This window comes from Convolutriloba macropyga, chromosome 14 (assembly GCF_964194025.1).
Source record: "Convolutriloba macropyga chromosome 14, txConMacr16.3, whole genome shotgun sequence".
Classification (NCBI taxonomy): Eukaryota; Metazoa; Xenacoelomorpha; order Acoela; family Convolutidae; genus Convolutriloba; species Convolutriloba macropyga.
This window is the reverse complement of record NC_134481.1, coordinates 8,371,906-8,443,994: the sequence shown is the minus strand read 5'-3', so window position 1 is coordinate 8,443,994 and position 72,089 is coordinate 8,371,906. Positions and strand designations below refer to the sequence as shown.

The 72,089-nt window shown below is 36.4% G+C and overlaps 2 protein-coding genes across 2 annotated transcripts in view; both read left to right on the top strand.

The window, feature by feature from the left end:
• LOC142353198 (chymotrypsin-like elastase family member 1) overlaps nucleotides 1-1,187 on the top strand; it is a 49,557-nt gene extending 48,370 nt beyond the window's left edge. The window contains exon 6 of the transcript XR_012761036.1: nucleotides 1,085-1,187. The gene's annotated coding sequence lies outside the window, so the exon portion shown is untranslated. The remainder of the gene's footprint in view (nucleotides 1-1,084) is intronic.
• Nucleotides 1,188-14,115: 12,928 nt separating this feature from the next.
• Nucleotides 14,116-51,103, top strand: LOC142353410 (chymotrypsin-2-like). The gene is made up of 5 exons (XM_075405642.1): nucleotides 14,116-14,201; nucleotides 19,640-19,727; nucleotides 38,971-39,376; nucleotides 47,947-48,018; nucleotides 51,068-51,103. Exons 1-5 carry the CDS (start codon nucleotides 14,129-14,131, stop codon nucleotides 51,101-51,103), a joined length of 675 nt encoding a protein of 224 aa, XP_075261757.1. The 5' UTR covers nucleotides 14,116-14,128.
• The last annotated feature ends 20,986 nt before the right edge of the window (nucleotides 51,104-72,089 follow it).

The following is a 72,089-nucleotide window of genomic DNA, read 5'->3' as shown; positions in this document are numbered from 1 at the left end:
CCGCTGATATCAAACGAACGGAAAAGAGTGACAAGATCAAAGATTAGAATCTACTAAACTCGTCGCTAGAATTCTCCTGATCATAATATATGTGCGTAAAATACAAGCGTGAAACAGCTATGTCCCGAGTGAATATACTAAAGCAAATGTGCTTTTTGCAATGTAATGAATATCAATTCTGGATAAAATTTTGACTGATCTGACTTCTTGATTGGCCAAAACTCCGGAAATAAGGGAATTGAAGATTTCTATTTTCAGTATAGTATCGTCCTTAAAATTCTTCAAAGTTGTTGTTTTAAAAAGAATAAAATGTCGACAAACCTCCACCCCTATTTGTTAACATTCTGTTATGGAATACCACAAAGCAGTTCATCGAAGTTTACGCATATTTTATATTTCGTTGGATTACAAGCAGTCAATTACAACAATACCACCAGGAAAAGCGTTTTTCCCACTAATCAAAAAGCTTGCGTCAAACGTACGTCTTTGGTCTGAAACCGGACAGACAACCCAACAGCAACGCGTATAGTTTCATGAAAAACATTTTGAAAAAATTTAGAAAACATTTAAATGAATGGACTAAAAATTATCAAACGAATCTTTCACAAGCACAAAACATACAAAAAAGTAAAAAATCATAGCAGAAAAAATCTGGTCTTCAAAAAATAAAATTGCGGTTAAAAGTTGAATTTGTACAATTAATTTGTACATCCAGATGACATAAAACTGCACTCTTACACTCTGACACAAATAAATTTACCATACCTGGACATGGTCTTTTCTGGACAATTTGAAAGAACAATTGTATTTTTAAACCTCGACGTTTTAATAGAAACAGGTAAACAAATTTAAATTTCTCCTCAAATTTAACACGAAAAAAATTACTAAAGTACGAACTCCAAGTAATTATCTATTATCTTTTTACTTTCTTCTGTAAAAGCAAGAATTTTTTATTCACGTACCTGAGTGAAATTTTATTCAGATTCTGAATTCAATTCTGTTAACTAAATTTGTTTACAGCCATATCAGCGCTACGTGTGATAGCGGCCCGCAATACTAAAAGACAACATCATGAATATCTTAGGCGGGCTGTTGTTCTGCCACGACAACAATTTCCTCAAGTGACTCTGATCATTTCTATTTTGAGTTACCAGTTCATGTTTAAACAAAAATGAATTGACATCCCGGGTTGCTCATTGTACAACATTTTTAGTGGTCATACTAGGTGATATATGATTCTTAGTAACCAGACTAGGTCATGTATGATTGATATGTTTTCTTATTAGTCATGCAAGGATCTTACTGGAAGATAGTGTATGATTTGTACGACATCAAATATGATCCTGTAAGACTGCTAAAAACTTGTGGCTTGGGAGATTCTACAAGCTACGTCAGAATAACCACGTGAGATTATTGTTAGCTTCCATTCGATCAAGGAAGCTTGAATAATTAAAAAAAGACAGCAGGACAAGTCCTGAAACATTTTGAACAATTTTCATTGACTAAACAAAAAACTAGACACAGAATGGACAATGAAGCAATGAATGAGTGGATTGAAAAATCATTTACAAAAGAATTCCCTCAAAAATATCAACAAAAAGTAAACATGGAAGTCAAATTGCCGCATGTGAACAAAAAAACACAAGCGAGAGAACAAAGCTTTTTTGAAACACCGTTTTCCCTCTGCTTTAAAACTAGAGTGCAAAAATTTGTACATGCAAAACCACTCGTTTTTTCGCTCCAATTCCTGTTACGGCGTAACCGAAATCATCACTTCAATTCGACTTGAAAGACCATGAAAGTTTGTGCCCAGATCTTTAGTAAAAGACAGCCCAGTCTGCTAATACTAATTTTTTGAATTGCAAAAAAAAGTCGTAGAGACTTAGGTAAACCACATGAGTTGCTGGAGACTTACCAACTATCAAAGCACAGTTCTTGAAGTCTAGTCAAGTTGTCGGCCAAAAACAGTTGGAAATTGCAGCAGTTCAAATGAACTGGACAAACCTAAACTTCACAAGAAATGTTTGCACTTTTAGAAACAGTTTCATGTTGCGCGTATGTAAAACCCTGAGGAATATCTAAACTTTAGGAACTACAAAGTTGCTAAAGCAACGAAATTCAAAAAGTAGCAGATTGAAGAGATTATTGTTTACAAAATCATCTGTGCTGATCTTTCAATCATTTGAGGGATCTTTTCCGTGTGCCCCCCCCCCAGTACGTTATGCCCCTCCCCCAATACAAAACAAGTCCCATTACATAGTAAATCATTGTGTAAAAACATGACACTTTCGTCTGAGGGGTGCAAATAATATGCACCCACTAAGCTGGGGAGGGGTAAAAACGGTAAAAAAAGTGTTCAACACTATACGAGGGCTTGTTGAAAGGCTAGTAGCTTTGAAGCTTTGAATTTGGCGTAAATTTGTTGTCTTTATTGCTTATTCAAGCACACTACTAAGTTGACCCAACGTTTTCCACCCTCAGTTTTTTTTTATGGAATTTTCTCACCAATTATTTTGCCCGACATTATTGGTCCATGGCTGGGCCTGGCAGATTTCGTTCAACTCATGAACAAAGCCAACAAATATCTTTCACGGCCAATAAAGTCGACACGAAGTCAATTGAAACTCGATATCAGTCGACCGCTCACTATTGTAGCAGTAGAAATACTGGATGTACACCTCCAACCAATCGAGGATTGAGAAGACATTATTCTCTTTTATAAATCGCATGCTCCACTAACTCTAGTCAGTCTGTTAGCTTAGATACACCATGTGTATACTCTTGACTCCGGTGCTGTATTGTATAACCACCGTATTATTAGAAGTTTACTTCAGTGTTTTACAGAGTCGGTTAGTCTTAGAGATATATGTCTGCCTACTTCGCGCGCAGAAATAGGTAGCCCTAGCTCTTCATTTTTTAAGGCTGTAGAAGGAGCCCAAAGAGGGGTCTGCCTTAACTGGTGCGACCAGTGAGTTAACAAATTCTAACCGTAAAAAAGCTCACAAAACGAACTATTGAGAAAAAGACATAGGGCTAGTTTGTATAATTTTATACTCTTTCTACACCTAAAGTTTTGGAAACGGCGAACACAACCCCAACGAATAATTAACATAAAAACACCAGTATTAACAAAATGAGCCGTCACTCTGGTCAAACGTCATCAATAGCGGACACACATTCCAAAGTATTTTGAATTAGCTGTTCTTACTCAACAGAACAAGCGACCTACGCATGGAATCCTACCGTCTAAAATTACACAATAGCAACACCAAGATGAATTAAACATACTGCTAAATACAGCAAAACAACTCAAATATCACTAATTTGCAGTAGAGCAAGAGCCTATTCTCTCATTACCTGACAGAAATTCACAAGTCTCACGAACCGCTTTTTTTTCATACTTAATTGAAATCTCACAAAACACTCAGTTCTTTTAATTTGTGACCCTCTCACTAATACTTATAATAAACTCATCTATAACACTTTATTTAGTCCCCTATCAGACATACCATTTGAATTTCTTAACGGAGTTTGCACAAAATTACAACCCTCTGAGAGAGGTGGTGCACTTAGAAAATCATAATTTGAGTTTTTAAAACACTTAGCGTCAACACTAAACACTGCTGGTCTAAAACCACAAACAGAAAGCTTGCACGAGAAATGGCTAGACAAGAAGTGTACGGTTTCATTCACTTACAAAAAGTTTTTAAGCTTTGAAAAGGATGCAAATTTATCACAAGAGGAGATCTTACACTCCCTCACACTTCTATCCTGATACATACACAGATTTTGGAAATGAATAGTGAGACATATTTATCCGGAACCAAAACTTATAGCCAGTACATAACCAAAATTTATAGATCAACCACCAGAAACACTACATTACATCTATGATCCAAGATGGTTTACGATAAAGTTCGTAACTATCACAAAAGTATCATCTGAAATTATACAAAAACTAAAAATTGATCAAAATAACGTTGAAATTAAAAACATAATAGCCGACAAAAACGGTTTACATTTACAAATATAACAAAAATCACAAATACATCACTTGAAGCATCGAAGTGAAACCACAGAATCGGATTTTGATTCCACACTGGTTGATGATGGAACACTTTTTTCATCACACCCTAAACACTCTTTCACTAATTGATCTTGAAAATAACAACAATCACAATAATATAAATCAGGTTTTTAGTGAAACCACTAACAATATAAATTTTTACGAAAATCATAGAAAAAGACAACCTGTGAACTCAACTGAATTGATACAAAATTCAGATCCACTAAACACAACTCTTCCAGTACTACCTATTTTAAACAAACCGTTACCACGCTTACAAAGACAAAATTCAGTACATTTTAATACTGAACCAGTTATTTTAAATACCTCAACTCAACCAGCTCCATCTAACAACCAAAATATTCAATTAGCCCCACAACAATTAGTAAATTCTGTTAGACAATTTAATTCACAAACTACTCAACAAATGCCCTAATCCCTTATTTTAAAAAGAATTGTCTACAAAACCACATTCACCAGTTGCTAGACAAAATACACAAATGATATATCGTTATTTAGGCGGTTCAGTACACATGCAACAGTCTTTAAGACCATTTGATGGTAATGACCAACGCAAACTAAAGAAGAATTTCTAAACGCTATTACAGCTAATATGGTCATGACAATAGGCCCGGATCAAGTCGACTCACAATATCATGAAATATGGATACTAAAACCAATTGCCATGATACAAACGGCTTTGATTGGCCCGGCATAACAGTGGTATTCCCATGTACCACTAGAAACGAAAAATAACTGGCAAGCATTTTGCCGAGAAATCTGAAAAAACTTTGATAACCAACAATCGCAAACACCAGCGAAATTACTCCTAGAAAACGTAGCACGTGCTTCAGGAGAACAAACAAAAACATTAGCAATCAAGATTGAAGACATCTCTAAAAAAAGTATATGTTGATAACGCCCCAGATTTGAGAAAAGCACAGATGAAAGAGGCACTTTTTAAAACACTAGACCCACAATTATCTTGAATAGCTCTCAAAAAAATGTTAATCACAAATCACCAGCATTGGAACCACCAATTCCATTTACACAATTAGCTGAAAAAAAATCATCAAGAAGACATCACTAGAACACAAACAGATAGACATAAAATGAGCTTAAATTTCTTTCTTTCATCATCCATAAATAATATATCTATGGATGTAGATAATCTCACAGTAGATGATATCCGCACCAGGGAACAAAATATTGCATATGGGATCAACTTGAACAACATAAGTACTCAATTGATCCAAATTTTAAAGGGAAACCGCTATTCCTCAAGTTTTGAAAAAAATGTTCATAATGAGGACACCTTATTCACACTTGCCCTAAGAAAAGGTATGTAAAACCACTTGAAAAGGCTAATTTTCAAAAGCAGACCTTTAACCAAGCAATGAAGGGAAATCAAAATCTCCCAAATAAACAAATCACATCAAACAATATGGCGAGTAAACCACTACCATTCCCCTATCACTCACGGAGCAATAGTGGGGAAAACTGAGACACTTCTCGACTCAGAAGCCCTAACAAATCTTCATTTTCAAACTCCAAACCATACTATGGAAACAATAACTTAAAACTACCAAGTAGATCTGGTTCACCAGACCCGAGATAACAAAATAATCAGAAAAAACCATACTATAATAAAACAACAATTACTCTAATACTTCTCGACCACAATCACCTAATCATAATAGAGATGGAAATCGTTCACGACAACCATTCCCACAGAATGTTTTCTGAATGTACAAAATTACTTTAATTAACTTCTAGATCAAGAAGAGACAGATGACACAACGTCTAACACTGAACAAATGAAAACTCAAATGTCTCAGAAGAACAACTTTTAGAAGAACAGTTTAACGATTTACTCTTCGAACTCCACCAATATACACAAGATGAAGATTTCAACAGTCAGGAAGAATGCAATATTCTAACACGAGAAAACAGTTTTCCAATTCGTGTAAAAACAATACTTGGGTACTACCAATTACAATTTTCAGACAACAGACCCCTGATCATACGAGAATAGTCTCTACAGACTAGAATCTTGAAATTGACTGCTTAATTGACTCGGGTGCAACACTTCATGTGTTTAAAAACAATACTTGGCATTAAATTAAAAAATACCACAAATTACAACTGAAAGCATCAACATTTGTTCTATCAGCAGCAAATCTTTCCAAGTTACAGTCACACGGAACTGTAAAACTTACGCTCTACCCAGACGTAACAAAACATAGAACTCATCAGAACAAAAAGTTCACACTAACTTTTCACGTTTCAAATACTAATTTTAAAATTCTGCGAACACCATTCCTAGAAACATATGTAGAATCTATAAAATATTCATCTCATACATTAGAGATCGAACATAATTATGAAACGAGGTTTCTATATTTTTACGAGTCTTCCACAAGATCAACACTATATTATTCAAGATCTTTTCCCGTCATCAGTGATCACACCTTAAATTTCCAACCTTTGGAACAAAGAATTTCAACTTATTCACTCAATGCATACAATGCAAAAGCAAATATACAGATGGGACTATTTTTTATAAATCCTATTTCTCATTTATACCACTACGCAAAAATGTGATTTTTTCTATAATGGTTATAAATATTTTGGAATATGCCTTCCCATCTTTTATTCAAACTCTTATTCAAAACCCTTTAAATTGCCCAGTGTCACTTGTAAAAGCTTAATTGGGTAATCACAGTAAGATGTCTTACTCATTGACCTACAAACCAAGAAATATCGCATTAATGAAATCACTGAGTTCATGGACGATTATAATGAAAACTACCTTAAGCACGGTACATCAGAAGCACTTAATAAATTATATTGCTTAAATTTGACCGAGCAACAGGAACGTTGACCGAGCAAAAAACATTTTGAACAACTAGCGCAACTCTTACTACATTATAAACACTGCTATGCCATGTCTAAACTTGATGTAGGAAATATCAAAATCGAACTAAGTCTACCCCCAAAGGCAACTGCAATATTCAAAAAGCAAAGAGCTAGTTCTATACCCCTACAATTACAAGAACGAGTGCAGCACTTACTCGACATCTTAACACAATTTGAAATAAATCCACCAGCAAACACAGATTCCCTCACTAGAGGAAACACAATCATTAATCCGGTAATAATCCCTAAAAAGGGAGAATCACTGAAAATTTTCTCAGGTGCCCGTCAAGTATACTCAATGATTGACGATACTGAATGTAGTTGGCCGATAGAGCCAATACAAAATATACTCACATGGATAGAAGGACAGAATTTCTCATTAGCCGACATGAACAGCGCATATAATCAGATGCCATTAGATTATCCCTCACAGCGACTGACAATTTTGTTATCGCCGGACAAAAATACTGCTTTAAACGATTGTTTTCCGGTATTTCTTTAGGCCCAGCGGCTTTCTCATCCTTTATTAGTAATATATTTAAACAACTGATTTGTCACACTAAGAACATCACGTATCTTGACGATGTTTTCACTCAAGATACCACAACAGACACAATCGTACAGGCACAAAACAAATATCACAAAATTCTCGATAAAGAAAACCTCAAAGCAGCTCAAGACAAATCTTTCTTTTTCTTAAACTCAGTCAAATTGTTAGGACATCAATTCCAAAATAATCATATACATCCACTTAAATCAAAAATAGATAGCTTTTTACAGCCACAACCATCAAAAAACACAAAACACAAGAGAAATACAGAATTGAGTTGGATTTTTAACATTTATTTCCAAATCAATTTACAATTTAAGAGTAATCTTGAGACCTTTAAATCTCCAACTTAGAGACACAATAGATTTTAAAAGTGAACTAGAACTACAACAAACGTTTTTTAGAGTTAAGAAGGAACTTACAGACGGTACACCATGTCTCGCAATTCCTAACTCAAAAAAAGCTGTTTTTATTCTATGTGATGCCTCAAACTATGGCATTGGATATGAAATTTTCCAGAAAAATCATATTGGGAAAAAACTCTGTTCCGCGAATTCTCGTTGGTTCTCTACCACAGAGACCAGACTCTCAACCATTCTTTGCGAATGCTCCAACAAAATCTATCAACTTTCTGAATATTAATTCCTCATTCATGGGTCATAACTTCTCCAATTTTTTATTCGAACTCTTATCCAAAACCCTTTAAATTGCCCAGTGTCACTTGCAAATGATTAATTGGGTAATCACAGTAAGATGTCTTACTCATTGACCTACAAACCAAGAAATATCGCATTAATGAAATCACTGAGTTCATGGACGATTATAATGAAAACTACCTTAAGCACGGTACATCAGAAGCACTTAATAAATTATATTGCTTAAATTTGACCAAGCAACAGGAACGCGAATACAAAGCGAAACAGAAAATTTTTCACATGCCATTTGACACTTCTATGTTCACAGACACAGATAAAAACAAATTTCTCGGAATGTGCAATTTTGAAAACACAAAACTCAAACAAAAACATTTTGAACAACTAGCGCAACTCTTACTACATTATAAACACTGCTATGCCATGTCTATGGCATTGGATATGAAAATTTCCAACTATGGCATTGGATATGAAATTTTCCAGAAAAATCATTTTGGGAAAAGAACTCTGTTTCGCGAATTCTCTTTGGTTCTCTACCACAGAGCCCAGACTCTCAACCATTCTTTGCGAATGCTCTGTCAAAATCTATGCACTTTCTGAATATGAATTCCTCATTCATGGTTCACAACAGCATATTATTGGATACATCGACCCGAAGCCAAAGCTGTCCTTGTTCACGCAGAAAAATAAACCAAACCACAGTGTTTACAAGTTGAAACTTAGAAACTTATCTAAATGAAATTTCTAAACTTAAACATAGTTCGGTCACAACTTTCTTTATCTTCTCGTCCCATACCACGATTGTAAAACAAAAACCCAGCCTCTACAAAATTTACATCACCACAGAACTCAAAAATTCAAACAAAACCAACCATATTTAGAAGCCTACCCTATTGCACAACACATAGATGTTACTCTAAAAACTTATAAAACAGAACCATTTACACCTGATACACAAAATGCAAATTATGCCGAACTGATAAATAGCACACATTATTCACTTAGCGGGCACTAAACTTCAGAGAAAATTTAAAAGAATAGGTAGCTCACAGTAACTAAAGGAGGATCTCCGCCAGAAGGTAAGCTGGTAAATCCGCTCGGTGAAACCCTGTACCCGATGGAGATGAACAGCAATCTCCTTGCACAACCATACGGAGACTACAGACTACAAGCTATCCTCCGACTGGGAACAAATCCTCACTGCAGGGCGGTGAAAGGCAATTGGGTACTTTGACAGGACTGACGTTACTGGCCAGCACATCTTGTAACTGGCACGTTCAATGGTTCCACAATTGGGTGGACTACTTAATGACGACGCTAGTCAACACTCTACTGACAGGGACTTCAGACGACGGCACAAGTCATAACCTAATTTGACAATAACACCACTCCTCACTTCACTACACAACGCGAATGACACATCCAGTGTTCAGAAATTCGAATTTAGAACTCTCAATACCGGATGGACGTAGCAGTAGAAATAATAGATGTACACCTCCAACCAATCAGAGACTGAGAAGACACTATTCTCTGATATAAAGCGCATGCTCCACTGACTCTAGTCGGTCTGTTAGTTTAGATACATCATGTGCATACTCTTGACTCCGGTCCTGTATTCTGTTACAGCCGTATTAAAAGAAGTTTATCTTTATTCAATCAGAAACCGAGAAGAGACTATTCTCTTTTGCATTGTTCTAATCCCACTAACTGTAGTCAGTCTATTAGAGTTTTTGCACGATGTGCATGCCTCTGACTCCGCAGTTACTCGTTTAACCACCATATTAATAGAAGTTTATCTTCAGTGTTTTACAGAGTCGGTTAGTCTTAGAGATATAGGTAAACCTACCGCGCAGAAATAAGTAGCCCTAACCCTTTATACCTTAAGGCTGTAAAAGGAGCCCATCCTGGGTCTGCCTTACTATCTTTCCTTACCCAATATTGGTTGAACGCGGTTGGTCTCTTCATAAGCCGAACTCTTAATTATAGAAGCAAAGTTTATCCATGGTGAATAATATTTTGTTTCTTTTCCAAACTCATGTAGTCAATAAATGTAATTATTTAACTAATTAAACTTAATGACTCCGTATATTTGGGGAAAAAATTAATGACTATGAATGAGCTCTGCTTCCATTTTGAACTTTGAATTAAATCCTAGTTTGCCCGCAAGTATCATATCTGATTTCTTGGTTGTCGTTCAAGAATGATTTCCTAGGTTTCATTCAAGGATCAGGAATTATATGATTTCTTTGGTTCCATGCAAAGATCATACTAGGGAATACGCTATGATTTGTGTGACGTCGTTTATGATCCTATATGGATCCTAGCAATCGGTAACCCGGGATGTGAACTTTGAGACTCTTGTAAACTACAGTGATATAAGCACCAATTGGTCTAAAATATGTTGTATCAATTCATTATTTTACCCGCTTGTTTTGAGTAGAATTCCAACGAGCGAGTTTTTGACCAATCAAATAAAAATATTAACGTCTCATGCTGGCTTATAGTATGTAAAAGGCAATAGAAAAAATTTCGCAATGTTATGCGTTTTATAATACAAGGTGAAGAAAATATCTGAATGGCGATTCAGTGGGAGTTTTTCTAGAGCGTCGATAACCCATCCGCAATTCTGGACTATATGCAACGGTGCATGGCGAGCGTTGCCGTAGCCAGCGGTCCTCCATTAATATCTAAGACCGATAATAGGTTATTAAAATTGTAGGCCAAGTAATATTGTACCGTAAAGTAAGAACAGGGAATTCTCTTCTAGGTGCCAAGGCGGGTGAGCAATTATTGGCAAGATCCAATACATTTCTCGACGGATCTTTTCTGTTCCTGTACAAATTTACTCAAGCAAATGTACTCTAGAGGCCGGTTTTGCGACCTAGGGGGCAGAGAAAACTGATCTGTTCCAAAGATTTTTACAAGACGAACTTAAATAATCGCTAGCGCCTTTACGCATACTTGTTAAGGACAAGTATTTTACTTTCTGTCATTGAGCTCGGCAGAAACGGTTCCGATGTTGAGCCAGAAAATCAAGCGACAATAAATTTGTTGATCCCACTAATACAAAGTTTGGTTACTGGGCGCAAATAAGTTCACGTGAGATACTGTTTCTAAAGTTCATCAGATCATTGCAATTAAATTGGATCCAATCTAAACTCAATTGTCTTTACAGCCGAAATTATAATGTCGCGTTCAAATATATCTCTCCTGTATTTTCTTGTTGATTTATTTCTTCTTTTGGAAAGCTCACAATTTACCTTATCCCGGTCAACTCCGAGTTCTGTAACGCAAAAGTTCCCGCTCAAAAATTTAGAGTCCTGTTTCAAATTATTACTTTATTGAATTAATTGAAAATAAGCTGTAAAAAAAATAGAACGCTGGTTTAATCATTACGACGGTTCAGCGCCCGTACCATATTAAGTATGGACCATTTTAACTTTTTAATCCCACAAAAAGTATCTTAACAAAAAGTAGATCTTTACCGTTCGTGCCCCCCAGCTTAGTGGGCGCATATTATTTGCACTCTCCAGCCAGACGCACGTGCAAAGTTTTTACAAAGTGATTAACTATGTAATGACACGTGCACTGTAACTGGGGGACACATAACGTACTGGGGGGGGGTCACAAACGGAAAAGATCCCAAAAAGTAATAAGGGTCTAACAGTGTGGGATATGGTGACACAGGATCGATTATACTAATAGTAATGAAAATTAGGGGCATTGGCTCAATATGCATATAAGAGTTTTTCCTGGATTAATATGTCGCAAATTTCATAGCCATTTAAATTATTATATACAGATCTTGGAAAATTTTTCTAAACCCTCTGGTTTTTCTAAACAAATTCTGAGAAGGATTTTTTCTATGGAGTTTTTCCCGATACCGATTATATACAATATAAAACTGTAAAATCAAAAATATAGACGATTGTCAAAATATTCGGAAAAAATGAACAAGCAGCAGGTTGAGGTCCTGGACCAAAAGCTGATATTTTCAGAACAAAATTAACCAACAAGGGGGAAGTCGTGCGTTCAAAATTAAATGGTCTAGTAAAACGAATGAATGTACAAAAGTCTGGACGTAGTGACACCTCTTGAGCACATGAATTTCTTGCGAGTTAAAAAAAAGCGTGAAAAACAGCTGGAGCCTTGGTCGACTAGGCACTTATTTTTGCTTTTAATTAGCCAAATCTACATAAAGAATTGAAAAAGGAAGCTAAAGTTAAAAAAGCAAAAAATTTGCTTTACTAAATAGAGGGACAGCACCTCTTTCAACTGGAAAATATTCTACGTTTTATTGTTCATAGAAGCCACAACTACACTTCTCAACCATCACTCTAAGCTTTCTGTACATAAAAGGGCAGATCTTAAAATTTTGTGTACAACCGATATGTACAAGTAACGAGACAAGAAATAAACGCAGTAAATTCTGGAGGTACTCCCCGGGTCGAGGTCTCACCACAAAAAATCGTTAAAAGATGTAAAAGTTGCGGTGAATTTGATCAAAATTTGTGAGGTTTGCGCTCAATGCGACGAATGCGGTGATAAAAAACTTTAAAGCTGTAGAATCGGTAGCAGTGAAATTTATTTACAGCTTAAGCGGTGAAAATAAAAAATTCACCGCTGAAAACCGAAAACTTTACAAGTTTTCAATTCACTTGTTTTTCATAATGTTCATTGAATCTGAATTTAAATCACATGAAATATCATTCATTTCAGAGACAGATGGAGCAGTGGAATAAGAAGATGTTGAGGCAGTTTCTTTCTCGTAGAAAATCCAATGAATGCGGTGACAATAAAATTTTCACCGCTAAAACCTCGAATTTTACAAAAACTAACCGCTCGAAACCGCAAATCTAAGAAAAATTTACCGCTTTCACCGCATTCATCCCAAAAATATGCGGGCGTTTTGCGGTTAAAAAATTTTTTTACTGCTATTCACCGCTAATCTTACATTATTTTCTGATCAAACCTCTACCCGGGCAACTTTAAACGCAGGAAGAACACACCAAAAGTTTTGGACGGATGACAGCCTAGATACCCGGGTGAATGTTTGGTCAGAAAATAATGTAAGATTAGAGGTGAATAGCGGTGAAAAAATACTTTTTTCACTGCAAAGCGCCGGCATCTTTTAGCGTTGAATGCGGTGAACTTTTGTAAGATTACCGGTTTTTAGCGGTGACATTTTTTTTACCGTATTCACCGGATTTCTTACAAAAAAGAAACTGCCGTACAGGGGTTCGAACCTCTCACCTCCTGCATGTCAACAACCTCTTATTCCACTGCGACATCTGTCGCTTACATCAACGATATTTCCTTTGAAATTAAGATAAGCGTTGAAATTAGCGGTGAATATTTGTAAGGTTAGAGGTTTTAGTGGCAAAAATTTTTTTCTCCGCATCCTGCTGTTAACAGTGAATTTTTTCCCCGCATTCTGTTGAGAGCGCAGAAAAATTTTGTTTTCACCGCATTCTGATGGTAGGGGTGAAAAATTTTCTATCACCGCTTAAGCGGTAAAAAACAATTTTCACCGCTTAAAAGTTTTTCTTCACCGCATTGATCGCAGGGAGCGCAAATCTTACACTGTTTACTCAAATTCAATGCAAATCTTACATCTTTTAGCGATTTTTAGCTGTGACACCTCAACCTGGGTATAGTGTTTATTTGTTTGGGACGATCTGGACATGACCAATTTTTGGTGGAACCTCAGCTTGGGGTTCTCGATTCAATAGCCGTTTTGAGTATGAAATGTTTAACATCAACACTTGATATCGTAATCCTTGTTTCCCTTTTTAAGAGATTCCCCAAATTGTAACAAAGACTTTGAATTGAAACAGGATAATTTCAAATTCTTCCACTTCCCTCATTATTAATGGTATTCCCAGTTTACATCACTCATTTTATGTCAAAGTGCGAAATTTGAACAATTTAAGTGACCGAATGTTCTGCGGTGGAACCGTTATTCACAGAAGATGGGTAATAACTGCCGCTCATTGTCTTTTAAACAGTCAAGGTAGGAGACATAAGTTTCATACCAGGTAGCATTATTGAACAGAACTTTGATCAGACATTAATTGTTGTTATTAGCTCAAAAAAGATGGCGTTATCGCTCTGCGTAGAACATAGTCTTAGTCGGAAACTACATATCGTAACATTACCAGGGTAGAATTCACACCTTGGTTATATAACAAAATACCCAATGCCGAAATACCCATTGTGCCATAATATCCAACGCAAAACTCTGGAAAGTTTATTCACTTTTTGTTCAAAAATCCTATTATCAATTTGCAGTTGGTTTTACCAGCATCTTTTACGGGGAATAGATTGATCCAGCTTAAGGGAATTGATTGATCACTAGTTTGGTTGTGATAGTTTTATATCAAGTCCGGCGAGCCGCTGAGGCGTGACTGCCCCGCGAGATATGGCTGATTTAAATAGCCATACACTTAAAGCCTGTAAATAAAGCTAATTGCATTATGAATTTTCATTCACGTAATATTTTGCTTAATTTGTCTTCTGATATATTTGAAAATTGTGTAAAATTTTGGGTAAATTTTTGATATTTTGACTCATTGTTTTTTTTTTTGGCTTTGCCTATACTGTCCCGAAACATTTCAGCATATTGAAATTAACTTACCAAAATGGCTGACAAAAAGTCTTAGTCACCTGAATCCCCATACACTAGCACAAATGCATTTTAACAACATTTTCGATCAACATTGTATCTTCCTTTATCAGGAAACAAACAACTTAAAGGAGGCAAAAGTGAAAGCGTAGAGAAATACTAATTTGCATTTCTCTCTCCCATCTTCATAGGCAATGCTTACTCAATGATTACAAAACTCAAATGCTTACAATTACTATTAAAGGATGCTTACTGATTCGAGTATACTTATTCAACTCACAATTGTACCAATGCGAACCTGGTAAAGATATCTAAATTCTGGTTCTTCTCTTAATATCAATCAATTTCACCTGTTGTCTTTTTGGGGCTCAATCAACAAGTGTTTTAGTTATTTTCTGGTCAAGTTTTAGTTAAGTATATAAAATGGGCCCAATTGGTTGCTAGTCTTAAAAATGTGTTTAATCACACAAACTAATTCTAGGCAGCTTTTAATGACCTTATTTACGACTACAAGCACGGTAGAATGTATTCAAGTGCAGGCAACATATCATGAAAAAATTTTCAACTGGAATTTTTCTAGTTTTGGGCTTTTGCTACCTATTTTAGGGCAATTCTTCGAGCTGGAGTACGAACAATTAAGCTACAGAAACAGTAATACAAAAATAAGTTCATAACAAATATAAATCAATTATTCTGGAACTGAAATTTATTCTTTTGATTCGAAAATTTCCAAAACGTAAAGTCGCTCAATAATGACAAGTAATTAATAGTCTACAAACCACGTTGAAAAATTGCGTCAAAAATGGCTTAAGAAAAGTGGTTTTGAAATTTTAATATTTTTGTGTTTTTTTTAAAACAGTATGGGCAATTGTTGTTTCGCTCTGTTTTTTGCCCTTCTTGTAGACAGCAGGAGACCGAGTGAATCATAATCGTTTCTTGTCACAATATACTTAAATCTACGTTTAAAATTTAAATCGGTTTAAAGAGATGATTTTTTGCTAAATGTTGTCGCTACAATATTTTCAGACATACTAAACAGACCATAAGAAAAAAACGCCTCCAAAAAACGATTGAAACGTGTGAAAATTATAAAAACACTTTTACTTAATTCGTTATAATTCGTTTGATTCGTTATTTTACTTGAATCTAGTATGTTCGCTTTCTTGGATGCGATTTGTTTGATTTCAAACGTAAAAAATTTTAGGTAGGTTTGTTTCCAAATTGTAGGAAACTATCGGTACGTTTGTTTTATTGGCTTCGACATGTTTGTTTCAAACGAAAGATACAGTCATTATGGTCGATTTCAGACCGCAGTAGATTGTGATAAAATGAATTAAGTACTCTTTTTCTCATGGTCATGTCAAGACTCAGGTCCTATCGATTCTATGATTTGAAAACCCATCAATGTTCAACAAGTCTGATAAACTTATAAATTTAAAAGAGACAAAAAATGTTTTTGCTCAACTAGCCTTATAATTGCGCTAAAAAAGAAAGTCAAACATTTTTTTCAAAGATATTGTCTCCAAAAAATATATTTGGAACAAACCAAGCATTTACTATTTTGAAACCAAACAAACTAATTCTACGAAACTTTTTACGAACATAAACAGAGTATCTTGACATCAATTTGATGAAAACTGGAAAAATAAAATTCACAAAAACAGCCCGGAAAAATTTGAAAACAAAGCTAGAACTTTTGGTACGTTGATTTACGAGAAGTGGCGAGCCAGAAATTGAGTCATTGTAAATAAAGTCTCTCAGTTCAGAACCTTGTTTAAACACACGAATATCAACCAGCTACTTCAAGTTCGAAGAAAAAGCAAGCAATGCCCAATTTAAATGAGCATAATTTTTTGTTCAATTACTGAATATTACTACTCGTTAAATTTTCCCTCAAATGATCCGGTAAACATGGTTTTCAAACTTTTATTTTATTTTTGGCATTCATTAAAAATTGTGATCTGCAAATGATTTATCATAATAGAGAGCAAAACTTCCTAAACGTTTGGGTAAAAACTTTTACTCTTTACATTAAATGTTCTGATAAAATGTTTGGATGCTTAATTACAACAAAAAAAGTTTTCTTCTGCTCGTTTTTTTTTAAAGAACGCTGTTTAAGTCTTTTCACAACTGTGAAAGACGCAAAAAAAACAAATTGATAGATAGTTTTAAGCACTGAAATTGAACTTTTTTTTAGCACACAGAAACAAATTTAGCTTTTTACAACTGGAAGAGACTACAACTATTTGCATTCTTCGGGTTTTTAGCTGAAGCAAGCTACCTCCGGTTTTTTTACCAACTTAATAATTTACATTGCACATCTAAAAGTAGTTTTTGTTATTCAACCGTTTTTTTCCTGAGTACTGTAAATTGCAGCAATTTAAATCATCTATCATTATACACAAAAACAGCGAAACTGTTTTTTAATAAGGTTAGAAATTAGTAAGAGGAAATAATCCTTCAATTTGTATTCAATCACGGGGGAAGTGTAGGCACTATCAGTATCAAGCTCCAATTATCTTAGGCTTCCGGTAATTTCTTCGGATTTTTTATGCCTCCCCCCCCCGTTTTCATGCCTCCAGGAGTCAAAATATCTATTGCTATATAGAACTTTACTGAGTATAATATAGCCATGCGCAATTTAAGTTATAAGCCCACTGAGCCGGGGAACCGAAACAGCATAGATAATTTTTTAACATGAAGATTGACAGAACGGCAAAAGAGGGAATGCAACTCTTCTTCCTGCCCGTACATAAGCTAAGATAGCAATTAAACTAAATGCGGAGGTCTATTGAGTTCACTGATACGAGGAGCAATAAAAAAACAAAAAGTTCGAACAATTTTTTTTTTGAAAAATGATATTCTCATCATAGCTAGTGCTTGAAATTTGCTTTAGCAATTCAGCAAACGGTTAAGATCTACAATTTAACACCGACTTATTTATTCAACGATGGCCGATAACGAACAAAGACGGTATTTAGAAGGACACAAAAAGTTTTAACAGCTGTATTGAACTCTAATTGGCTTTTTTGTTGTGGTACAGCATTCCTTCACATTAAGTTGCACAAAATTAATTAATTATCTTGCAAAGAATTGCATATAAAAACTACTCGAATCAATTTGTGGAGACCAAAAGCAAGCACTCGTAACTTAGGCATCTCAAAATTTTTATAGCTGGTCTGAAACTAAAAAAAAACTGATTAATCTTCGTAAATACTTTCTTCTAAGGGAAAAACTGAAAAATTGCCTGTGATAGTAAGTTGGACCAGAAGAATTATTTTACGGGAAAAGAAAACTGTTTAAAAAAGTTAGAATATAGTATATGAACTAATCTTTCTTCAATTCGCTTTCAACAACGGGGGAAGTGCAAGCATTCTCGGTATCAAGTTTCAATTATCTTAAGCTTCCGGTACTTTTTTGGATCTATTATGCCCCCCCGCGCAGATCATTAGGCCCCCAAAATGCAATATTTGTATTGTTTTATAGAACCTTATTAAGTATAATATAGTCATCAGCGCCTTAAACTATAAACCCAGTGAACCAGTTCACCAAAACAGCGTCCAATTTTTTAACATAAAAGTTGACAGAACGTTAATAGAGTGTATGCACCTCTATTCAGTTCTTCACTTATTTTGCATTTATGCAACTAAATTATCGCCCATACATCAAAAAAAAATTACCCATACATAAGCTTTGGTAGCAATTGAACTAAATTCGTGTGTCTAATGAGTTCACTGATCCGAGCAGCAATGAAAAAACTCAAAAGCTTCAAGCATTTTCTTTTGAAAATTAATATTTTCATCAAAAAGAGTGCTTGAAATTGGCTTCAACAATTTATCGAACGATTATGATCTACAATTTAACACCGCCATGTTTGTTCAACACTGGTCGTAAGCAAGCAAAGACTTTATTCAGAAGGACACTAAAAATACAAAAAGATTTAACCGTTGTACAGAAGTCTAATTGGCTGTTTGGTTGTGTTGCAGTTTTTTTCACAAAAAAATGCACAAAGTTATTTATATAATTTGCGAGGAATTGCATAAAAAACTACTTGCATCAATTTTTGGAGACCAACGGCATTCACCTGTAACTTAGGCATCTCGACATTTTTCATAATTAATTCTGGTCTGAAAACCAAAAAAAGTTGAACAATCTACGTTAGTACTTTCTTCTGAGAAAAAAAAATGAAAAATCGCCAGTGATAGTAAGTTGGGCCAGAATAACTAATTTACGGGAAAAGAAAACTGTTTGAAATCAATTGGTTACGTAACCAATTGTTTACGTAATGAGTGGCAAAGTCAGCTCTGTGTATTCGTATTTGATTAGGTTGAAGTCATTTCTGAAAAATCTTTGAAAATTTGCTGCGTCCAGCTTCGCATAGATACATTTTACGATTTGTCTGAATTTAATTATATTTTCTCGGAAAAATTACATTTTGTGGACCACTAATTTTACTAAGCGTGAAAGGGCATTTTTCGCTGAGCTGCCAACTACTTCTAGGAAGCTCTGCATCTCGAGCTGATACGTGGTCTTGATAAACACCAGAAGTTGTGAGGAATATTTTCCGTTTGCGCCCCCCCCCCCCCCCCCCGCTTAGTATGTGCATTTTATTTGCAACCCCCAGACGCACTTGCCGTATTTTTACTTAATGAATTACTATGAAATGACACGTGCTCTGTGGGGGGGGGGGGGGGCACAAACGAAAAAGATCCGTTGTCAGTAACTTTAAGCAGAGTCTGTAACCTACATTTTGTTGTTCCCCCTAGAGAACGACAGATTTCACTGAACATCGTGTCAGTTGGGCTAAATGAACATTTCTTTTTTAGCTGATGACTTAGTTGTAGAGACTGGCGACTTTACTCAAGGCCGTCAGAAGCGACTATTTCATGTCGAGCACTTAATTCTTCACGAACAGTAAGTAATAAACTGACACAGTTCATCAACAGGGATGATCAAAAACTTTTAGATCCCCCCAAAGCCCCACCCCCAGCTCGGTGGAATAAAATTTCTGATCTCATAAGCGTACGTGCTGTTTGTTTACATAGTGATACGCCCTATAGCAAGTCAACATTTCTAAACTGGGGTCACAAAAAAACACGGGCGGGGGCAGTTTAGATCCAAACTCTCACAGGGTTCATTATTAACGAAAATGAAAATTTCGAGCTTCGCATTTACTTGTTGTTTGAAATCTCTTTGTTCATGAGTTGAGCATAACTCTGTTGATTAGTCAAGCAAAATTCATTTAGAGGTAACTCTGTTCAGTCTCGGTGTTTTCATTTCAGTCCAGATTCTACTTTTATTTTCTTGTTCATTCCAGATTAATTTGTTATGGTTTAATTTGTTGTTTTTGTTTTATGATTCGCCCGGGTCATCACTTCTTAGTAGTAATACAAGGATCATTTATGATATCATACAAATCATAACGTATTTCCTAGTACGATCCTTGTATGACTACAAAGAAATCATATATGACTACTAGGAAATCATTTATGAACCCTGTATTACTACAAAGAAATCATGTATGGTCCTAGTATAAATACCAAGAATCGTACATCTCTTTTTATAAATTTTTTAACCATTTCTGTCTTTTAAAAATTTCATTCGCCAAGGACGCACTCATGTGATTCCCCGGCATCACTTTGTGATCCACCAAAAGACCCAAACGTACAATATAATTTGCAAAGTTGAGCACTGAATTTAAGAGTAAGTCCAAATGGATAAACAAAGTTCTGATATTCTCTAAAGCCAGCTTATAAAAATAAATGCTCATTTATGAAAAAATGCAGATAATTTGATTGCAGAAAATGCATTTGAAAAAAAATGCAGATAACCTCAAATTCCTGTTCTGAATATATTTAGGCTGGAAAGTTATTCTTTTAGCCCACACAAAAAATCAAATGTGGAATACAAATGCGATTTAATAAATTATTATGTCCTCTGACTACATTATACGGGATTTTGTAGAACCAATCAATGTTTTATGTGTCATATATGACCTTGTTTGATTTCCAAGAAAATTTTTCAACATCAAAAGAAAATGAAAAATATACAGTTTCTGGGTTTTGAATTTTTCGTATGATCCCTGTATGACTTCAAGGAAATCATATACGATCCTTGTATGACTACTAAGAAATCATACAAATTTTATATGACCTTGTATGAATACTAGGAATCATATATGACCTAGTATGATTACTAAGATTTGTGTATGATGAGCAACCCGGGCGGTATATTCTGAATCAATTTTTCATAAGGAACGCTAGAACAATTCTGAGAGATATATTGCAAGACTCTTGCATATTCGAATTCTTTCTGGCAATAATCTCGCGAATATCCAGCAAGGTGCTGCGTAATCCTTTTAAACTTATGCAACATTTTTGCTATATCTGGAAAGATAGCCTTGCGGTAATAGACTGGGGAATGAGCATCAATCCAAGCGGAATGATAGTTGAAAAACCGCGAGCGTGCTTAAAAAATATTGAGTTCTGAAGATTATTTAGTAGGGAAAACTAAGTGTTAGTGTGTTATGGAAACTAAATGGTAACTGGAACATGCGTCATTACAATAGCCTCGCCATCAAAAGTTTTTTAGCACACAGGTTTTCTTTAATAAAGATCTTCAATTATTGAACCAAGAAATGTACATATTGGTGAGCTCAGTATTAGCATCAGCGCAAATTTTGAGCCCCATGAAAAGACTATTGCTCAAACTAATTTTTGTAAGTCAGTTTTCGAAGTTTTTTCTGCGTCGAGCAAAATTTAAGTTAGAAGTTTTGACCTAAACAGAAGTCAAGCCTAACAAGATTGTGTTCAGAATTATGCGTAGAACTGTAGTCCGGTAACAAAATATTGGGACAGTTTAAACTCCAGATTCTTATTTGAGCTAATAGAAAGACTAAAATTTAACTTATCTTAGCATACATACACGTTTTTGGAACAACCGTTAAAAAAAACTGTTTTTTGCCGTTAAAGTTGTGCAATATTACTATTTTAAGGGAGCAGCTTTTAAAAGCCATAAGCAGTAACCAGAATTTATAATGAAAAGGGATGTCATACGGCAATGGATACACTTCATATATCCATGTCCGTATTTAGTGCAAATTACATTATTTAGTTCCATTTGAAGGGCAAGTGCTGTTCTTACTTCAGTTAAGTTTACTTCCTCCCATTTTAGTAAAGTAATGTCTGTTCATACTGTCTATGCAGGAAATTCTTTTGTTCATTCTATAAACAAATCTTAATGTTACTTCCTTGTTCGTGATTGAGTTGAACAAACCTTTTTCTTAATTTGTAATCACTTAAACTTTCAGTCTACCATTTGCAACGCAAGAATTGAATTCAATTTAAATCTTGCAAAACGCTTCTCAATTAAGCTCAGTAATTTTGACAAGTGCCAATCGCACCGCGATTGGCCATTTTAGATATTAGCAATTCGGATATAAGTAGTTGGCTCGCCACTTGCGGTGCAATTCCCCACTTCGATTTGTAAAAAGCATTCGAAACTCATTTGGATCCAACCATCGCAATTGAGTATAACATGGCACAGTCAGCAGCGGACTCTAAGAAGACACCACTTCACATAGAGGCATTTTGGGAAACGCCGACTGCAACACCTCCTCTGACGTGGGACAAATGGACACAACAGTGGATATTGGCTCTACTAGCTAAAGAAGGAATTCAATTAGACAATCTGTTAAACGATCCTCCATCAACAGTAACTTACCCGCACTTATGAAGAACTAGTAGAAAACCATACACAAGCGACGGAAAGAGATCGGAAAGTCCGTAATCAACAATTGAAAGTCAATTGGCAAAATCGCTGTAAAAAGCTGGATGAGATTGGGATTTTTGTGGAGATAAACCGTGGGGAATCTGCCAACAAAAAACGATATCCTTCTTGTACTTTAGTATTGGAACGGAGTGACGACGAGTTTTCAGGAGTGAACACCCCCACTTCCAAATAGAGAAACAACCTTTCAAAGAACTGTGGCAGGCAATGGAGGATTCTTTCACGAAAGTTCCTAACATAACTTATGATCGCTTTGTTTTCTACTCCTGTAAGCAGCAAAAAGGAGAGTCTGTTGAAAAATTCTGTGGTCGTCTTACAGAATTAGCGGAAAATTGTACTCTAGGTAGTGAAGAAACTACCCTGATTCGCGATGCATTCATTTTAATCATGATTGATCATGAGACTCCAAAAGAACTGTTGAAAGAAACAGTCGAGCCATCCAAAGCATTGGAGATAGCTATACAAATGGAGATGGGAGCGCAGAATCAACAAAAGAAAAACCAGAATTTGATGTCAGGCTCAAACTCTGTGAATTAAATCAACAATCACCAAATGCGCAATCGAATGCTCAACAAACCAAGCGAGATTTCACGCGATACGCAACTGTACCTCATAATTACCAATACACAAGCACTTGTACGAATTGTGGCCTTCGTTGTAGTCATAATCATAAACAGATTTGCCCCGCGAATGGTAGAAAATGCAATAATTGTGGCATCATCGGCCATTTCGCAAGAAAACGTCGCAAACCAAAAAAGTCACAGGGACAAACACAGAAAGCACAACAAACGAACGTCAATCAATTTGATCAGGTTCCCGAAAAGAGTGATGATGAAGAATCTGTCAATTACATAACAAGCTGCCAACAACTGTATGAACAGGTGTATGACTCAAACTACGACAGCGATTCGGATGATTACGTGGCGGTGATTTTGTCTGACTCGGTACATCAACTGGAACCACTAAATGTAGAGGTACAACTGGGGAAAATTAGGACGCTCGCAATGATCGAGTCTGGAGTGCAGTTAGCATCATAGCGGAAACTTTGGCAGAAAAAATTCCTCCAAACCACAAAATCTGCTAAGTGGACAGACACGAAAGAAAAAAGAAACTTGAAAACTTTTTCAAATGAACCCATAAAAGTTCTTGGACATGTGGAAACCACAATAACCTACAATCAGTGGAAAGATAGAGCAGCAGTGTTGACTGTGGTAGAAGATGGGCACTGAAACATAATCGAGAGAGATCTTTTCACAACTCTGGGACTTGCTGTGGTACAACAACAACCAGAAAATGGTAAATGCGTCAATAACATTAATACTTCTACATCTAAAATTAAAGAGACAATCACGACGCAAATTCCTCATTTAGTATCAAGAATTGGTTTGCCTAAAACATATAAAGCGAAATCAAAGTTTCATCAAAAGTTAACAGCAAAGCATCAAAAAGGTTGACGTGTTCCGATAAATCTACAACCTAGAGTGTCGGAGGAATTAGAAAGATTACAAACTGAAAATCATACCGAAAAACTATCTAGTTGCTCAGACGAACATTTCATTTCCCCCATCGTTATCACAGTAAAGAAAGATCAATCAATAAAACTCGCATTAGATTCCAAAGCACTAAATAAAGCCATACATAAAAATAAATATCAAACGCCTAATATTGATACGCTAATTGATACAATATCACAGCACCTTACCAACACACAAAAAGGTCAGCAAGCGTATTTCACCACATTAGACGTAACGTACGCTTATAGCCAATTTAAATTACACCACGACACAGCAAAACACTGTAATTTTAACATCATCTGTGGAGAATCTACTGGCACATATAGATTAAAAACTGGTTATTATGGTCTTACAGATATGCCGGCAGAATTTCAAAAAGCTATGAACTATACACTTCTAGGCCTACAAAACACGTATTTTTTCATGGACGATATTATAATCGTCAGTACCGGAACTGAAGCAGACCATTTGGCATATGTTTTCAAATGTTTAAAAAAGCTAGATGACGACAATCTAAGAATTAATCTTCAGAAATGTCATTTTGCACAAACTGAAATTGAATGGCTAGGCTATAAGTTTACACAAACTGGAAATTCACCCCTAGAAAATAAAACTGCGGCAATATTAACAAAACCACCACCAATGACACTAAAACGCCTTAGATCATTCTTAGGGTCAGTACACTATATTGGTAAATTCATACCACATCTTGCACAATTATGTCACCCACTTCGACCACTTCTCAAAAAATCAGTGAAGTTTATCTGGACAGAAGAACACACAAAACATTTCAATCTGATCGAAGAAAAAATTGCCAATAGCACTGTTATACTCAATTGCGATGGATGGATCCAATTGAGTTGCGAATGCTTTATTACAAATCGAAGTGGGCAATTGCGCCGCAAGTGGCGAGCCAACTACTTATATCCGAATTGCTAATATCTAGAATGGTCAATCGCGGTGCGATTTGCACTTGTCAAAACTACAGAGCTTAATTGAGAAGCGTTTTGCAAGATTTAAATTAAACTTAACTCTAGGGTTGCAAATGGGAGACTGAAAGTTTAAGTGATTACAAATTAAGAAAAAGGTTTGTTCAAATCAGTTACGAACAAGGAAGTAACTTTAAGATTTGTTTATAGTAGGAACAAATGAATTTCCTGCATAGACAGTATGAACAGACATTACTTTACTAAAATGGGAGGAAGTAAATTTAACTGAAGTAAGAACAGCACTTGCCCTTCAAATGGAACTAAATAATGTAATTTGCACTAAATACGGACATGGATATATGAAGTGTATCCATTGCCGTATGACATTTCCCCCTCTTTGAGAGAAAATAAAATTACTAATGAAAATCAGAAAAATACTAATTATTCACCTGTTACTAAATAATAAAATATTAAAAAATAAAAAAAATATAAAAATTATGAAGTTTGATAATGTTTATTCTGTATCACAATTTTCTTTATTTTCTGCTTGGAGTACAGTCATCTTCGTAGGCAAATTTTGAGGGTCCTCTGTCCATTCTATTGAGCTTCTTGTAGAAATTTTTCCAATGTCCTGAGGCTCAATTTCAGAGTAACCTTCGGTATTCCTGACTTTTTCTACGATAGTTTGAGACGTCTTCTTTTTCAGCGTTCGCTTACTTTTTCGTACCGAAGAGGTGTCCGAATCAGAGGTATCGCTAATTGTAAGCTGTCTCTTGCTTGACTTTTTCAGAATAGGCGTTTGTGTTTTTGATGAAGCCATTCGCGTTGCAGATGGGCCAGGTGCATCAGAGTTGGTCGATTGTGGCGCGTATTGGGAAATTGGACTTAATTGAAGAATTTGTGTTAAATCTGGCCGATTAATAAAAGCCTCATCGTGTTTTGGGTTTCTCTTCGGGTTTCTCATTTTCAGGGATCTGGCTACATTACTCGCGGTGGAAATACACGATCTGCCTGACGAAACTACACTAACATTGTCAGATTGTTTTCGGTTTCGCTTTATTTTCTTATCTCTATCTTATATATCTTATCTTTATCTTATTTCTTATCTGTATTTTTTCTTATTAGATCCCGCTTATGCTTATAAATTTTCTGTTCAATAGTCTTCTCGTTTATCTTTTTCGGCCGTCTATCGATATATTGTGTTAGATCAGTGTCCCGTTCCGCACGCGTACCCAATTTTGCAATGTCAGAATTTCTGACTCACACCTCCTGTCTGTTCGGCTCCTTGATTACGCTAGTTGTAGGACTCACTTTGCAAACTGTGCTCCCAGGTGCCAGTACTTCGTATAAGCTATCCAGGTTTTTCTTTTGTCTTTGGTTCTCCTGGAGTTTTCGAGCCAGTTTTACTTGGATGCTGCGTTCTGATCGGGGAATCGGTCTGAGAATTTCCTCCGGCTTAATCAGTCGTTGTTCCCCGTCGTTCCTTTTCTCTTGCTCGGCTCTGGCTTTAGAGCTCGCGGCACAAATGACGCGTTCGATTTCTGTGTCCGAACAGAGGGCCGTGTCTGCCCATTGTTCCTCTGACAGATATGATCGACCAGGAATCGTATCTTCGTCTAAGTAATATTTAATTATTGCTTTACAGTTAAGATTTTTACTATTACTTGTAGTAGTGATATTTGATATAGGTGTGTTACCTTTCCGACCAAAGTGTGCCTCAAAAGGTGCGGTGTTTATTGTTTTTTTTTGATATTCTTAGTCGTTGTATAATTGCTTTAGGTGAATTTTCTAAGTCAAATTTTTTATTTAATTGAGATTTCATGCAAGATAATTGACGTTTAATTGTTTGTATGATACGTTCTACTAACCCAATTGCTCTGTGATCATTTGCTGGTGCATAAATAGGTGTAATATAATTTTCTGTACAGAATGTTTCAAACTTTTTTCCTGTAAAACATCTAGCTTGATCTAATCTAATAGTTCTAGGTACTCCGTGGTGATATATAGATTTATTTAAAAATTTGATTACATTTGGGCCTGAAGCGTTATTTACTATTTCTGCTGTGGGGTATTTTGAATATCTATCTATACTTGTAATAAATTATTGTTCTATGCCTTTCTCGTTCAAAATTGGACCGCCAAAGTCTATTTGTATTTCATCATTTGGCTCATTACATTTTGGTAGAGGTGCTCATTTGCGGTGCGAAATCACTGATTTAAGGTTCTTGCCAATCTCCGAGCAGGCTTTGCACTCACTGGCTTTTGCCAGTAAATCTCTATGTATGTATGGCCACCAAATATTCTGTGCGAGAGATAGCATGGCAAAACTCCCGGGATGTGTAAAATGTTTATCCTCCAATACCGCGTCTTTAATTTTCTTTGGGATGGCTATCCGCTCATCCAAACACACACAGCCATGCTTGACACTCGAGTCACACCAATATGAAAAGAGATAGGGACTTATCTGTTGCAGTCGGTCTGGATCACTCCGAATAACGCAATCCCTCACCTCCTTGCGGATTGCATCCTTGCCTGTCAAGATGGCCAGGAACTTCTTGCTGAAAACTTTGTTCAGAGTCTCGGTGAACAATATGTCATCTGTCTCCTCAATCATGCTATCAGTAGGCGTTTCAGTGTTTGAGGTAGTGTTGGTTCCAGGCGTAGATGGGGTGGTATCCGAAAACGTCACCCTTGCTTTGGTTGGTATTGATTTGGATCGGGTAGCTTTGGCCTTTGACATTTTACTAATAGAGTTGACTGAATTATCCAAGATGGACAATTTATTTTATTTATTTACTGTGGAGTTATTTGTAGGTTGAATTTGGGCAAAAAGCGATTGATTCTTGTGCAAGTGGTATTTATATTTTGGAATTATTGTTTTCGCGCTAAATTTAGCGTTATTAGGTGGATTATTTGACTTAATACCATTAATGGGCTTTATTGGGGGGAATTTTTCAGAGTGTTCACATTCCTTACTGTCTGACATTTGCACCTCTTTTGCAGCAAATTTGTTAAGGGAATGTGAATTATTAACTTTACAGTTATTTGGTGCAAATTGGAATTTTGTAACTTTAAGTGGCATTTGCGATGCAAATGGATGTTTAAAAAACTGATTAGTTTTAGAAATAAAGAGTGTTAATTGCGTCGCGAATGGTGTTTTCGGTAGTAAAGAGAGTGATAGCGATGCAAATGCTTTATTGCGTATATGTGAATTAGTATTCGGTAATATAGGCAGTTGCGGCGCGAATGGCCATTTTAACTTGTGTGAAGGCCAATTTGAATTTAATATGCTATTAAATTTTTTAGTTGCGTTTTGTTTATTTGTAATCAGGTATTTCATAGATTCACGAAATTTTGAAATTGTTGCTACAACAAAGTGTTCGTCATATGTAGATATCTTTTTAGCTCTCGCATATGGATTCCTTGAGATATAATTAACGAGACCCATTTTTGCACCTGGCATATGTTCTATTGTGAAGTTGTACGGAAGTAGTCTGTCTATCCATCGTGATAATCGGCTGTTATACGATTTGTTTGATCTGTGCTCTTTGAGTATAGACAGTAGAGCTCTATGGTCTGTTACTACTGTAAAATTTTTCCCGTACAAATAATATTTAAAGTCTATTGAACAAACTATTCACAATAACTCCAATTCATTAACACTATAGCGTTCCTCAGTTGAATTGAGGATGCGTGACGCAAATGCTGTTGGTTTCCAGCCGTCTGGTGTATTTTGCTCAAATGTGGCTCCCAGTCCGGAACGAGAGGCATCACATTTGACTCGAACATCAAGTTTTGGGTTATAGTGACTATTTTGTGTGCTATTGGCAATTTTTTCTTTGATCAGATTGAAATGTGTTGTGTGCTCTTCTGTCCAGATAAACTTTACTGATTTTTTGAGATGTGGTTGAAGTGGGAGACATAATTTTGCAAGATGTGGTATGAATTTACCAATATAGTGTACTGACCCTAAGAATGATCTAAGGCGTTTTAGTGTCGTTGGTGGTGGTATTGTTAATATTGCCGCAGTTTTATTTTCTAGGGGTGAATTTCCAGTTTGTGTAAACTTATAGCCTAGCCATTCAATTTCAGTTTGTGCAAAATGACATTTCTGAAGATTAATTCTTAGATTGTCGTCATCTAGCTTTTTTAAACATTTGAAAACATATGCCAAATGGTCTGCTTCAGTTCCGGTACTGACGATTATAATATCGTCCATGAAAAAATACGTGTTTTGTAGGCCTAGAAGTGTATAGTTCATAGCTTTTTGAAATTCTGCCGGCATATCTGTAAGACCATAAAAACCAGTTTTTAATCTATATGTGCCAGTAGATTCTCCACAGATGCTGTTAAAATTACAGTGTTTTGCTGTGTCGTGGTGTAATTTTAATTGGCTATAGGCATACTTTAAGTCGAATGTGGTGAAATACGCTTGTTGACCATTTTGTGTGTTGGTAAGGTGCTGTGATATTGTATCAATTAGCATATCAATATTAAGCATTTGATATTTACTTTAATGTATGGCTTTATTTATTACTTTGGAATCTAATAGTTGATTGATAGTAGTAACTTTATTGATTGATTTTTCTTTACTGTGATAACGATGGGGGAAATGAAATGTTCGTCTGAGCAACTAGATAGTTTTTCGGTATGATTTTCAGTTTGTAATCTTTCTAATTCCTCCGACACTCTAGGTTGTAGATTTATCGGAACACGTCAACCTTTTGATGCTTTGCTGTAAACTTTTGATGAAACTTAGATTTCGCTAAAAGTGTTTTAGACAAACCAATTCTTGATACTATATGAGGAAATTGGGTCGCGATTGTCTCTTTAATTTTACGAGTAGAAGTATTAATGTTATTAACGCATTTACCATTTTCTGGTTGTTGTTGTACCACCGCAAGTCCAAGAGTTGTGCAAAGATCCCTCTCGATTATGTTTCTGTGCCCATCTTCTACCACAGTCAAGATTGCTGCTCTATATTTCCACTGATTGTAGGTTTTTGTGGTTTCCAAATGTCCAAGAACTTTTATGGTTCATTTGAAAAAGTTTTCAAGTTTCTTTTTTCTTTCGTGTCTGTCCACTTAGCAGATTTTGTGGTTTGGAGGACTTTTTCTGCCAAATTTTCCGTTATGATGCTAACTGCACTCCCAGAGTCGATCGTTGCGAGCGTCCTAATTTTCCCCAGTTGTACCTCTACATTTAGTGGTTCCAGTTGATGTACCGGGTCAGACGAAATCACCGCCACGTAATCATTGGAATCGCTGTCGTAGTTTGTGTCATAAACCTGTTCATACAGTTGTTGGTAACTTGTTATGTAATTGACAGATTTTTCATCATCACTCTTTTCGGGAGACTGGTCAATTTGATTGACGTTTGTTTGTTGTGCTTTCTGTGTTTGTCCCTGTGACTTTTTCGGTTTGCGACATTTTCTTGCGAAATGGCCGATGATGCCACAATTATTGCATTCTTTACCATTCGCGGGGCAAATCTGTTTATGATTATGCCTCCAACGAAGGCCACAATTCATACAAGTGCTTGTGTATTGGTAATTCTGAGGTACAGTTGCTTATCACGTGAAATCTCGCTTGGTTTGTTGAGCATTCGCGTTGCGATTGCGTAATTGGTGATTGTTGATTAAATTCACAGAGTTTGAGCCTGACATCAAATTCTGGTTTACCTTTTGTTTATTCTGCGCTCCCATCTCCGTTTATATAGCTATCTCCAGTGCTTTGGATGGCTCGACTGTTTCTTTCAACAGTTCTTTTTGAGTATCGTGATCAATCATATTTAATATGAATGCATCGCCAATCAGGGTAGTTTCTTCACTACCTAGAGTACAATTTTCCACTAATTCTATGAGACGACCATAGAAACTTTCAACAGACTCTCCTTTTTGCTGCTTACAGGAGTAGAAAACAAAGCGATCATAAGTTATGTTAGGAACTTTCGTGAAAGAATCCTCCATTGCCTGCCACAATTCTTTGAAAGGTTGTTTCTATGTTTGGAAGTGGGGGTGTTTACTCCTGAAAATTAGTCGTCCCTCCGTTCCAATACTCAAGTACAACAATGAAATCGTTTTTTGTTCGCAGATTCCCCACGGTTTATCTCCACACAAAGTCCCAATCACATCAACCTTTTTACAGCGATTTTGCCAGTTGATTATCAATTGTCGATTACGGATTCTCCGATCTCTTTCCGTCGCTTGTGTATGGTTTTCTACTGGTTCTTCATAAGTTGGTTCAGGCGGGTAAGTTACTATTGATGGAGGATTGTTTAACAGATTGTCTAATTGAATTCCCTCTTTAGCTAGTAGAGCCAATTTCCACTGTTGTGTCCAATTGTCCCACCTCAGAGGAGGTGTTGCTGTCGGTTTTTCCCAAAATGCCTCTATGTGAATTGGTGTCTTCTTCGAGTCCGCTGCTGACTGCGCCATGTTATACTCAATTTCGATGGATGGATCCAATTGAGTTGCGAATGCTTTTTTACAAATCGAAATGGGCAATTGCGCCGCAAGTGGCGAGCCAACTACTTATATCCGAATTTCTAATATCTAGAATGGTCAATCGCGGTGCGATTTGCACTTGTCAAAATTACTGAGCTTAATTGAGAAGCGTTTTGCAAGATTTAAATTAAACTGAATTCTAGGGTTGCAAATGGGAGACTGAAAGTTTAAGTGATTACAAATTAAGAAAAAGCTTGTTCAAATCAATCACGAACAAGGAAGTAACTTTAAGATTTGTTTATAGTAGGAACAAATGAATTTCCTGCATAGACAGTATGAACAGACATTACTTTACTAAAATGGGAGGAAGTAAACTTAACTGAAGTAAGAACAGCACTTGCCCTTCAAATGGAACTAAATAATGTAATTTGCACTAAATACGGACATTGATATATGAAGTGTATCCATTGCCGTATGACAAGCACAGAAAATGGTCACTATAACCCAAAACTTGATGTTATGCTCGAGTCAAATGTGATGCCTCTCGTTCCGGACTGGGAGCCGCATTGGAGCAAAATACACCAGACGGCTGGAAACCAATAGCATTCGCGTCACGATTCCTCAATTCAACAGAAGAACGCAATAGTGTTAATGAATTGAAGTTATTGGGAATAGTTTGGTCAATTGACTATTTTAAATACTATTGGTACGGGAAAAATTTTACAGTAGTAACAGACCATAGAGCTCTACTGTCTATACTCAAAGAGCACAGATCAAACAAATCGTATAACAGCCGATTATCAAGATGGATGGACTGACTACTTCCGTACAACTTCACAATAGAACATATGCCAGGTGCAAAAATGGGTCTCGTTGATTATATCTCAAGGAATCCATATGCGAGAGCTAAAAAGATATCTACATATGACGAACACTTTGTTGTAGCAACAATTTCAAAAATTCGTGATTCTATGAAATACCTGATTACAAATAAACAAAACGCAACTAAAAAATTTAATAGCATATTAAAGTCAAATTGGCCTTCACACAAGTTAAAATGGCCATTCGCGCCGCAACTGCCTACATTACCGAATACAAATTCACATATACGCAATAAAGCATTTGCATCGCAATCACTCTCTTTACTACCGAAAACACCATTCGCGACGCAATTAAAACTCACTAATTCCAAAACTAATCAGTATTTTAAACATCCATTTGCATCGCAAATGCCACTTAAATTTACAAAATTCCAATTTGCACCAAATAACTGTAAAGTTAATAAATCACATTCCATTAACAAATTTGCTGCAAAAGAGGTGCAAATGTCGGACAGTAAGGAATGTGAACACTGTGAACAATTCTCCCCAATAAAGCCCATTAATGGTATTAAGTCAAATACTCCACCTAATAACGCTAAATTTAGCGCGAAAACAAAAATTCCAAAATATAAATACCACTTGCACAAGAATCAATCGCTTTTTGCCCAATATCAACCTACAAATAACTCCACAGTAAATAAACAAAATAAATTCTCCATCTTGGATAATTCAGTCAACTCTATTAGTAAAATGTCGAAGGCCAAAGCTACCCGATCCATATCAACACCAACCAAAGCAAGGGTGACGTTTTCGGATACCACCCCATCTGCGCCTGGAACCAACACTACCTCAAACACGGAAACGCCTACTGGTAGCACAATTTAGGAGACAGATGATATATTGTTCACCGAGACTCTGAAACAAGTCTTCAGCAAGAAGTTCCTGGCCATCTTGACAGGCAAAGATGCAATCCTCAAGGAGGTGAGTTGCGTTATTCGGATTGATCCAGACCGACTGCAAGAGATAAGTCCCTATCTCTTTTCATACTGGCGGGACTTGAGTGTCAAGCATGGCGGTGTGTGTTTGGATGAGCGGATAGCCATCCCAAAGGCAATTAAAGACGCGGTATTGGAGGATATACATTCTACACATCAAGGAAGTTTTGCCATGCCATCTCTCGCACAGAACATTTGGTGGCCATACATACATAGAGATGTACTGGCAAAAGCCAGTGAGTGCAAAGCCTGCACGGAGATTGGTAAGAACCTTAAATCAGTGATTTCGCACCGCAAATGGGCACCTCTACCAAAAAGTAATGAGCCAAATGATGAAATACAAATAGACTTTGGCGGTCCAATTTTGAACGAGAAAGGCATAGAACAATAATTTATTACAAGTATAGATAGATATTCAAAATACCCCACAGCAGAAATAGTAAATAACGCTTCAGGCCCAAATGTAATCAAATTTTTAAATAAATATTTATATCACCACGGAGTACCTAGAACTATGAGATTAGATCAAGCTAGATGTTTTACAGGAAAAAAGTTTGAAACATTCTGTACAGAAAATAATATTACACCTATTTATGCACCAGCAAATTATCACAGAGCAATTGGGTTAGTAGTACGTATCATTCAAACAATTAAACGTCAACTATCTTGCATGAAATCTCAATTAAATCAACAATTTGACTTAAAAAATTCACTTAAAGCAATAATACAACGAATAAGAACATCAAAACAAAAAACAATAAACACCACACCATTTGAGACACACTTTGGTTGGAAATGTAACACACCTATATCAAATATCACTACTGCATCTAATAGTAAAAACCTTAACTATAATACAATAATTAAAAATTATTTAGACAAAGATACGATTCCGGTTCGATCATATCTGTCAGAGGAACAATGGGCAGACACGGCCCTCTGTTCGGACACAAAAATCAAACGCGTCATTTGTGCCGCGAGTTCTAAAGCCAGAGCTGGGCAAGAGAAAAGGAACGATGGGGAACAACGACTGATTAAGTCGGAGGGAATTTCCAGACCAATTCCCTGCTCAGAACGCAGCATCCAAGTAAAACTGGCTCGAAAACTCCAGGAGAACCAAAGACAAAAGAAAAACCTGAATAGCTTATACGAAGTACTGGCACCTGGGAGCACAGTTTGCAAAGTGAGTCCTACAACTAGCGTAATCAAGGAGCCGAACAGACAGGAGGTGCGAGTCAGAAATTCTGACATTTCAAAATTCGGTACGCGTGCGGAACGGGACACTGATCTAATACAATATATCGATAGACGGCCGAAAAAGATAAACGAGAAGACTATTGAACAGAAAATTTATAAACATGAGCGGGATCTAATAAGAAAAAATACAGGAGATAAGAAAATAAAGCGAAACCGAAAACAATCTGACGATGTTAGTGTAGTTTCGTCAGGCAGATCGTGTATTTCCTCTGCGAGTAATGTAGCCAGATCCCTGAAAATGAGAATCCCGAAGAGAAACCCAAAACACGATGAAGCTTTTATTAATCGGCCAGATTTAACACAAATTCTTCAATTAAGTCCAATTTCCCAATACGCGCCACAATCGACCAACTCTGATGCACCTGGCCCATCTGCAACGCGAATGGCTTCATCAAAAACACAAACGCCTATTCTGAAAAAGTCAAGCAAGAGACAGCTTACAATTAGCGATACCTCTGATTCGGACACCTCTTCGGTTCGAAAAAGTAAGCGAACGCTGAAAAAGAAGACGTCTCAAACTATCGTAGAAAAAGTCAGGAATACCGAAGGTTACTCTGAAAATGAGCCTCAGGACATTGGAAAAATTTCTACAAGAAGCTCAATAGAATGGACAGAGGACCCTCAAAATTTGCCTACGAAGATGACTGTACTCCAAGCAGAAAATAAAGAAAATTGTGATACAGAATAAACATTATCAAACTTCATATATTTTATTTATTATTTAATATTTTCTTATATAGTAACCGGTGAATAATTAGTAATTTTATGATTTTATTTTCGTAATTCTGTTTTCTCTCAAAGAGGGGGAAATGTCATACGGCAATGGATACACTTCATATATCCATGACCGTATTTAGTGCAAATTACATTATTTAGTTCCATTTAAAGGGCAAGTGCTGTTCTTACTTCAGTTAAGTTTACCTCCTCCCATTTTAGTAAAGTAATGTCTGTTCATACTGTCTATGCAGGAAATTCATTTGTTCCTACTATAAACAAATCTTAAAGTTACTTCCTTGTTCGTGATTGATTTGAACAAGCTTTTTCTTAATTTGTAATCACTTAAACTTTCAGTCTCCCATTTGCAACCCTAGAATTCAGTTTAATTTAAATCTTGCAAAACGCTTCTCAATTAAGCTCAGTAATTTTGACAAGTGCAAATCGCACCGCGATTGACCATTCTAGATATTAGCAATTCGGATATAAGTAGTTGGCTCGCCACTTGCGGCGCAATTGCCCATTTCGATTCGTAATAAAGCATTCGCAACTCAATTGGATCCATTCATCGCAATTGAGTATAACAAGGGAAACTCTGTAACTTCCCGGCCCCACTCATCCATGTTTTTGTCTTAAATATCTTCCGAATGAGGAAGAGGTAGAAAAATTCCAAGAATTCACATTTCGTTCAAAAAATATGGTGATTAAATAGTGTATGAATGTAAGATAAAGCGAAAATATACGTTTATTCTTTTGAAAAAGGTTAATTTCAAAGATTTGAGCGCTATTAGACACCAGCAAAAAAATAAACAAGTTCATTTATGCTTCCATAAGCAGCCATTGTTACCTGTTATTTCTTAGAATATGTTGGACGACTAAACAGAGAACGACAAAATACAGGTAAAATTTCAATCAAATTTTGCGAGAAAACGATGTGGAAGCCTAAAACCGTGATTTAATCACTAAAAGTATAAAAGATATTCAACTAACGGTCAAATATACAAAAAATTATATGGAAAACTCGTGTTATCAAACTCAATTAACAAAAATTTCAAAAGTTGAACCGCAGTGAGACCTTTTTTTGTTACATTGGGGAAAAATAAGCCTTCTTTTTGAGAAAAAACTGAAAGTTCACAGAATTAGGAGTAAAAAAGTTTCTTTTTTCAGAAAGGAGGACAAACGGCTCGGGAGGGAGAGACCGTGTTTTCAATCCCCGTACGGAACTTTATTTTTACACTTGGCTCAAATCTGACCATTAAAAAATCAGACTCAACGCAAGTCTGACAGGTCAAAAAAGTGACATGAATCAGTCTATGGTTCAGTAATGATGAGGAATTGCATTTATACTGACCCAGTACTGAAAAGCACTTGGATTTAGGTACGGGTTCCGGCTCCTCGTCAAAATTTTGTCATTAATGTGCTAAAATAATACAAATGATTTGAAAATATATCGGGCAAGTTAACAAATGTGAAAGGGGGAGATATATCTCGCTTTCGTCTTCTTCTTCTTCTTCTTCTTCTTCTTCTTCTTCTTTTTCTTCTTCTTCTCTGCAATAGATTCGTTAGAGACACTGATCAAGGATGACATTTCTTCTCAATAGAATTAGTAAATTCTCGTGTAACTTTTTAAGAGAAACCAGTTAGAAAAGTCAATTTTTAACTTAGCCAGATTGTTCTCCCAGAGCAGACTCGCACTGAGCCAGAGATATCTAGTTCACGATTTTTACTATTGCCGTGGTCTGGTCATTCACTTTTTACCCCCTGTCACGAAAAAAAATTGGATGAAAAAATGGAAAAATTACCATCTGGAAATACTAAGCCAAAAATTCAGATGATGGATTTTCTATGGGCAGTGTACATTTTTACACCCCGCAAAGCTAGACCTGAATCGTCTGGGTAGAATCTGATCGAGCACGCAACCTAATTCATTTTACTACTAATAAAGGTGTTTGCATAAACTTTTTGCGTTGGCTGTTTTGAAAAGAAATTGTTTACCAATTTCAATTTGCTGCCAAAAAAGGGCAGATTAAGGAATCGCGAAATCTATGCTACAGACCTCGTGGCCTGAATTCTGCATTCGCACTTTTTAGAAAAAAAACTTACACAATTTAATTACACGCATTCGAATTTAGTTAGGCTTGTTGCGGAACTCAATTACCGGATATTTCAACTGGATTCCGATCTCGGAAGTAACGCTTTTCGGATTTTGCAAGATTTTAACTTGCCAATTTTAACTCTAATTCATATACCATAAAAAATTCATTATTGATTTAAAAAAAATGAAAATTGATTGTTGAGATCTTGCAGCACTTTTACTTCGACAGAACTCTTGTTTTAATTGACAAAAAGAAATAATAACAACGTTAACGAAATATTAATTGCGAGAACATATTTATTTCAGATGCATGTTCGTCTGAGAAAATGCAAAACAAAGTTAGAAAATAAAATGAAAACGGATGAAACAATAGGTGCTGCTGCTAGCTTCTATTAACTTAGTCTTTTTTACGTATAAAATTCTAAATTTATAATTTGCAAGTTACTAGGTTTTAAAATTCATAGTTGATGTTGATAACTAAATCAGCAGTACTCCTTGAAAAAGCAATTCATCAACTCAGAGAGCAGCATAGTTGCATTTGGATACAAAAAATCGAGTTTTTACTTTGACCCATCGAACCCAACAAAATGGTGTTTTCAATTTATTTACGTTTATCGATTTACGTTTGAGCTGTACCTAATTTCAATTCGAGTGCAAAAACAAATCAATTTCAAATCAAGTTTATGTAACTAAACAGCCAAGGTTGAGTCGACAAAGAGACTTTTTCTAGTTCTAGCTAAACATTTTAGTTTAGAACTAAAATATACTAAACTTGATAATTTTAATAATATTTTTATATTACTAATATTCTAAACTAATATTTAGAACTAAATATTTTTCTAGCTGAACATATTCTGCGTTCACTCCGCCTCCTCGTGGGATTGTCGAAGCAAAAACTATTGTTGAACAAGCGGCTTAGTGATAAAATTAGTTTAATCTCTTTTTTTTATGTTTTGTCATTAATTGAGTCCGGCTTTTATTTTTAATATTTAATCAATTTTGCTGGTATCTTACCTGGTAAAAATGAACCTCGCGTTATGATTTTTAAATGCCATGATTACGTTGCATAAGTTTGGCGCGAAAAGTACACTATGAGGTTTTTGTGGAAAACAGAGGCAAAATTGTCAATCAAAATAAATTCCAGATTTTTTTTACTAATTAAAAAACAACTTAGAAATCAAATTTTCTCACGAGCCACCGACAAAAGTGTCAGATCTGTGTTTGTATCTGCAATTGCTGATGCGAGGGCTGTTAACGCAAGAGCCGAAAATTTAGACTTTCTCCAATTTATGTACTCTAATTGACTCCTTGTTAAGAACACTCGTCGACAACAGTGACGAATTCGAGCAACGCTGCGCAGGTTTGCGCAGAAAAAAATAAGATTGGCGCTATCTTGGTTGTAAAACTCTAAAATTAGCTAAGAAAAGGGTTAGGAAATAACGTTCTCGTCTCATTCTGTTCGATCAGGGTCCATTAATTTGCATTAATTTGAATGGTTTTCTTGCAAGATTCTTGTACGACGAATGGTTATCTTGCAAGATCATGCAAGATAGCCATTCGAAGTCGACTCGGGACGTCACAATTCGACTTTTTTTTCAGCTTTCATGTCGTTGGTGGCCGACCTGTGAATGACATTGCCCTGCTATACCTCACAACACCTGCACTTCGGGTAAATGAACCCCGTTTAAACCTGTGCCATCTTAATCATCCCATCGGAACCCGACTGGTCGCTTCTGGAATGGGCTCTCTATCACGCACGGGCGTCAATTTGCCCAACCGGCTTCAGCAATCGTATTTAATTGAGATTCCTCACTTGCCGACCAGGACAAACCCTACAGTTGAACCCGTTGAATGCCCTGAAAACAGTATTTGCACTGAATCTATAACGATTGGTGGTGGTTTGGGTAAATTTGACGATGGGGGGCCGTTGTTTGCAATAACTTGTTTATTTGGGTATAATATTCCATGTTTATATGGTGTAGCTAGCTACACATTAATGGACCCCGTACTCGTTGAAAATCTTGCCAGTGTTTTTACAAGTGTTCCTGATAACCATCTATGGATTATTTCAAAACTCGCTTTGTTTTAAAAATCAATTACTGAACACTGATTTATATATTAACGAGTTTTGAACATATTTGAATCTTGGCTTACCCAGGTCGAGGTGGCCAGACCGAAGTGACCCCTGATCAGACAAGTTTCGAGCGCACACATGTTCCCGGTGCGCTCGAATTACATGGTCTGGAAAAGGCTTCGAGCGCACTTTTGTCTGGACAATGGTCTGGAACTTGTCTGATCAGAGGTCACTTTGGTCTGGGACGGTCTGATCAGAGGCAGTTTTAAGCGCACACTAGTCTGATCAGAGGCCAATTCAAGCGCACACTAGTCTGACCAGAGACCAATTCGAGCGAAATTTTTTTCAAGTTATTTTTGTTTTCTTACTTACTTTTGTTGTCTCGGGTAAGAGTCATCAATAAAACAGCATTCTGATCGGAACTTCATCATAAAATCTGATGGGTTTGATCAGAACCAAGGGGTCCAGCTGATAACAACTGCCGGTCCCCTCAAGAAAAGATTTTCTATCAAAGTAGATCAAGACGTTTTTATGCAGAGCTGTCTAAGTTCATTTTTTCAGTTAAAAGCATAAAAAAATGGCATACTCAGTATTTTTTTGATCATTTTTTTTCGATTTACTTTCATTAACAGTACTTTCAGGATTAGTTTTTTGTTAGTTGAATATAAGATTGATAAAATGATAGATGAAATGGATATATTATAACGATATTGAGAGATTTGTTCATGTTCAAAATCATTCTTTGATCAGACTATTTCGAGCGCACTTTTGTCTGATCAGAGGTGATTTCGACCGCACTTTAGTCTGGGACAATATCTCGAGCGCACTTTAGTCTGGACAATGGTCTGGAACTCGTCTGGCCAACGGTCTGGAACTTGTCTGATCAGGAGTCACTTCGGTCTGGAACTCGTCTAATCAGAGGCGGCTTCGAGCGCACTTCGAGCACACAATGATCTTCGAGCGCATACTCGTCTGATCAGTGGTCACTTCGGCCTGGGACGGTCTGATCAGAGGTCCCACTTGTCTGGGACGGTCTGATCAGAGGCGATTTCGAGCGCGACGTCAACCTGCACTCTAAAAAACGTGCAGGTAAATTTACCTAAAAATGCAGGTAAATTTACCTGAACTGTGCATGTATTTTGGCGTTCCTGCACAGTACCTGCACGGTACCTGCACGGTACCTGCACGTACCTGCAAATGCAGGTATTTTTACCTGAAATGTGCATGTAGTCCCCCTGCACATTTTACCTGCAATTTACCTGAACAGTAAAAATTTTAGGTAATTTTACCTGCACAATTTACCTTAAATTTGCAGGTAATTTACCCTTACAGTGAGGGTACTGTAAGGGTAAATTACCTGCAAATTTAAGGTAAATCGTGCAGGTAAAATTACCTAAAATTTTTACTGTTCAAGTGAATTGCAGGTAAAATGTGCAGGGGGACTACATGCCCATTTCAGGTAAAATTACCTAAATTTGCAGGTACGTGCAGGTACCGTGCAGGTACTGTGCAGGAACGCCAAAATACATGCACAGTTCAGGTAAATTTACCTGCATTTTTAGGTAAATTTACCTGCACGTTTTGTCGTGGGAGGAACAGGGTTTGAGCAGGGAAGGATGCAAAATTTGTCTCAGCTTTTGCATGGGCCTCTTGAGCTTCCCTGACAAACAGAGACGGTGCATTGATCTCCAGAAGGAGTTCACCAGACTCTGTCAGCCAGGGAAAAAAACAGAGACCCGAAAACTGCTAAGACACGGGGCATCCAAAATGCTCAATAATAGGAATAAGTGTGAACAAGGCGCGGGGTTGGGCAAAAGGGTGAGTACACAAAAGGGTGGGGTAATGCACAAGAAGAAAAGGGCAGATAAAGGGGAGGCACAAGGTGGGGTGGGAAACGCATAGGAAAAAAACGGAAAAGAGCAGAGCACAAAAATACCTGATAAAAACTCAAAAAAGTTAAAAAAAAACACAAAAACAAAATCAAAAACGCAGAGGCGACAAAAAACGACGAAGACGAACCCAGCAAACAAAAACCAGCCAGAGAAACAAAAGAGGGGAAAATATGGTTAAAAAAATTGAAATCGTGCGAGAGACAGAAAAGTTGTTGTAGTTTTAGCTTCGTGCAAAGTAGAAAAATGCAAGCCAAAAAATTCACAAAAACAAGGACCAAATTAATCAAAAGAGAACCAATGCGTTCGTATGGAACAACAGAAAGAATTGGGGAGAATGAACAAACCACTGTAAGCGCTCAGAAAAACGCCATATTTTCATCACAGCGCTTCTATGGATTAGAAAAATTATTTAGAAACACAACTGCACGCGGTCAACAAATCTATGTTTTCATCACAGCGCTTCTGAGGGCAAACAACAAAGGACGACAAGGAGTAACAACAATTGAAAAAGCTAACTATTTTAGGCTAAAAGACAAGACAAAATTGGCAAACAAACAATAATAAAATTGACAAAAATAAAAGGCTCATTAGGACAAAAGATGTGAGAAAGATAAAAAAAAAGCAAGCCGAACAACCAAATTGAGACAGATTTAAATTCAATAAGGGCTTAAAAACCAATGATCACCATTGCGCTCCTCAACAACAACAAAAAAAACTGAGGCCACAATGAACAAACCACAGTAAGCGCTCAGAAAAACGCCATATTTTCTTCACAGCGCTTCTATGGATTAAAAAAGAATTGAGAGAAGAAACAACTGTATGCGCTCAAAAACCTCAATGTTTTTATCACAGCGTTTCCATCGACAAACAACAAAGGACGACAAGGTATGACAACAAATGAAAAACCTAACTATTTTAGGCTAAAAAGCAATACAAAAACGACAAACAAACAACAATAAAACTATTTTAGGCTGAAAGATTAGACAAAATTGACAAACAAAAAAAGAGACAAGAAAAGGCCCCTAAGGACACAATAGATGTGAGAAAGCCAAATCGAGCAAGCCGAACAATCAAATTGAGACAGATTTAAATTCAATAAGGGCTAAAAAAACCAATGATTACCATTGCGCTCCTATGGAACAACAGAAAGAACTGAGGACAATGAACAAACCACTGTAAGCGCTCAGAAAAACACCATATTTTCTTCACAGCGCTTCTATGAATTCAAATAAAAAATTAGAGAAGAAACACAACTCTACGCGCTCAAAAAAACTCAATTTTTTCATCACAGCGCTTCTATGGACAAACAACAAAGGATGACAAAGAATAACAACAAACGAAAAACCTAACTATTTCAGGCTAAAAGACTAGACAAAATCGACAAATAAACAAGAATAAAAACGAGAAAAAGAAAAAGCTCATTAGGACAAAATAAATGTGAAAAAGACAAATCAAGCAAGCGGAACAACCATATCAAGACAGATATAAAATCAATGAGGGCTAAAAAAACCCATGATCATCAATGCGCTTCTATGGGATAACAGAAAGAGCTGACGACAATGAACAAACCACTGTAAGCGCTCAGAAAAACGCCATATTTTCTTCACAGCGCTTTTTTGGATTAGAAAAAAAATTTAGAGAAGAAACAAAACTATGCGCGCTCACAAAACCTCAATGTTTTTATCACAGCGCTTCTATGTACAAACAACAAGGGATGACAAGGAATAACAACAAAGAGAAACCTTACTATTTTAGGCTGAAAGACAAGACAAAATTGACAAACAACAATAAAAATGACTTGAGAAAAAAGCTCATATGGACACAATAGATGTGAGAAAGAAAAGTCAAGCAGGCCGAACAATCAAATCGAGACAGATTTAAATTCCATAAGGACTAAAAAACCAATGATCGTCAATACTCTTCTATGGTACATCAAAAAGAACTCAGGACAACAAACATACCACTGTAAGCGCTCAGAAAAACATCAAATTTTCTTCACAGCGCTTCTATGGATAAGAAAAAAAGTTTAGAAAAGAAGTATAACTGTGCGCGCTCAAAAAACCTCAATGTTTTTATCACAACGCTTCTATGGACAAACAACAAAGGATGACAAAGAACAACAACAAATGAAAAACCTAACTATTTTAGTCTAAAAGACGAGACAACATCGACAAATAAACAAGAATAAAAATGAGACCAAAAGCTCATTAGGACACAATAAATGTGAGAAAGACAAATCAAGCAAGCGGAACAACCATATCGAGACAGATATAAAATCAATGAGGGCTAAAAACCCATGATCATCAATGCGCTTCTATGGAACAACAGAAAGAACTGACGATAATGAACAAACCACTGTAGGCGCTCAGAAAAACGACATGTTTTCTTCACAGCGCTTCTTTGGGTTAGAAAAAGAATTTAGAGAAGAAACACAACTGTGCGCGCTCAAAAGACCTCAATGTATTCATCACAGCGCTTCTATGAAAATACAACAAAGGATGACAAAGAATAACAACAAAGGAGAACCTAACTATTTTAGGCTAAAAGACAAGCAAAAAATCGACAAACAAACAACAACAAAAATGATCAGAAACGACTCATTAGGACACAAGAGATGTGAGTAACACAAATCAAGCAAGCCGAACAATCAAATCGAGACAGATTTAAATTCAATAAGAGCTATGAAAAACCAATGATCACCAATGCGCTCCTATGGAACAACAGAAAGAACTGAGGACAATGAACAAACCACTGTAGGCGCTACAAAAAATTCATTTTCATTGCAGCACTTCCAAAGAACATTGAAAAAGAGATAATAACAACAAAAAACATATAATAGTGTCTTGAATTCAATCAACGTATTTTATTTGAGGATTTGAGCAAACCAGAACACCTTCAAATGTCTGAGAGCTCGTACCTCGTCTCACCCCTAATCTGACAGGAACAAGTAGGAAATAGAAGTAAATTAAATAATAAATCAAGTTTGCATGAGAAAGTGGTCCCAGCTTTTGAAGCAAATAAAATCATCAAAATGAAGTAATATGAACAAATAAAATGTTTTTAGAAGAGTAAATTGTCAAATTGTTGTAGGAACTAACATTCAGCCGAAAGTGGTTAAGCCCAAAACGAAATCCCAATTCGCAATAAACCGGTATGCTGTAGAGCAAAACACCGTTTGACATGACGAATTTTCGAACTATGAAACAAAATAATGGCTTAAGGAACTAAAATTCCTTTTGATAACGAATGCTTTATATATAGCACATCTATAGAACAAAGCAAACAGAAGAATGAAAATGAAGTTAAATGAATGTGAGTAATAAATGCGGTATGGTTAAAGGAACAAAGCGGCTCATGGAGAAGACAATGCTAATAAAGATAGAGCATAGTTAATTTGGTTGCAGGAATAAAGGAACTTAACCAGTAACGGGTATGCTGAAAAGCAAAACACCCATTGACAACAAACAGTATGCTGTAGAGCAAAACACTGTTTGCAATGATTAATCTAATTAAAAGACCATGCTGTGCAGCAAAACGGCCCGGATATCAATATTCCTGCAACTCAAAAAACCCAGGGGTGACCAACATTAATTAAAAATACTTGATAAATGTTCACCAATACATGTAGCAAAGAACCAAAGAATAAACTCGACACTTAATCGTTAAATATTTTCGAATACGTTAGGGTTCTTTATGAGATAAGCACTGGACAGGTAGTAAAAGTAGTAAAGCGAGTTAAGTTAAATGACAATCAGAGCAATTACTTAGTAATTTGAAAGGAGGAAAGCAGTATATAGATGACAAAAGTGCACATGACGCTTATTTTAAAATGGTGAGCTGCGGATGGATAGCAAGTAACAAAAGATAATGCAATCTGGTTAATACGCAAAGATGAACTGATCTGTGACCTGTTAACTAAATTAGACAAAAAGAAAATCCACTTTGCAGTGAAATATTTAAATGCAATCAAGCAGCTAAAAATAGTTAATTTTTTTTCAGAAAGACCTTACTTGCTTTGATTTATCAATCAAAGCAAGGGAGAGTAATTATGAAAAAATATAAAAGCGAATCAGAACTACTTCTAGAATGTAAACAAGAATATAAAAGAATGTAAACAAAGATTAGGGGTGAGACAGTTTAAAAAAAAACGTGAGAGAACAGACTATAAACATCTGTTATTGAAGCAAACTATGAGATGAGCAGACCACTGTTTCTATAATAGATAAACAGATGCAATTATGATTGTTTTTTAAGCCGACAGCACAAAAGTAAATGATTGGAGAGAATATTAAAATCTGAAGATTTGTTAAGAAGTTTTGTTAAAGTAAAAGCATAATAAATCAAGCGTTAAATTTAGAGAAACAGTATTATTGTTAGCAGTAAATAAAATGAACAACGCACAAGTAAAGTGAACACAATGCAACACCATGATCAACACCAATTAAAGACATGAAAAACTAAATGTCTAAGCTAAGAAGCGAAATAAAGTTAAGCTAAATTAAAGTGAACGAGATTTTTTTTGTGTTTTTTTTTAAATTTTCTAAAGCAAATTATTAATTTCTAATTAGTTAAACATAACGTAACGTGAAGATAAGACATGTTATAAACGCTGTTTGAGCTAAAAGGCATAAGCTTGAATAAAATCAAGATTTTTTTGTGTTTTTTTATTTTCTAAAGCAAATTATTAATTCATTATCAGAGAACACACTATAAACATCTGTTATTGAGTCACATTATGACACATGCACACATTAGTTTCTAAAGCAGATAAGCAAGTCCGATTACTAAGAGTTGTTTAGCAATAGCACAAGAGCAAATCAATGAGGACATGCATCAGCTAAATTAAATACAAGATATTTTTTGATTTGTTCGGAACTTTTCTAAAAAGATAAAATCTGATTAATAAAAGTTGTTTAACAACAGCACAAAAGCAATTGATCGGATAGAATAATAGTGGGAGACTAGTTGAGAAGATCCGTTTAAATTAAATAAAAGCATACTAATTCAAGCGCTAAATTTATTGAAGAAACAATATGAGAAGTTTTTCGGATGTTTTCTTTTGACGTAACAATTTAGAAGTTAAAAAGGGATCATTAGGATTACTGCTGTAGTCAATAACACATGCCTTGCGAATGATGTGATCACAACACTTACACAGCACTTTAGCGAACAGACCAAGATATTTTTTTATCAAAATGATAGATTGCAGAGTCTCTCCTAAAGTGACACCTCGAGACCCAGGATGAAGTCGAATGATATTCATTCGGAAAATTAGATCTCAGCATATCATTAAACTTGACTAATTTAGCAACATTATCCTTTTTCAAATGGTCACCCCTGGGGAATAACTGCAAAAAGAACACAACTTGCTGTGGTCTTTTAGCGGGCAAATGCAATAGGAAGTTTTTTAAGTTTTTTAACATGTCATCTTCTGCAGTTGAATTTAGATCAATACCAACTAAGCCAACTATTATGAAACGAAAATGAGCAACTTTGTGGAGTATTTCTCAAAGGTGAGATATCTTAGCACCTCCTTTTACATGAAGCTCAAAAAGATGCGCGTACGGTTTCAAAATTTCATAATGACTGCAGCTTTTGAAACAATCGCGCATATTTGAGTCACCAATGAAACAAATTTTCTGAGTTAGCTCCATTCCATTGTCAATTTGTTGCGCAAGACGTATACTGTAGTCTAAAGTCTTTTCGTCTGTTCTCATGATACCACATCTGAAGTCCGGGTCCATTCCTCAAAACAAACAAAAAAATCATTAAAAAGTATTAAAAAAGCAAGAGCTGAGAAATTTCAAAATCCATCCCAAACATGTCAAAAAAAACAGGCGCATAATAAAACAAAAGAACGAAAATTTTTTTGAAAAGAGCGAAAAATAACAAAAAAGTCCGACCTAAAAAAAACATACCACGTATTTAACGTTTTACTCAGACACAATTGAGTCAAACATTTCTGCAAAGTTATTGAAACGCAGTTTATGCCGCAAACAAATACGCAAAAAAGAACAACCAGGGACAAAACAAGAGTGTCGAGAAAGTGGATGAAAGTCGAAGAGGTCGCGGTAAGGAACAACGGTTTTATCTGGCAAATTTTGTTTGCTAATAGTATAGGATCTTGAACTTGAGTCAAAAATTTTGACAACAGTCCGCTCACATATGAAATAAACTTGACTTCGACTGACAACAAAAAAAATGACTAACTCGAATATAGGCATGCTATCAGATGATACAGAACTTATTAGGACATCATTCGTACTATACCTTGTCCCCCTTATCACAGCGTGTTTCGAAACTAACGCTTCGTCGCAACCAAAAAAATTTTTGTAATCAAAATCAGAGTCAAAAACAATTGAAAGATGTTTTACTGAAGAGCCTGGAAAATCATGTTTTTTGAAAGGTGGTGAATGACGCCAATCATTAAACTGGCAATCTTGATGTCGCAAACTTAAACTCTTACATATGTTTTTAAAATTACATATATTATGGGTCAATCTTTTAAAAAATTGATGTTTTCTCTCATAACGAAGCACACTCTGATAAACAAAAGGACCGGAAGCGCGTAAAACATTTGGGTAGTGTATGAGGCGATGTTGTTTGAAGACTACACTTGAATCAGGAAACAGCTCCACGAACAACGATAAGTGTTCATCTAAAACAGAAGGTGTTCGTAAGGTGAGCAGTGTAAAAAAAATCAGGGAAATGAAAAACACCAACGGATAAGAACAGCAAGAATGCTGTAGTCTGCTTCGCTGAAAGATGGGCTCTTGGTACGCAACCAAGTCGAAGTATTCAAGCAAAAAAATCCAGATGTCATTCCCACATGGAACGAGGTCGTGGACAAGCAACGGCAAGAAGCGGTAAAGTGTAAACATCTGGTCGTATTTTTTTTCAGAGTCTTTGCTGTTTTCTCTTTGATTCTAAAAAAATATCAAAAAATCTCAGAAAAAGATTACCTAACATTTATTAAAAGAAAACAATTAACCTCTCTTCGGTAAATTCCGATGGTTTACCGTCCACGTCGCGGCCCTAGTCGAAATTGTTTAATCGTTCATTTAATTCCTCTAATGTGAAGAAACCGGAAACAAAAATTAGGTTGTGTGAAACAATTTTAACTGTGTGCATTAGGCCACCCTGGAAAATATCATGGTGCAAATCGGCCGTAAAATTTTTATAGGGGTCAAAAAAACTTGTTTCTAGACTGCATAAATTTTTTACCCCCGAACCTTTTACAGCAACATCATTTCGGCATGTCTCAGGTGTTCTATGTTTTGCAACATTCTCTTCGAAAACCGAGGCAAAATCAGACTGCGGCGTAGTACACTTTTCGCAACACGAACCCTTAGAAAAGCTTTCGACAAATCCAAAAACAGCATGACAGGCAAGATTATCAGCAACAAAGTTCATGTTTTTCCCCATAAGCTTCAGTTCATGTCCAGCGTTTGTAGTTACGTTAATACCTGTCTCCAACTTTCTCAGGTCATTCCTTATTTTACTAAGCACGTTTTTAAAACCGAAAGATTTTACATCAAGGTATGGTACCAAAGCAACTACAAAAGTGAATTTCATATCAGACAAAATCCAGGGTGGTAAGTTTTTCAAATTCCAAAAAAGCAACCAATTTTATGAGTAGTAGTTCTCGATCCAATGGGGTTCACGGGCTCAATTTCATCAAAGTAAAGCTGCAAAGATATACGGAAAACTATTTCACCATCGTTACCGCGGGCAAACGTATCAACATCTGCTATTGCTGTGCTATTTGTTTCCAGTTTACCTTTTGTTTGCATACCATCAAAAAGGGTGCCAGACTTACTGAGAGTGTGGAGAAACTGGACGTAAGCTAAAAAAAACGTTGAAAATTTCATCGTGAACTAGCACGACATTTTTTTACACCTCTGCTATTGAAATAAACTGACCGCAACGTTCAACTTCTTTATAGCGTGGAACGCCATTAACATTCTTAATTTCGAACTGTGTGCCAAAAAAAAGATCCTCAGGACTAACAAAACATGACTCCTTTGTAAGAACACGAAGCAATTGATATTGACTTTTCGGCGATTCTTCAACAGAACAAGACTCAAGCAATTTTTTAAAAGTTTCGTTTTCTGAAACCTCTGGAATTTCAGTTTGTATTTTTAGAGCGATAACTTAACAGTCTCAATAAGATCATTAGTGATATTTTCAGCAGCAGATGCAAAAGCGAAGCATTGGTTCCATGTTGACGCCGAATTTCTTAAACTATGCAATAGAATATCTGTAGACGAAGACTTGAAATTTAACATTTTGAGCCTAGAGTCGAAGTCATTGACACCTAAACTAGAAATTTCTTCGTTCGGATCATCCTCTTCTAATTCATGGTCTAACATTTGTCCACCTAACACTTCCTGATCCTTTTCACTTGCGACAGGTTGTGCGCTCTTATGAATATCTCTTACATGTCTGCGGAGTCGAAATAAGCTACTGAACTCTCTCGAACAAAAACAGCAAAAAAGAGTAGAGGAAGATCCATGGGCATTACTCATATGAAAATGATAATTTAGAAGCGTTAAACCATCATATTTAAATGCAGGTTGCTTACAAGTAAAAATTTCCAATTGCTGAAGCGAATAAAAAAACCTATCACGCGGCCAGTTGTATATAGTCACCGGTTTAGAAAGGTTCTCTGTTGGTAACAACATTGGAAGCGACTGAGAACAAAAAGGAAAGTCCGGAACAGTTGTGTCATCAGAAACAGGAGTGTTGACAATAGATTTTACAGCAACTTTTGCTGCTTTTTTATTTGAAAACGTAGATTTACATCTCACAGGCTCCGCGACAGGATCTAAATTAAAACCGTCTGTTGAACCAACAACTGAGTCTTCTGAAACTTCTAAAGCCAATTTGCGGCGTCTCTCTACGGAGAATTGATAGATGTGTTCGCGCATGTGAGATGCAAACCTTGTGAAACTTGCGAAGTCTCGAGCGCAAAGCGGACAAATAAACACCGCTTCTAGTTTATGATTCTTAGTTAAGTGGGGGATGAACGAATTTGAATCTAACAGAACAGAGCCTGTCTGACAAAGCTCGCAAAATACTTCAAATAGTTTATTGTCACATGAAAAAGGGATCTCCTTTTGAGTTTTGATGCGCTGCGACGACCTAGCTTTGCCTACTAAATTATCCATATCTTCACTGTTATCAGCTTCCGTTTCTGCAGGAAAACCTGAAACATGGGAAACGTGGGTCTCATTTGTAATAGCGTTTGTCATGCTATTATTTTCAACCAAGACATTATCAGCAATTTCTGATCCATTGACGTCCTCGGTATTATAAGACTCAGCATTTCTTGATGCATTGATCTGAACATTTTCATACACTTGATTTTCAGCGTCATCCAAAACACTGGAAACAATTACTTTTGATAATCCACTTCTTGTTTTGCTACTGCATAAAATTGCATGGTCTATATTAACCTGTCTGGATACATGATGACTTACATGAGGGCATAAGCAGTACTGATTATTCTCACCAAAAAAACCTTTCCCATAAAAAATTGTTAATTATTCTCCCGTCTCAATAGAAATGCATACTGATAGAAAAACCACACCTTTTTTTCCTTTAATCTGCTTGTATTTGCAGTTTGACCTGCAGGAATGATTCACGAAAGATAGTGGACCTTGAAGTGAATAAGAAACTTTATTAATGTTGACTACTGAGAAGTTCAATTTGAAATCTATGTTTTCAGGACAGGATGCCAGAACACCATGCAATCCAGGAATAATCTCTCCAACTTGGAAATTGTTTTTGCCACAACTTTATAACCACAATATCCACGACTTGAGTCTTCACTAAATCTAAGATCTTTTTCATACGAAACAAAATTAAGAGAAACCTGATACAGTTCATCCATATACTTATGCAGAGCTGATTTTGACGAGCAACGAATTCTTTCATCATTCCCTATTGCTCTGTGACTTCTGGCCCCATCACTGTCCACATACTTTTCCAGCAAAACCCAGTCAGTACTCGCAACTTCGTAGTACTCTTGAACCATGTGCTCAATTTCTGAGAAATTTGCCATTTCAGATCTGAAGAAGAGGTTCATGAAGACCCTGTGAGTCGGAGTTAAAGCTATAAGAATTGACCTCTTCTTCAAGTACCAAATTTTGTGTTCATTTTAAACAAAAATCAGAAAGCAGAACATTACAACACTCAATGGAAGCAGTTTTAGTAGCAACAGTAGATGCATTCAATACAACCCAATCCAACGTTTTTAAGTTAGCGGTAGGCTATCAATTAGTTTTCTTTGTCAATTTCAACGTTATTCAATTGACGTACAAATGCGTCAACTTGAGTTGGTACGGTTCCGCCCATAATTTTTGTAGAGAACCATTTGAATATAGGACCAAACAATGCTCGTTGCTTCAGGGTATTTTAAGTTCAGCACATAGAACAGTCGGAAGGCGATGTCAACAGCTTCAAAGACATTTGAGACCATAAGCACAGATTTTTGGTCCAACGACAAACACCTGAACACAATTTTCTTTTGAAAAGAGAAAAAACGATGAACCCTTATTTTAAATAAACCTGCGAATTGGAGCAGAGTATTGTGCCCACTTTATGCTGACGCGATTCAGCATCAAGATTACCGATGTCCTAAATATTGAACCCACGCATTAAAATTAGAAGCCGAAACACTTGCAAAAAAAACTAACCGATATTTCCACGATGAACGCATTACGAGCGTTTGTTATGAGCTCCGCAACCGTTAACCGCTTCTCTTTACCAACCGATTGTTTAACCAGAAAAAGTAACGGCAGAGCGCGGAGCGCAAACACGGGATCGCTCACTAAACAACGTGAAAATTGAACGTTAGAAGCCTACAGCAAATTAAATTGACATATATAAAATATTACAGTTCTGAGCTTTTAGAGAAGTCAGCTTGTCCATGCTTTACCTTGGCGGCGCCTTCTCTACGAGAAGAATCAATTGTGGCACCACCGGTTGGAAAACATGAGAAAAAGTTTTCTCGCTGAAAGAGGGCACCCATAACCGGAACTCAGATTTCACCTAAATCCATTTTACAATTTAGAAATTAATTTATTGTAGGAGAGGCGATCCATCAAAAAACAAACTTACTTCCTCAAAGCACCGAAGGTCAAGTCCGATTGTAAACAAATAAAGGTCGTAATCAATCACGCCCCGTGTCTGCAACAAAGACTTTCTGTCCGCAAACGTCTTCTCACGCTTTAGTGGATAGTCGATGCCCACTCCTGAGAAAACTTCAATTAATTTACCCAATTCTATGGGCTCCTCGTTTACCTCAGCGGATTTTCTGATTCGTTTTGGCGGGGGTGTTTCTACGAGCAAAGCAAAAAAATAGACTACTCGACCGTTCTGATTATTTAAAAAAAATAAGAAAAACAGGAACCTCCATTCTTCAGAAATAATTTTTTGCCCTTCGCTCTAAGGGTTTTTAGGTGCTCTTCAAGCGCCCCCGATTGCGGATGGACACTACGGACACCATTTTCGTACGTCGCATAGTACGGTTTGAAGAACACGGACTAAACACAAATACTATTTGAAGAAAATAACCAAAAACAAGATACAATACTAAACGCAAACTAACAGCAGAATTGGAGGAATCAATTGACTTCAACTCAGGATACGTTTCGATGGCAAGGTTGGCGTATTTGATTTTTGTTTTGTTGCACGGGGTTAGTGCTTGATCTGTAGGCTGCCTCTAAAATCATTCCAATTTTCAGTTTTAGATCTTAAGCCTTTTTTTCTATTCAAGTTATTACTTTTAGATTGAGGATATCAAAAAAAAGAAAAGAACGACAGCTACCTTTACCATTTCTGCAACCAACACGCGATTAAATTCACGGAGACCAGCAGCTGATTTGAGATCCAGAGTCTCAGTCAACCTCTTGAGTTCGCTAGCCGTCAGCATAGAAAGATTTTCATTGCTAGCTGTAGATGGCGTCTCTACATGCAATGGACTTGGAGTCTCCGCGTTTACAACTGGCGTTCGTGGCGTGTCTCCTCTTTGCTTTATCAGATCCTTGATCTCGATAATGGCTGGATGGGGGAAACCCATACCAGTCAGATCCTCCTTGCTGAGCATTTGAAACGATCAAATCGTTAAACATGACTCCTTTACCAATTCAACCAGCTTGCTCTTTTGCGCCTGTTCTTGGTCCATACAATCAAGAATATTGAAAAGTGCCATTTCTGAAAATTTTGATTTGGTGTAGGGGCAACAAGGAGAAAGATAAGCCAAACACATTGCAGAGGACTGCATTTAAACCAAAACCTTAACTTTGAAGACCTTAGCCTCATTTTGAAAGACGGAACGACATGCATTGGAGCAAAACAGTTAAGTTGCGAGTTGGAAGGATTGACATGCTGTAGAGCAAAACGCCAATCACCCTTAGAAAAAAAACTGACATGCTGTGGAGTAAAACGCCAGTTTTGTCAATCTTGATAGAGCGAGGAAACTTATCCTGAATGATCGTTACCGTTCTCCTAAAAACTTGATGGAAACGAGCATGCTGTAGAGCAAAACGCCGTTTCACTTTCAAATACTATTACAAAAAATTAAAGTGGAAGAAAATTTAATTTGAAAAGCTGCAAGTTGGAAAGATTGACATGCTGTAGAGCAAAACGCCAATCACCCTTAGAAAACAAAAACTGACATGCTGTAGAGCAAAACGCCAGTTTTGTTAATCTTCGTGGAGCGAGAAAACTTATCCTGAATGATCGTTACCGTTTTTCTAAAAACCTGACCGAAACTAGCATGCTGTCGAGCAAAACGCCGTTTCATTTCAAAACACTATTACATAAAAATTGGGTCGAAAAAAAATTAGGTTGAAAAACTTCATGTTGCAAAGATTGACATGCTGTAGAGCAAAACGCGTATCACCCTTAGAAAACAAAAAAACTGACATGCTGTAGAGCAAAACGCCAGTTTTGTTAATCTTCATAGAGCGAAGAAACTTATACTGAATGATCGTTACCGTTCTCCTAAAAACCTGACCGAAACTAGCATGCTGTCGAGCAAAACCCGTTTCATTTCAAAATACTATTACAATAAAATTGGGTCAAATAAATTAGGTTGAAAAGTTTCATGTTGCAAAGATTGACATGCTGTAGAGCAAAACGCCAATCACCCTTAGAAAACAAAAAGTGACATGCTGTAGAGCAAAACGCCAGTTTTGTTAATCTTGATAGAGCGAAGAAACTTGTACTGTAATATCGTTACCGTTCTCCTAAAAACTAGATGAAAACCAGCATGCTGTAGAGCAAAACGCAGTTTCACTTTCAAATACTATAACAAAAAATTAAAGTGGAAGAAAACTTAAGTTGAAAAGTTGCAAGTTGGAAAGATTGACATGCTGTAGAGCAAAACGCCAATTACCCTTAGGAAACAAAAACTGACATGCTGTAGAGCAAAACACCAGTTTTGTTAATCTTGATAGAGTGAGGAACAAGGAAGCACTAACATGCCGTAAATATTTGTAAACCAATTCTTAAGCCTATTTGAACTTGTCATTCTCAACCTCTGCTTGCAGAAAATTAAACAAGAGAAAACTACGTATTTTTACGTAACAATGATTGAGTACATCTAGGAACCGTTGCACAAAAATACGGAAATCTTTAGATCTGAAACATTATTGCAATCAAAGACCTACAGAACACAAATTATTACGAAGGATTGCAGCATCTGAACTCCCGACAACGAAAGCAGCGATAGCACGTAATTTGGCAACATTCTTCGCACGCAAAACCAAAATTTTTTAATTGAACATCCCTCAAGCAATTGATACAAGGCACTGGCGTTTTTGCTAGCTTTGACTTCTTTATGAAGAGACCAACGTAAGGAAACTTCTTAATAAATGAGAGACACCACTCGTAACCGGCAAATTTTTGCATTTTCCACGATGCTGGAATATGAACCCTCATGTTTTTAGAATACAAAAACACGTGTTTTCTGAGTTGCTTAACCGTCAAGTACGTGAAGGGGAGCGCTTTGAATATTGTCTTCTGCTGATATTCGCTGAATAGAGCAGGCCTCCCGGTTTTGGAACAAGATTCATTGAGCACAAAACGTCTCAGTGTAGAGTACGGGACACCAGTTCTCCTCGATGCTTCTCGAATTGATGAGCCCCTTTCAACCTTTTGCTTTGCAACCGTTTTGAGATAACCCATAGACGTGTTTGCAGATCTCTTCCGGACATAAGATCGAGGCATCTAGAAACAAAAGTAAATACTGTCTTTTGAATCCCGGCATCTGTTTTGAAAAAATCAATTGCAACCAATTTATAGGTCAATTGCAACCAATTCTTTTTGCTTCTTTAACCTTTTATTGCGTTCGCACGAACAAATCATTACTATAAATCAGAAAAAGGTCTTCTGTCTCGAAATAAACTAAACAAATTTCGGTTATAGGGAAATTGCTTATCATCTTTCCGACCGATCCATTGCATATTTCGTCTCATTTCGCTCAAAAGGTTTTGATGGCCGGTTATATGGGGCTTAGGGCACTTTAGGGCCCAAAAATTACAAAGATAGAAGAATTTTGATGAAAAAAATAGCGACCTTCAGAAAAATGGCAACCTCATTCAGACGAAAAAAGCACCAAGATGAAAGGGCTTCTGAGGCCTCAGATTTTTTATGCACCCAAATCCAAATATGTATAAAGCATTTGGAAACAGTATCGACCCTTAGAAACAATTCTATGTTTCTCCAGATGGTCGTGAAAAAGGACACAAACAGCCTCTCAGAAACAGAAGCAAATTGGACCCAAAATTCTATTTTTTTCCAACCCATTTCCAGTTCAAGAGTTTTCAAGCGTTTTTCACATTCAATCGCTTTTGCATGACCAAGTCATTACTGTGAATCATGGAAAAATGTGTTTTGTCTCGGAGCACCGACTACTATAAAGTTTGAAACAAATTTCAGTTATAGGAAATTTGCTTAGATGGACGCCATTTGACATCTTTCAAACGTATTCATCACCCTTTTTTTGATCAAATATTGTTCAAAACTATATGGGGGTTTACGGCGCATCGGGGCCAGAAAAATTAGGAAGATAGAAGAATTTTGAAGAAATAAATAGCGAACTTGAGAAAAATGGCAACCTCATTCAGACAAAAAAAGCACCAAGATGAAAGGGCTTGAGGCCTCAGATTTTTTATGCACCCGTTTCTAAATGTGTACAAAGCATTTGGAAACAGTATCGACCCTTAGAAACCATTTTATGTTTCTCCAGATGGTCGGCAAAAATGACACCAACAGCCTCTCAGAAACAGAAGCAAATTGGACTCAAAATTCTATGTTTTTTTCGAACCAACTTCCAGTACAAGAGATTTCGAGCATTTTTCACATTCAATCGCGTTCGTTTAAAAAAACCATTACTATGAATCATGGAAAAATGTGTTTTGTCTTGGAATACCGACTACTAGAAAGTTTGGAACAAATTTCAGTTATGGGAAATTTGCTTAGATGGACGCCAGTTGACATCTTTTAAACGTATTCATCACCCTTTTGTTGATCAAATATTGTTCAAAAAGCATCTACAGCCTGCTATATGTGGGTTTGCGGCGCATCGAGGCCAGAAAAATTAGGAAGATAGAAGAATTTTGATGAAAAAAACAGCGAATTACAGAAAAATTGCAACCTCATTCAGACGAAAAAAGCACCAAGATGAAAGGTCTTCTGAGGCCTCAGATTTTTTATGCACCCCTTTCCAAATGAGTACAAAGCATTTGGAAACAGTATCCACCCTTAGAAACCATTTTATGTTTCTCCAGATGGTCGGGAAAAAGGACACCAACAGCTTCTCAGAAACAGAAGCAAATTGGACTCAAAATTCTTTTTTTTTCGAACCAACTTCCAGTACCAGAGATTTCGAGCATTTGTCACATTCAATCGCGTTTGCATGACCAAACCATTACTATGAATCATGGAAAAATGTGTTTTGTCTTGGAATACCGACTACTATAACGTTTGGAACAAATTTCACTTATAGGAAATTTGCTTAGATGGACGCCATTTGACATCTTTCAAACGTATTCATCACCCTTTTGTTGATCAAATATTGTTCAAATGTCATCTACAGCCTGCTATATGGGGGTTTGCGGCGCATCGAGGCCAGAAAAATTAGGAAGATAGAAGAATTTTGATGAAATAAATAGCGAAATTGAGAAAAATGGCAACCTCATTCAGACAAAAAAAGCACCAAGATGAAAGAGCTTGAGGCCTCAGATTTTTTATGCACCCGTTTCTAAATGTGTACAAAGCATTTGGAAACAGTATCCACCCTTAGAAACCATTTTTTGTTTCTCCAGATGGTCGGGAAAAAGGACACCAACAGCTTCTCAGAAACAGAAGCAAATTGGACTCAAAATTCTTTTTTTTTCGAACCAACTTCCAGTACCAGAGATTTCGAGCATTTGTCACATTCAATCGCGTTTGTTTAAAAAAACCATTACTATGAATCATGGAAAAATGTGTTTTGTCTTGGAATACCGACTACTATAAAGTTTGGAACAAATTTCAGTTATAGGAAATTTGCTTAGATGGACGACAGTTGACATCTTTTAAACGTATTCATCACCCTTTTGTTGATCAAATATTGTTCAAAAAGCATCTACAGCCTGCTATATGTGGGTTTGCGGCGCATCGAGGCCAGAAAATTAGGAAGATAGAAGAATTTTGATGAAAAAAACAGCGAATTACAGAAAAATTGCAACCTCATTCAGACGAAAAAAGCACCAAGATGAAAGGGCTTCTGAGGCCTCAGATTTTTTATGCACCCATTTCTAAATGTGTACAAAGCATTTGGAAACAGTATCCACCCTTAGAAACCATTTTATGTTTCTCCAGATGGTCGGGAAAAAGGACACCAACAGCTTCTCAGAAACAGAAGCAAATTGGACTCAAAATTCTTTTTTTTTCGAACCAACTTCCAGTACCAGAGATTTCGAGCATTTGTCACATTCAATCGCGTTTGCATGACCAAACCATTACTATGAATCATGGAAAAATGTGTTTTGTCTTGGAATACCGACTACTATAACGTTTGGAACAAATTTCACTTATAGGAAATTTGCTTAGATGGACGCCATTTGACATCTTTCAAACGTATTCATCACCCTTTTGTTGATCAAATATTGTTCAAATGTCATCTACAGCCTGCTATATGGGGGTTTGCGGCGCATCGAGGCCAGAAAAATTAGGAAGATAGAAGAATTTTGATGAAATAAATAGCGAAATTGAGAAAAATGGCAACCTCATTCAGACAAAAAAAGCACCAAGATGAAAGAGCTTGAGGCCTCAGATTTTTTATGCACCCGTTTCTAAATGTGTACAAAGCATTTGGAAACAGTATCCACCCTTAGAAACCATTTTTTGTTTCTCCAGATGGTCGGGAAAAAGGACACCAACAGCTTCTCAGAAACAGAAGCAAATTGGACTCAAAATTCTTTTTTTTTCGAACCAACTTCCAGTACCAGAGATTTCGAGCATTTGTCACATTCAATCGCGTTTGTTTAAAAAAACCATTACTATGAATCATGGAAAAATGTGTTTTGTCTTGGAATACCGACTACTATAAAGTTTGGAACAAATTTCAGTTATAGGAAATTTGCTTAGATGGACGACAGTTGACATCTTTTAAACGTATTCATCACCCTTTTGTTGATCAAATATTGTTCAAAAAGCATCTACAGCCTGCTATATGTGGGTTTGCGGCGCATCGAGGCCAGAAAATTAGGAAGATAGAAGAATTTTGATGAAAAAAACAGCGAATTACAGAAAAATTGCAACCTCATTCAGACGAAAAAAGCACCAAGATGAAAGGGCTTCTGAGGCCTCAGATTTTTTATGCACCCATTTCTAAATGTGTACAAAGCATTTGGAAACAGTATCCACCCTTAGAAACCATTTTATGTTTCTCCAGATGGTCGGGAAAAAGGACACCAACAGCTTCTCAGAAACAGAAGCAAATTGGACTCAAAATTCTTTTTTTTTTCGAACCAACTTCCAGTACCAGAGATTTCGAGCATTTGTCACATTCAATCGCGTTTGCATGACCAAACCATTACTATGAATCATGGAAAAATGTGTTTTGTCTTGGAATACCGACTACTATAACGTTTGGAACAAATTTCACTTATAGGAAATTTGCTTAGATGGACGCCATTTGACATCTTTCAAACGTATTCATCACCCTTTTGTTGATCAAATATTGTTCAAATGTCATCTACAGCCTGCTATATGGGGGTTTGCGGCGCATCGAGGCCAGAAAAATTAGGAAGATAGAAGAATTTTGATGAAATAAATAGCGAAATTGAGAAAAATGGCAACCTCATTCAGACAAAAAAAGCACCAAGATGAAAGAGCTTGAGGCCTCCGATTTTTTATGCACCCGTTTCTAAATGTGTACAAAGCATTTGGAAACAGTATCCACCCTTAGAAACCATTTTATGTTTCTCCAGATGGTCGGGAAAAAGGACACCAACAGCTTCTCAGAAACAGAAGCAAATTGGACTCAAAATTCTTTTTTTTTTTCGAACCAACTTCCAGTACCAGAGATTTCGAGCATTTGTCACATTCAATCGCGTTTGCATGACCAAACCATTACTATGAATCATGGAAAAATGTGTTTTGTCTTGGAATACCGACTACTATAACGTTTGGAACAAATTTCACTTATAGGAAATTTGCTTAGATGGACGCCATTTGACATCTTTCAAACGTATTCATCACCCTTTTGTTGATCAAATATTGTTCAAATGTCATCTACAGCCTGCTATATGGGGGTTTGCGGCGCATCGAGGCCAGAAAAATTAGGAAGATAGAAGAATTTTGATGAAATAAATAGCGAAATTGAGAAAAATGGCAACCTCATTCAGACAAAAAAAGCACCAAGATGAAAGAGCTTGAGGCCTCAGATTTTTTATGCACCCGTTTCTAAATGTGTACAAAGCATTTGGAAACAGTATCCACCCTTAGAAACCATTTTTTGTTTCTCCAGATGGTCGGGAAAAAGGACACCAACAGCTTCTCAGAAACAGAAGCAAATTGGACTCAAAATTCTTTTTTTTCGAACCAACTTCCAGTACCAGAGATTTCGAGCATTTGTCACATTCAATCGCGTTTGTTTAAAAAAACCATTACTATGAATCATGGAAAAATGTGTTTTGTCTTGGAATACCGACTACTATAAAGTTTGGAACAAATTTCAGTTATAGGAAATTTGCTTAGATGGACGACAGTTGACATCTTTTAAACGTATTCATCACCCTTTTGTTGATCAAATATTGTTCAAAAAGCATCTACAGCCTGCTATATGTGGGTTTGCGGCGCATCGAGGCCAGAAAATTAGGAAGATAGAAGAATTTTGATGAAAAAAACAGCGAATTACAGAAAAATTGCAACCTCATTCAGACGAAAAAAGCACCAAGATGAAAGGGCTTCTGAGGCCTCAGATTTTTTATGCACCCATTTCTAAATGTGTACAAAGCATTTGGAAACAGTATCCACCCTTAGAAACCATTTTATGTTTCTCCAGATGGTCGGGAAAAAGGACACCAACAGCTTCTCAGAAACAGAAGCAAATTGGACTCAAAATTCTTTTTTTTTTCGAACCAACTTCCATTACCAGAGATTTCGAGCATTTGTCACATTCAATCGCGTTTGCATGACCAAACCATTACTATGAATCATGGAAAAATGTGTTTTGTCTTGGAATACCGACTACTATAACGTTTGGAACAAATTTCACTTATAGGAAATTTGCTTAGATGGACGCCATTTGACATCTTTCAAACGTATTCATCACCCTTTTGTTGATCAAATATTGTTCAAATGTCATCTACAGCCTGCTATATGGGGGTTTGCGGCGCATCGAGGCCAGAAAAATTAGGAAGATAGAAGAATTTTGATGAAATAAATAGCGAAATTGAGAAAAATGGCAACCTCATTCAGACAAAAAAAGCACCAAGATGAAAGAGCTTGAGGCCTCAGATTTTTTATGCACCCGTTTCTAAATGTGTACAAAGCATTTGGAAACAGTATCCACCCTTAGAAACCATTTTTTGTTTCTCCAGATGGTCGGGAAAAAGGACACCAACAGCTTCTCAGAAACAGAAGCAAATTGGACTCAAAATTCTTTTTTTTTCGAACCAACTTCCAGTACCAGAGATTTCGAGCATTTGTCACATTCAATCGCGTTTGTTTAAAAAAACCATTACTATGAATCATGGAAAAATGTGTTTTGTCTTGGAATACCGACTACTATAAAGTTTGGAACAAATTTCAGTTATAGGAAATTTGCTTAGATGGACGACAGTTGACATCTTTTAAACGTATTCATCACCCTTTTGTTGATCAAATATTGTTCAAAAAGCATCTACAGCCTGCTATATGTGGGTTTGCGGCGCATCGAGGCCAGAAAATTAGGAAGATAGAAGAGTTTTGATGAAAAAAACAGCGAATTACAGAAAAATTGCAACCTCATTCAGACGAAAAAAGCACCAAGATGAAAGGGCTTCTGAGGCCTCAGATTTTTTATGCACCCATTTCTAAATGTGTACAAAGCATTTGGAAACAGTATCCACCCTTAGAAACCATTTTATGTTTCTCCAGATGGTCGGGAAAAAGGACACCAACAGCTTCTCAGAAACAGAAGCAAATTGGACTCAAAATTCTTTTTTTTTTCGAACCAACTTCCAGTACCAGAGATTTCGAGCATTTGTCACATTCAATCGCGTTTGAATGACCAAACCATTACTATGAATCATGGAAAAATGTGTTTTGTCTTGGAATACCGACTACTATAAAGTTTGGAACAAATTTCACTTATAGGAAATTTGCTTAGATGGACGCCATTTGACATCTTTCAAACGTATTCATCACCCTTTTGTTGATCAAATATTGTTCAAAAGGCATCTACAGCCTGCTATATGGGGGTTTGCGGCGCATCGAGGCCAGAAAAATTAGGAAGATAGAAGAATTTTGATGAAATAAATAGCGAACTTGAGAAAAATGGCAACCTCATTCAGACAAAAAAAGCACCAAGATGAAAGGGCTTGAGGCCTCAGATTTTTTATGCACCCGTTTCTAAATGTGTACAAAGCATTTGGAAACAGTATCGACCCTTAGAAACCATTTTATGTTTCTCCAGATGGTCGGGAAAAAGGACACCAACAGCCTCTCAGAAACAGAAGCAAATTGGACTCAAAATTCCATATTTTTTTCGAACCAACTTCCAGTACAAGAGATTTCGAGCATTTGTCACATTCAATCGCGTTTGTTTACAAAAACCATTACTATGAATCATGGAAAAATGTGTTTTGTCTTGGAATACCGGCTACTATAAAGTTTGGAACAAATTTCAGTTATAGGAAATTTGCTTAGATGGACGCCAGTTGACATCTTTTAAACGTATTCATCACCCTTTTGTTGATCAATTATTGTTCAAAAAGCATCTACAGCCTGCTATATGTGGGTTTGCGGCGCATCGAGGCCAGAAAAATTAGGAAGATAGAAGAATTTTGATGAAAAAAACAGCGAATTACAGAAAAATTGCAACCTCATTCAGACGAAAAAAGCACCGAGATGAAAGGGCTTCTGAGGCCTCAGATTTTTTATGCACCCGTTTCTAAATGTGTACAAAGCATTTGGAAACAGTATCCACCCTTAGAAACCATTTTATGTTTCTCCAGATGGTCGGGAAAAAGGACACCAACAGCTTCTCAGAAACAGAAGCAAATTGGACTCAAAATTCTTTTTTTTTCGAACCAACTTCCAGTACCAGAGATTTTGAGCATTTGTCACATTCAATCGCGTTTGCATGACCAAACCATTACTATGAATCACGGAAAAATGTGTTTTGTCTTGGAATACCGACTACCATAAAGTTTGGAACAAATTTCACTTATAGGAAATTTGCTTAGATGGACGCCATTTTACATCTTTCAAACGTATTCATCACCCTTTTGTTGATCAAATATTGTTCAAAAAGCATCTACAGCCTGCTATATGTGGGTTTGCGGCGCATCGAGGCCAGAAAAATTAGGAAGATAGAAGAATTTTGATGAAAAAAACAGCGAACTACAGAAAAATGGCAACCTCATTCAGACGAAAAAATCACCGAGATGAAAGGGCTTCTGAGGCCTCAGATTTTTTAAGTAACCGTTTCTAAATGTGTACAAAGCATTTGGAAACAGTATCGACCCTTAGAAACCATTTTATGTTTCTCGAGATGGTCGGGAAAAAGGACACCAACAGCTTCTCAGAAACAGAAGCAAATTGGACTCAAAATTCTATATTTTTTTCGAACCAACTTCCAGTACAAGAGATTTCGAGCATTTGTCACATTCAATCGCGTTTGCATGACCAAACCATTACTATGAATCATGGAAAAATGTGTTTTGTCTTGGAATACCGACTACTATAAAGTTTAAAACAAATTTCAGTTATAGGAAATTTGCTTAGATGGACGCCATTTGTCATCTTTCAAAAGTATTCATCACTCTTTTTCGATCATATATCAATCAAAAAGTAGCTACATCTTGATGTATGGGGGTTTGCGGCGCTATGAGTTCAGAAAAAATACAAAGATACAAGAATTTTGATGAAATAAATAGCGAACTTGAGGAAAATGGCAACCTCATTCAGACGAAAAAAGCACCAAGATTAAAGGGCTTCCGAGGCCTCAGATTTTTTATGCACCCGTTTCAAATTGTGTACAAAGCATTTGGAAACAGTATCGACCATTAGAAACCATTTTATGTTTCTCCAGATGGTCGAGAAAAAGGACACCAACAGCCTCTCAGAAACAGAAGCAAATTGAACTCAAAATTCTATATTTTTTTCGAACCAATTTCCAGTTCAAGAGTTATCCAGCATTTTTCACATTCAATCGCGTTTGCATGATCAAGCCATAACTATGAATCAGGGAAAATTGTGTTCCGTCTCGGAATACCGACAATTATAAAGTATGAAACAAATATTGAGTTATAGGAAATTTGCTTAGATGGACGCCATTTGTCATCTTTCAAAAGTATTTATCACCCTTTTTTGATCATATATCAATCAAAAAGTATCTAAAGCCTGTTATATGGGGTTTTGCGGCGCTATGAGGCCAGAAAAATTACAAAGATAGAAGAATTTTGATGAAATAAATAGCGAACTTCAGAAAAATGGCAACCTCATTCAGACGAAAAAAGCACCAAGATGAAAGGTCTTCAGAGGCCTCAGATTTTTTATGCACCCCTTTCCAAATGAGTACAAAGCATTTGGAAACAGTATCGACCCTTAGAAACCTTTTTATGTTTCTCCAGATGGTCGGGAAAAAGGACACCAACAGCTTCTCAGAAACAGAAGCAAATTGAACTCAAAATTCTCTATTTTATTAAACCAATTTCCAGTCCAAGAGTTTTCTAGCGTTTTTCACATTCAATCGCATTTGCATAACCACACCATTACTGTGAATCATGGAAAATTGTGTTTTGTCTCGGAATATGACTACTATAAAGTTTGAAACAAATTTCAGTTATAGGAAGTTTGCTTAGATGGACGCCATTTGACATCTTTCAAACGTATTCATCACCCTTCTTTGATCAAATATTGGTTCAAAAGGCATCTACAGCCTGCTATATGGAGGTTTGCGGCACAACTAGGCCAGAAAATTACGAAGATAGAAGAATTTTGATGAAATAAATAGCGAACTTGAGAAAAATGGCAACCTCATTCAGACGAAAAAGCACCAAGATGAAAGGGCTTCTGAGGCCTCAGATTTTTTATGCACCCGTTTCCAAATGTGTACAAAGCATTTGGAAACAGTATCGACCCTTAGAAACCATTTTATGTTTCTCGAGATGGTCGGGAAAAAGGACACCAACAGCTTCTCAGAAACAGAAGCAAATTGGACTCAAAATTCTATATTTTTTTCGAACCAACTTCCAGTACAAGAGATTTCGAGCATTTGTCACATTCAATCGCGTTTGCATGACCAAACCATTACTATGAATCATGGAAAAATGTGTTTTGTCTTGGAATACCGACTACTATAAAGTTTAAAACAAATTTCAGTTATAGGAAATTTGCTTAGATGGACGCCATTTGTCATCTTTCAAAAGTATTCATCACTCTTTTTCGATCATATATCAATCAAAAAGTAGCTACATCTTGATGTATGGGGGTTTGCGGCGCTATGAGTTCAGAAAAAATACAAAGATACAAGAATTTTGATGAAATAAATAGCGAACTTGAGGAAAATGGCAACCTCATTCAGACGAAAAAAGCACCAAGATTAAAGGGCTTCCGAGGCCTCAGATTTTTTATGCACCCGTTTCAAATTGTGTACAAAGCATTTGGAAACAGTATCGACCATTAGAAACCATTTTATGTTTCTCCAGATGGTCGAGAAAAAGGACACCAACAGCCTCTCAGAAACAGAAGCAAATTGAACTCAAAATTCTATATTTTTTTCGAACCAATTTCCAGTTCAAGAGTTATCCAGCATTTTTCACATTCAATCGCGTTTGCATGATCAAGCCATAACTATGAATCAGGGAAAATTGTGTTTCGTCTCGGAATACCGACAATTATAAAGTATGAAACAAATATTGAGTTATAGGAAATTTGCTTAGATGGACGCCATTTGTCATCTTTCAAAAGTATTTATCACCCTTTTTTGATCATATATCAATCAAAAAGTATCTAAAGCCTGTTATATGGGGTTTTGCGGCGCTATGAGGCCAGAAAAATTACAAAGATAGAAGAATTTTGATGAAATAAATAGCGAACTTCAGAAAAATGGCAACCTCATTCAGACGAAAAAAGCACCAAGATGAAAGGTCTTCTGAGGCCTCAGATTTTTTATGCACCCCTTTCCAAATGAGTACAAAGCATTTGGAAACAGTATCGACCCTTAGAAACCTTTTTATGTTTCTCCAGATGGTCGGGAAAAAGGACACCAACAGCTTCTCAGAAACAGAAGCAAATTGAACTCAAAATTCTCTATTTTATTAAACCAATTTCCAGTTCAAGAGTTTTCTAGCGTTTTTCACATTCAATCGCATTTGCATAACCACACCATTACTGTGAATCATGGAAAATTGTGTTTTGTCTCGGAATATGACTACTATAAAGTTTGAAACAAATTTCAGTTATAGGAAGTTTGCTTAGATGGACGCCATTTGACATCTTTCAAACGTATTCATCACCCTTCTTTGATCAAATATTGGTTCAAAAGGCATCTACAGCCTGCTATATGGAGGTTTGCGGCACAACTAGGCCAGAAAATTACGAAGATAGAAGAATTTTGATGAAATAAATAGCGAACTTGAGAAAAATGGCAACCTCATTCAGACGAAAAAGCACCAAGATGAAAGGGCTTCTGAGGCCTCAGATTTTTTATGCACCCGTTTCCAAATGTGTACAAAGCATTTCGAAACAGTATCGACCCTTAGAAACCATTTTATGTTTATCCAGATGGTCGGGAAAAAGGACACCAACAGCTTCTCAGAAACAGAAGCAAATTGGACTCAAAATTCTGTATTTTATTAAACCAATTTCCATTTCAAGAGTTTTCTAGCGTTTTTCACATTCAATTTCGTTTTCATGAACAAGTCATTACTATGAATCAGGGAAAAAAGTGTTTTGTCTCGGAATACCGACAACTATAAAGTTTGAAACAAATTTTGAGTTATAGGAAATTTGCTTAGATGGACACCATTTGTCGTCTTTCAAACGTATTCTTCACACTTTTGTTGATCAAATAATGTTCAAAAGGCATGTACAGCCTGCTATATGGGGGTTTACGGCGCATCGGGGCCAGAAAAATTAGGAAGATAGAAGAATTTTGATGAAATAAATAGCGAACTTGAGAAAAATGGCAACCTCATTCAGACAAAAAAAGCACCAAGATGAAAGGGCTTGAGGCCTCAGATTTTTTATGCACCCAAATCCAAACATGTACAAAGCATTTGGAAACAGTATCGACCCTTAGAAACCATTTTATGTTTCTCTAGATGGTCGAGAAAAAGGACACCTACAGCCTCTCAGAAACAGAAGCAAATTGGACCCAAAATTCTATTTTTTCCAACCCATTTCCAGTTCAAGAGTTTTCCAGCATTTTTCACATTTAATCGTGTTTGCATGATCAAGCCATTACTATGAATCACGGAAAAATGTGTTTTGTCTTGGAATACCGACTACTATAAAGTTTGGAACAAATTTCACTTATAGGAAATTTGCTTAGATGGACGCCATTTGACATCTTTCAAACGTATTCATCACCCTTTTGTTGATCAAATATTGTTCAAAAAGCATCTACAGCCTGCTATATGTGGGTTTGCGGCGCATCGAGGCCAGAAAAATTAGGAAGATAGAAGAATTTTGATGAAAAAACAGCGAACTACAGAAAAATGGCAACCTCATTCAGACGAAAAAATCACCAAGATGAAAGGGCTTCTGAGGCCTCAGATTTTTTAAGTAACCGTTTCTAAATGTGTACAAAGCATTTGGAAACAGTATCGACCCTTAGAAACCATTTTATGTTTCTCCAGATGGTCGGCAAAAATGACACCAACAGCCTCTCAGAAACAGAAGCAAATTGGACTCAAAATTCTATGTTTTTTTCGAACCAACTTCCAGTACAAGAGATTTCGAGCATTTGTCACATTCAATCGCGTTTGCATGACCAAACCATTACTATGAATCATGGAAAAATGTGTTTTGTCTTGGAATACCGACTACTATAAAGTTTGAAACAAACTTCAGTTATAGGAAATTTGCTTAGATGGACGCCATTTGTCATCTTTCAAAAGTATTCATCACTCTTTTTCGATCATATATCAATCAAAAAGTAGCTACATCTTGATGTATGGGGGTTTGCGGCGCTATGAGTTCAGAAAAAATACAAAGATACAAGAATTTTGATGAAATAAATAGCGAACTTGAGGAAAATGGCAACCTCATTCAGACGAAAAAAGCACCAAGATTAAAGGGCTTCCGAGGCCTCAGATTTTTTATGCACCCGTTTCAAATTGTGTACAAAGCATTTGGAAACAGTATCGACCATTAGAAACCATTTTATGTTTCTCCAGATGGTCGAGAAAAAGGACACCAACAGCCTCTCAGAAACAGAAGCAAATTGGACTCAAAATTCTATGTTTTTTTCGAACCAACTTCCAGTACAAGAGATTTCGAGCATTTGTCACATTCAATCGCGTTTGCATGATCAAGCCATAACTATGAATCAGGGAAAATTGTGTTCCGTCTCGGAATACCGACAATTATAAAGTATGAAACAAATATTGAGTTATAGGAAATTTGCATAGATGGACGCCATTTGTCATCTTTCAAAAGTATTCATCACCCTTTTTTGATCATATATCAATCAAAAAGTATCTAAAGCCTGTTATATGGGGTTTTGCGGCGCTATGAGGCCAGAAAAATTACAAAGATAGAAGAACTTTGATGAAATAAATAGCGAACTTCAGAAAAATGGCAACCTCATTCAGACGAAAAAAGCACCAAGATGAAAGGGCTTCTGAGGCCTCAGATTTTTTATGCACCCCTTTCCAAAACAATACAAAGCATTTGGAAACAGTATCGACCCTTAGAAACCTTTTTATGTTTCTCCAGATGGTCGGGAAAAAGGACACCAACAGCTTCTCAGAAACAGAAGCAAATTGAACTCAAAATTCTCTATTTTATTAAACCAATTTCCAGTTCAAGAGTTTTCTAGCGTTTTTCACATTCAATCGCATTTGCATAACCACACCATTACTGTGAATCATGGAAAATTGTGTTTTGTCTCGGAATATGACTACTATAAAGTTTGAAACAAATTTCAGTTATAGGAAGTTTGCTTAGATGGACGCCATTTGACATCTTTCAAACGTATTCATCACCCTTCTTTGATCAAATATTGGTTCAAAAGGCATCTACAGCCTGCTATATGGAGGTTTGCGGCACAACTAGGCCAGAAAAATTACGAAGATAGAAGAATTTTGATGAAATAAATAGCGAACTTGAGAAAAATGGCAACCTCATTCAGACGAAAAAGCACCAAGATGAAAGGGCTTCTGAGGCCTCAAATTTTTTATGCACCCGTTTCCAAATGTGTACAAAGCATTTGGAAACAGTATCGACCCTTAGAAACCATTTTATGTTTCTCCAGATGGTCGGGAAAAAGGACACCAACAGCTTCTCAGAAACAGAAGCAATTTGGACTCAAAATTCTCTATTTTATTAAACCAATTTCCATTTCAAGAATTTTTTAGCGTTTTTCACATTCAATTTCGTTTTCATGAACAAGTCATTACTATGAATCAGGGAAAAATGTGTTTTGTCTCGGAATACCGACAACTATAAAGTTTGAAACAAATTTTGAGTTATAGGAAATTTGCTTAGATGGACACCATTTGTCGTCTTTCAAACGTATTCTTCACCCTTTTGTTGATCAAATAATGTTCAAAAGGCATCTACAGCCTGCTATATGGGGGTTTACGGCGCATCGGGGCCAGAAAAATTAGGAAGATAGAAGAATTTTGATGAAATAAATAGCGAACTTGAGAAAAATTGCAACCTCATTCAGACAAAAAAAGCACCAAGATGAAAGGGCTTGAGGCCTCAGGTTTTTTATGCATCCGAATCCAAATATGTACAAAGCATTTGGAAACAGTATCGACCCTTAGAAACCATTTTATGTTTCTCCAGATGGTCGAGAAAAAGGACACCTACAGCCTCTCAGAAACAGAAGCAAATTGAACTCAAAATTCTCTATTTTATTAAACCAATTTCCAGTTCAAGAGTTTTCTAGCGTTTTTCACATTCAATCGCATTTGCATAACCACACCATTACTGTGAATCATGGAAAATTGTGTTTTGTCTCGGAATATGACTACTATAAAGTTTGAAACAAATTTCAGTTATAGGAAGTTTGCTTAGATGGACGCCATTTGACATCTTTCAAACGTATTCATCACCCTTCTTTGATCAAATATTGGTTCAAAAGGCATCTACAGCCTGCTATATGGAGGTTTGCGGCACAACTAGGCCAGAAAAATTACGAAGATAGAAGGATTTTGATGAAATAAATAGCGAACTTGAGAAAAATGGCAACCTCATTCAGACGAAAAAGCACCAAGATGAAAGGGCTTCTGAGGCCTCAAATTTTTTATGCACCCGTTTCCAAATGTGTACAAAGCATTTGGAAACAGTATCGACCCTTAGAAACCATTTTATGTTTCTCCAGATGGTCGGGAAAAAGGACACCAACAGCTTCTCAGAAACAGAAGCAATTTGGACTCAAAATTCTCTATTTTATTAAACCAATTTCCATTTCAAGAGTTTTTTAGCGTTTTTCACATTCAATTTCGTTTTCATGAACAAGTCATTACTATGAATCAGGGAAAAATGTGTTTTGTCTCGGAATACCGACAACTATAAAGTTTGAAACAAATTTTGAGTTATAGGAAATTTGCTTAGATGGACACCATTTGTCGTCTTTCAAACGTATTCTTCACCCTTTTGTTGATCAAATAATGTTCAAAAGGCATCTACAGCCTGCTATATGGGGGTTTACGGCGCATCGGGGCCAGAAAAATTAGGAAGATAGAAGAATTTTGATGAAATAAATAGCGAACTTGAGAAAAATGGCAACCTCATTCAGACAAAAAAAGCACCAAGATGAAAGGGCTTGAGGCCTCAGGTTTTTTATGCATCCGAATCCAAATATGTACAAAGCATTTGGAAACAGTATCGACCCTTAGAAACCATTTTATGTTTCTCCAGATGGTCGAGAAAAAGGACACCTACAGCCTCTCAGAAACAGAAGCAAATTGGACCCAAAATTCTGTTTTTTTTCCAACCCATTTCCATTCAAGAGTTTTCCAGCATTTTTCACATTTAATCGTGTTTGCATTATCAAGCCATTACTATGAGTCAGGGAAAAATGTGTTTTGTCTCGGAATACCGACAACTATAAAGTTTGAAACAAATTTTGAGTTATAGGAAATTTGCTTAGAGGGACGCCATTTGTCATCTTTCAAATGTATTCATCACCCTTTTTTGATAATATATCAATCAAAAAGTATCTAGAGCCTGTTATATGGGGTTTTGCGGCGCTATGAGGCCAGAAAAATTACAAAGATAGAAGAATTTTGATGAAATAAATAGCGAACTTCAGAAAAATGTCGACCTCATTCAGACGAAAAAAGCACCAAGATGAAAGGGCTTCTGAGGCCTCATATTTTTTATGCACACAATTCCAAATATGTACAAAGCATTTGGAAGCAGTATCGACCCTTAGAAACAATTCTATGTTTCTCCAGATGGTCGTGAAAAAGGACACCAACAGCCTCTCAGAAACAGAAGCAAATTGGACACAAAATTCTTTTTGTTTTCAACCCATTTCCAGTTCAAGAGTTTTCAAGCGTTTTTCACATTCAATCGCATTTGCATGACCAAGCCATTACTGTGAATCAAGGAAAAATGTGTTTTGTCTCGGAATACCTTCTACTATAAAGTTTGAAACAAATTTCAGTTATAGGAAATTTGCTTAGATGGACGCCATTTGACATCTTTCAAACATATTCATCACCCTTTTTTGACCAAATATTGTTCAAAAGGCATCTACAGCCTGCTAAATGGTGGTTTACGGCGCTATGGGGCCAGAAAAATTACAAAGGTAGAGGAATTTTGATGAAATAAATAGCGAACTTCAGAAAAATGGCAACCTC

Coding starts and splice junctions, on each gene's coding strand:
- LOC142353410 (XM_075405642.1), top strand. CDS start 14,129: ATGTTCTGCGGTGGAACCGTTATTCACAGAAGATGGGTAATAACTGCC. Junction 14,202..19,639: donor TTGTCTTTTAAACAGTCAAG/GTAGGAGACATA, acceptor TTTCTTTTTTAG/CTGATGACTTAGTTGTAGAG. Junction 39,377..47,946: donor GCTACACATTAATGGACCCC/GTACTCGTTGAA, acceptor TGTTGTTTGAAG/ACTACACTTGAATCAGGAAA.